At 49.2% G+C, this 71,467-nt stretch overlaps 3 protein-coding genes, 1 long non-coding RNA gene and 1 other non-coding gene across 5 annotated transcripts; 3 read left to right on the forward strand and 2 right to left on the reverse strand.

The window, feature by feature from the left end:
- Positions 1 to 4,214: 4,214 nt before the first annotated feature.
- TfIIFbeta (transcription factor TFIIFbeta) lies at positions 4,215 to 16,198 on the reverse strand. Its single transcript, XM_037220633.1, has 8 exons — positions 16,119 to 16,198; positions 13,632 to 13,706; positions 10,687 to 10,760; positions 9,865 to 10,010; positions 9,180 to 9,269; positions 8,266 to 8,387; positions 7,704 to 7,847; positions 4,215 to 5,260 (listed from the first exon to the last, which is right to left on the reverse strand). Exons 2-8 carry the CDS (start codon positions 13,698 to 13,700, stop codon positions 5,144 to 5,146), a joined length of 762 nt encoding a protein of 253 aa, XP_037076528.1. The 5' UTR covers positions 13,701 to 13,706; positions 16,119 to 16,198; the 3' UTR covers positions 4,215 to 5,143.
- Positions 16,199 to 19,757: 3,559 nt separating this feature from the next.
- On the forward strand, positions 19,758 to 21,395 carry LOC119096307 (uncharacterized). The gene is made up of 3 exons (XR_005094047.1): positions 19,758 to 19,823; positions 20,419 to 20,508; positions 21,302 to 21,395. It is a non-coding gene; the product is annotated as an uncharacterized LOC119096307 (long non-coding RNA).
- A 4,751-nt stretch (positions 21,396 to 26,146) lies between these two features.
- Positions 26,147 to 27,927, reverse strand: eRF1 (eukaryotic release factor 1). The gene is given in 2 exon segments (XM_037219538.1): positions 26,147 to 26,885; positions 26,887 to 27,927. Coding segments are annotated over 2 exon segments (1,311 nt in total). The 5' UTR covers positions 27,727 to 27,927; the 3' UTR covers positions 26,147 to 26,414.
- Positions 27,928 to 28,352: 425 nt separating this feature from the next.
- On the forward strand, positions 28,353 to 28,424 carry TRNAM-CAU (transfer RNA methionine (anticodon CAU)). The gene has a single exon. It is a non-coding gene; the product is annotated as a tRNA-Met (tRNA).
- Positions 28,425 to 39,870: 11,446 nt separating this feature from the next.
- Positions 39,871 to 47,167, forward strand: LOC119097156 (F-box only protein 21). The gene is made up of 9 exons (XM_037220216.1): positions 39,871 to 40,153; positions 42,074 to 42,343; positions 43,024 to 43,218; positions 43,711 to 43,942; positions 44,435 to 44,583; positions 45,274 to 45,409; positions 45,717 to 45,908; positions 46,373 to 46,510; positions 47,030 to 47,167. Exons 1-9 carry the CDS (start codon positions 39,927 to 39,929, stop codon positions 47,165 to 47,167), a joined length of 1,677 nt encoding a protein of 558 aa, XP_037076111.1. The 5' UTR covers positions 39,871 to 39,926.
- Positions 47,168 to 71,467: the final 24,300 nt, after the last annotated feature.

Below are 71,467 nucleotides of genomic sequence, written 5' to 3' on the forward strand. Positions count from 1 at the left end.
GTCTGCCTGCGTTGGGGTGGAGTTGGGGTCGGCCTGTGCCGGGGTGGAGTTGGGGTCGGCCTGCACAGGGGTGGAGTTGGGGTCGGCCTGCGCCGGGGTGGAGTTGGAGCCGATCTGCGCAGAAGTGGAATTGGGGTCGGCCTGCACAAGGATCGAGTTGGGGCCGGTCTGTGCAGAAATGTAGTTGGGTCGGCCTGCGCAGAGATGAAGTTCGGGTTAGCTTTTGCAGGGGCGTTGTCGGCCCACTCAAGCAACAATGCACAAAAGCTGCCTGAGCTCAGTGCAGACGGCGGACATAGCGACGTCACCATGTTAAGTGATGAATGGAGTCAGTGGATGTCGCTGTGCAAGTGTTCGGCGTTCGGCAATGCCTGCGTTTGGCGCGGTTGGCGTCAACGTTTTTAGCAATACGGTGAGTGACGAATGCACTCAGAAAACGCAAGTGCACCGATGTTGTAACGCGTGCTGCAGGAGTCCGTGGATCATACTGTGCCATAACAGGCACTGTATGGCGCAAGTGCACAGATGTAACGCGTGTTCCAGGAGTCGGTGGACTATACTGTGCCATATCAGGCGCCGATACGGCGGACAGATCTATGCGCTTACAGCCCATGTCCGTTACAGTCGGGACTCCATCACGGCAGTGAGTAATGAGGACAAGCGGACATGGCTGCCCTGTTATGAAAATGTCAGCACGGTTGTTGTGATGGGAGCTAACGGTACCCTTTAACCAGCTTGCGCTCCTACTGCGGTGCACTTGTGAGTACAGTACGGGAGCGGGCCAGCACAACTTCAGTTCGCGTTTAAAAAAGCCCGCTGGACAAGCCAAAGGACAACTCAAAGCACATATACAACACAAGGTGACGGACGAGAAGACAGCATGGATGCAAGTCAATGATGGCACGAGTAACAGCGTTGCTCACTGGGTGCCCGTACCCAGGGTACCGTTACCTTGTTTACTTCATCTTGTATACTTGATACTTTCACCCGCGCCCGCGGGTAACGGTACAAAGTGAACAAGTAGGTACTCAGGACGCTGAAATAGAAGACTTTAGGACTTACGTCTGGCCTGAAAGAGAAAGTCGCTGAATGCCCACGGATAGGCCTGTGGATTCAATGGTATTCGCACCTCACATCGCTCCGTCTGCTAGTTCGGGCCCGCCCATCCTCACCCACCAAGCTAGGAGGCCAACCTCCGAATCTTTACGATGCCATACGCAGCGCGTCTCGAGGCCATCAGGTGGTCGCTTATCATGAGTACCCTGGTATCCTCTATGCCTCCAAAAGTTTCCCTTTCTGGTCATTTTCTGGGACAGTCTCAAGCAACACAAGCGCCCACTGTAGGCGACGGCGCGCAGCGGCAGCGCCCCTCGTGAATCCCGCTTTTTCTTCGCAGTGTTGGCTCTGGATAGACACGTGCCTGGGTCCCATTGTTGGTTGATGTTTTCAAGAAAATGAGATCCTGGATTCTCGGCTCCAGCCGTTTTTTCATAAGCCAGCTCCCGGTTTCTGGATCCCATTAGTTGTGTTGCAAACACAGCACCCTGATTCCTGGTACTCATGGATTTTTTTCGGAAATAACAAGAGAGATTCTTGGTTCTACTGTTTTCTTCACAAATACCAGAACATAATTCCTGGTTGTCACTGGCTTCCCACAAACACCAGCCGCTGGCTCTTGGTTCTTACTGGATATCATACAAACGCTAGACCCTGGTCCATGGCTCTGGCTGATTCATTCGCAAAGACCAGGCCCGGGCTCGTGATTTCCACCGACTCCTCATGGATAACGAATCACTGGTGACTAGTTCCTAATGTTTAACTCAGAAAACACCTGATCCAAATTCCTGCTTCGTCGTTTTCTTTTTCGTTTCTTTTGAATATGTTTCTTCATTGTTCTCACTGCTTAGGCACCTTGAAATACCATTCAGCATTATTTAACAATGAAAGTACGCCGTCTGAAATAACGGTATGTTGCATGTTTACCAGCAGGCAGTTACGACAAGCGCAACGTGCATAGGCCTGGCTCAAGCCCGATGAACTCGACAGGTTGCGGAAATTCCTCGGATTTCAGCATACTGCGGCATGACCGCGGTTGTCGCCCGGCTGACAACAGCCCAGCACACCCAGCCGCGCGCCAGCCGTGCGGAGACGGTGTCGCCCGGCTGGCAACAGCCCAGCAAAGCCAGGCGCGCAGAGGCGGTGCCGCCGACCGACACCGGCCCAGAAGACCCAACCGCGCGGAGACGGTCGCCTGGCTGACACCAGCCCAGCAGAATCAGCTGCAGGGTTGGTGTCGCCCGGCTGACAACAGCCCAGCAGAGCCAGACGCGCGGAGGCGGTGTCGCCCGGCTGACATCAGCCCAGCAGACCCAGCCGTGCAGAGGAGTCGCCACACTCGTTGCGGTCTCCCGCGCGTGGTGAATCTCGACGTAAGTGGTGCTGATCCCATGGTGAAGCCCCTGTGGCTTTCGGTGAGGGGCCCGGCCGCCGCACCGTGGCGATCGGTGCCATCTGGCGGCCGTTGGGAGGATCAAAATCCCGATGCTTGGAAAGCGTACAAGACCAGCCATGGGCCGCCGTTGCCACAAGAAAACGGCATTCGCACTGAGACTACAACCTCCATTCAATCAAAAACCATCCGATTGCAAACAGTTCAGACCAAGTTGTTGGCCATAGGTCACCACACGGTTGTACTTTTTACGTGTCAGTCTCATGGTCTGTTCCGACGCTTCCTGACGCCGCAGCTCAAAGCATGATGCTTGAGGCAGCTCGTCCATCGTGTCCAATGGTGCACCACACGGGCAGCCTCTCGCGGGGGCTCGCGCCAGCAGCGGTGTATTCGGCGAATCGGCAGCATCTTGAGTCGGAGTCAGGCCGGCAGCTCGTAGTCAGGCCGTAGTCAGGTCCGGCAGCTCGGTCGGTGGAAGCCCTCGCTGGCGCCGACACCGAGAGGACAACACTTCGGGGTCGAGGAGCAGCTCCTGCAAGCGGTCGGTGGCGAGCAGCACCAAAAACGAGCAGGAACATGAAGCCAGGTCGGCCACGTCACGTGGCGTCCGGACACCCGCAGCTAGGCCTATCGCCGCGGACGGGCGTGGCGGCTCCGGGACTGCAACGCCGCTGACGAGAAGGGCGATGCACATCTGCGGGTGCAAAGCCAGGCAGGTCCGGAGCCAGCAGCATCCCACCTCGTGTCACACAGAGTCGTGGCTCACGTCCGGTAGACCGCTCTGACGACTTATGATATTCATTGCATTTAACAATAATGCCGTATTACGAGGATAGGCAAACCAGCAGTCAACAATAACAACACTAAATATTACCAACTAGCCTAAGCAGTATCCAGTCGTTTTTACTAGTTTTCTATATAACATGGCTCTTTAGACCCAACCAAGATGTAACTGGACACCAAACAGCACACAGGTCACTGACGGTGATAACTTAAAAAGGCATCCAGGAACATGCAGGCAACATCATCGCATGGTTCTTCGCATATTAGTCAGCAGTTACAAGCAGATGTTGGCAGATTCCTGATTCTTACCTTCACACTCGTGGTTCTTTCCATGCCTCACCCCACCCCCCACCCCCTTCACTTGCAACACTGCAGTGAAATGGCATCACGTCACTGCGCTGGATTAGCCATGAAGACAAAATGGCCTCGCCAAATAGAATCAAACGCTGTGGAAAGCAGTATAGGTGATAACAGTCCTGGCCGATATGAACCCTGAGGTTATCAGCAACATTACGTTTTAAATCTACCATTTATCTCCTATAACGCCGGCATTTTGCACACAGCGGATCGAAGCAAAGGCGGCGTAGAGCGAGCTCTCCTCCCGATGCCGCGAATTACAGCGGCAACTGGAATATCCCCGAGGTTTAAAACTGTGACGTCACTTTTATTGACCAGTCACATGCTTAGGCTGGCGTCCAAATTTACAGCAAGGATTTAGGAACGGCAGCACTTTTTATTAATATCGAAGATACCGGATGATATCTCTATGCATCAGTTCCCTTAGTCAAATTCCAACGCGTCGTGAGTGCGGAATCCATCACTCACACGTCCGTCCTCGTCAATGACGAAACATCGCCGGAGTAGTGTTCTGATGGATGGTGTCAATAAATGGGTATTTCTTAGTTTGTCAGACCTGTAAACGTCCACTAACACGCGTAACCAGCCGTATCCACATTCCAGTAAACGAAGTGAACCCAAGGAAATTTGTTCCAAATGTATTTCAGGTCATCCACATGGTTAAAATATGCAGGCCTCCAACGACATCACTTTCCAGTTGACGAGTCCACAGCTTAGCCAATTACCAATCAGCTGACGGTCTCTGACGTAGTGCAGCCGGGTTTTCATTCTCTATCATCACAGATATGCATTTCGGTAACCATGATAGTAGCTAATCTGACGGAAGCCCAGCCGTCGCAACGCGGCCAACCAGTCACCATCACAGATACGCGCCTGCGGAGCTATCACAGAGGACAGGCCACCACGCACCAGCACCCATCCCCTCACCCTGCGGCGGCCGCGGCCACACCCCATACCGAGAGACAGAAAGAGACGCCATCACACCAGGGACGGTGGGCGGCAGCAGCCGACCGCGGCCCGTCCGCCGACAGACCGTCTACCCGCCTGACGCGTGCCGGGCCCGCGGCCGGGGCGCCGGCGCCCGCGAGCTCCCGCCACACGGCAACCCCACCGCCGCCGTACAAAACAAGGCACGTGGATGGGCCGGTACACATGCGCTGCTCGGTTTGCACATGACCGGACTGCAGACGGTCGCCTCCAGCAGGCCGCCGCCGCCTGACTGGGCTAGTGCCGGTCACATGGCCGACCGCGACCGGCGCCGCCACCGGTCCCCCGACCGACGCTTGTGCTGCGACCGTTCCCGAAGGCGGACGCAGTCCTGCCGCGCAGAGGGGTCACGTGGGGCTGACACGGGACGCTCGGCATGGTCGCCCATCGGACCGCTGCAAGCACACGCCTCGTCCGGCGCTACCCATCGGTATCAGAACTAACGCCCACCATCAACGCAGGCGGAGGAACTGGGGGGAGGGTGGGGCGACGCCCGAGCCTCTGTCGCCCACGCAGAGCTAGTACTAGACACTAGCAGTACGGAGCGCGGGAGTAGGAGACGGCGCCTCATTCCTTCTCGTCCTCCTTGTAGTGCCGATACTCGGGCTTCAGTTCGTACATGTTACGGTGGGGGTTCTTCAGGTTGTAATTGCAGACCTCGTTGAGGATTTCCTTCAGGTACGTCTGAGGGCGAGACAGGTCAGGGTCCCGTAAGTCGGGCAATCGCACACTAGGTTTCACACAACAGCTGCTCGATGACTCCAGGCAAATGCTGCCAATGGTGCGTGACGGGTATGTTTGGCACACCAGTGACAGACAGCACCATGCTCTTCCCTCCCCGCTCCAAACGTGTCCTTGAATGTCTAGTGTATATGCCTATTGACAAAGGCAGCTGCCGGGCAGACATAGACAAGCACTCGGAACAGCAAACATGACCATCTTAAACAGAAAACAAAGCCGGGCACGAAATCGTCGTCGTTCCGGCTTGACAACGCACTCAAGAGCCGTTGTAGGCAATAATCTGTCCACCCTAGAGGACAAGCAGCATAACACTCAGCGGTTTGCACTGTGATTCCCCGACTCATCGTTCCATTCCTACGGTGAGGCGTTATCAAAAGACAAAAACGCCCGCGTCGCATCGCTGGTCAAGGCGGATGGCCGAACACGCCGGTCATCCGGCGCCAAGGTCAATTGGAGCACCATCGAACACGGCGAGCTATCATCGTACGAAAGCTTCTCGTGGCGTAGACGAATGGTGTAGACGAATGAACCGTCCACAACCCTCTGGACAGCTCAACACTTGCGTGTATACATGTACATATATGTTTATATATATATATATATATATATATATATATATATATATATATATATATATATATATATATTATACGGGCTTCCCTTCGCACGATCGACACATGGGGAAGCCCGTAATCAACTGGGATAAGACCACTGTCGCTTATATCAAATAAGAGGCCATTGTCGGCATTCTTTAACAGGAGGTCACCATCGCGTTAAGGTCCCGAGGATAAGTAATTGGGCCTGAGCCAAGATAAATGGGGACTTAGAAAACAAACGGACATGCACATCCAAACATTGTGAGCAGCATCCGCCCCGCATATCCCCATTTTGCCCCCCCCCCCCCCCAAAAAAGGGCCCAAAGTGGATGAACTCAATTGCACATATTACTCTCACCAAAAGGGCCAGCCTGGCTGGGCACAAAGTCAGTTGATTCGCTGGCAGTAATTTGTGAATTATCGCATGAACACTACGCCGGAGAGCTTCCCAGTCTTCTAAGGTCATATGGAAGGCGATGATTCCAATGCAATAGGGTCCTGTACCTGATTTCATACCCTTACGTTTCGGTATTTCTATATAACACACACGTCTCCGGCCCGCGGAAAGCCTGAACCTTGCTGAAAGGTGTGGAGAATACTCATACACATTAAGCACTCTTCCCAGCCCAACTTGGCCATTGGTGGACAGGATATTTCTGCAGACTGTCACCGACGGCTGCAAATGACCCAGTCGTCCGTCACCCGTCCCAGTGCGACTTATAGGTCACCGACTCTTGACTGATAGCGTATGACGGGCTCTTTTGCGGCACAGAGCTCAGCAGCAACAGAGGCGACGGTAAGTGCAGACACACAGTCTGAGCCCGGCGAAAACATCTGGCACTTCTGTGCACAAGCGTCCCGCGGCTTACCTAACAGTGACGGTTAGTTATACAATGGTACAAGTGCTTGCGAGGGTACTCCACGAACTAGGTGACGCACATAGCATTGTAAGGGGACATCAGTTCTCAGCCAAGTTTATGTCGGCATGCGTCGATCGGTAAACGCACGGGCTTTTGCTGATCCCATCCGAGTTGAAATGGTCTTACGTCACTCACTTTCACCTGCATCGTCAATGCTTGCACGTAAAAACTGTTATCGACATAATGTGCGGCTACCGAATGGCATGATGTTCAGGACGCCTAATGACTGGAATACATCCGGAACTGTGCGAAATCGTCCCAGATGTGTTCAACTCAACACCCCCAATTCTGTCCTGATTGTGTTCACCGCGTCAGACAAACATGATACGCGCAAAGCACATAGCACAACTGTGGCGATACGGCTGAGCGGGTGGGAAGGCGGGGCAGCCGGGCCGGGAGCCGGGCGATCTGAGGGAAAGTCGGGCCAGGGGCCGGGCTGTCTGATGGACAGCCGGATTAGGGGCTGGGCTGTTTGGGGGACAGCCGGGTTAGGGACCGGGCTGTCTGAGAGACAGCCGGACTAGGGGCTGGACTGTCTGAAGGGCAGCCGTCTGGGGGCCGGGCTGTCTGAGAGACAGCCGGATTACGGGCCGGGCTGTCTGAGGGACAGTCGGACTAGGGGGAGGGCTGTCTGAGGGTAGCCAGACTAGGGGTCGAGCTGTCTGAGGGGCAGCCGGACTAGAGGTCGGGCTGTCTGAGGGGCAGCCGGACTACAGGTCCGGCTGTCTGCGGGGCAGCCGGGCCGGGAGTCGGGTTGTCTGAAGAGCAGCCGGGCCAGGGGCCGGGCTGTCTGCGAGGCAGCCGGGTCGGCAACCGGGCTGTCTGAAGAGCAGCCGGGCCAGGAGCCGGGCTGTCTGCAGGGCAGCTTACCACAGGCTGACGGCTGATGGTGGCCAGGTCACGGATGTTGTAGTACTGGTGCTTCTCGAATGCGGCGAACAGCACGTTCAGCACCTTGTCCTTGTCGTCCCGCACCTTTTTGCCCTCGGACTTCTTACGCTGGACAAACTCCATCTGGGACAGACGGGCGTCGTGCGAGCATCTAGCGACCACGGCCCACCACCACACTCAAGGGTCGAACAAGCACACAAACCTCATCGACAGTGACCACAAACACGGAGGCTTCACGAGATTGCATCGTGCTTGGTACGGCGTACCATGTCGCCGTAGCTCTCAATGTCAAACGAATGTCGATCGAGACACAAACGACCATCGAATCGCCGCACGGCACCAGCTGATGCAACAGGTTTGTTCTGCTGGCCGCTGGGCGAGTGTTGCCATCAGCACCGTCGCCGCCCGCGACCGCTCAGGTGCGGTCCGGCTCGGTCCGGTCCGGTCCGGTCCGGTCCGGTCCGGTCCGGTCCGGTCCGGTCCGGTCCGGCCCGGCCCGGTCCGGTCCGGTCCGGTTCGCCCACTGCCAAACCCCTCTCACGTTGTAGCGATGGTTGGCCACCGGCTTGACGTGCACCACGTCGTCCAGTCGCTTGGCCATGCGGGTCGGCACAGCAGACTTGCGGAACCCCTCCAACTTCAGACGCATGTACGTCTCGTTTCCTGCAGCGAAGGCATACGCTCGCGACTGCGTACCAATGTCACGGGAAAAGATAGATGGCGTGCGCGCACCTGTGCGCGGCGCGCGTACACAGGAAAGCATGCATGTGTGACTGCGCACGAGTGCTAGCGCCACTGCCTCTGAGTGCGGGAACAAGCTATGACGCCGTGGTACACAGTGCGCAACAGCAGACTTAGTCACTCCACAGGCCGGACCGGACGCGGACGGGAGCCGGCGTCGGCCGCCGCCGGTCGGGGTCCGTCCCGCTCCGATCCGGGTCGCTTGGGGCGCGGTCAGCTGACGTGCGGTGGCATGTGACATCACATGGTGGCGCGTCCGTCACAGCGTGGACAGCTGACCCGGATATCGAGAAGTCGGGGCTGCACTGAGGCCTCAGCGGACCTTGAAACTTTGGGGCAAAATGAAGGTCTCCTCTTAGTAGCTGAGACGAGTTAGCACTCGTCTCCACGCACGCAAATGATCCGCTACGGTCATTGGCGTCTTAAGCTACCGCATCACTTGTGTAGGTTCGGTGAAATGCTCGCAATGCGCAGGCCGAATTCTCAAACACAGCTGACGTTCTTCATACGTTCTCAGGGAATCTGCCGGCTGTGTCGCTCCCCCGCCTCCCCCCGAAATCGGAGGCATGAGCCACAAAAAACGCGCCTTAAAATCACAAGAAGGATAAATCCGTTTTCGAAAATATGTGCCTCGTCCCGCAGATGAACCATCGAACTTCAGTAATACTCCGAATTACGACAACGTTCCCCGAGGGTAGCAGTCTCTACGCTCACCGATCGGTCGGCACTCCGCCCTCTGGATGACCTTGCCCTCCATAGTCAACTTCTCCGTCTCTGGCACCACGGCGTTGCTGTTTGCTGGCGCTGGAACGACACGAGCCCCACCATGAGGACGGCGCGGCCCTGGGCGGCACGCACACCTCATCCGGCGTCGGCACCGACTGAGACCATTCGCATGCGGCAGCTCCCCACTGGACACGTGTCGTTTACTCTTTCATGTTGTCAATTATAGATGCAGAGAAGTCATTGAAAAATCAAACCGAAGAGCCTGCTTACGCCTCACACGAGGTTCTAAGTGTGATTTTCAATACCAATGGAGTCCAAACAAACATGGCGTGAGAGGGAAACGGTGGAATATCCTGAGCCGCGCGGGAGAGTTTAACTCCAGGGCCACAGAAAGGCTCCGCTCTCAACTCCGTTTAACTCTCAACAAACTGAGAACGGGACAACACAGTGTGCAGCATCCGCCAACTAAAGTAGTTCAGTCCATTTCCGGTACGCACAACCAGAGGCATTCCCATTTACCGATGCAATTCCATCAGGAACAGCCCGCAATCGCACGCATTCTGTCCGGCCCTTACTCGCGGGTACGTCATCAAAGGACATTGTTTCATCAGCATATTGCACTTTCGGCGGCGGGAAACGTCATCAGAAAACCATCACACATAGAGATACCCACGGACGGTTTGTGAGAAGACACCCAGGGTCTGGTTGTTGACGTTGCTGATCACGAACTTGTGGTCTTTCGGAATCGTCTCCGATTTCTCCATGGCCATCACCGCCTCGCTGAGCGAGAACGAGACGTCCAGCTTACGCGCTGGCGTCCTGTGGATAACACACAATCAGGCTAGTACTTAGACTTGGCGGTTGCTTACCCAGAGACGCCTCATTGTAGGATTCAACAAAGCCAATGTTGATGCCATGACCTCAGCCGTGACTTAAACATGTACTGAAACAAAACAAGCACGCGCTGCAAGCAAGCTTAGACGCATGTCGGGCCAATCATTTTGGGATATTATCGGGAACCGCGAGAGCAATCGCGGGGAAGGGAAGTCGGAGCCCATCCAGCACAACACAAAATAAATATCGAAAAATGATCCGTTCTTCGCAAACATTTTCGAGACTTCAGATCACGACAGGAGTGGATAATGTTTAATAGGACGCTAGGAAAACGGACGCATCGACGGAAGCACAGTAAAAATAAGCACAGGCAGTCATTACAACGCATTGGGATGCTAAGTCACCATGGAGCAGTGCATGCCTCGATAACCAGAAGGAAAATGATCGCATGCACCAATTACGGTCTGGGTGGCCATAAATTGATTCTGCCCGCGAAAGCAATTAACAGGGAAACTGTTACAAGGTAACTTAATCATGTAAAATATACCGTCAACAAAATTCGGAAATACGCGGCTCACTGCGTAAGCAGCTGGCTTGTATCCTTATGATTCTAAAAGAACACCAATACCCCTCGTAGTTCTCCAACTGTCCTAAGCCTTACCTTGCAATTCGCAGTTTTCCGACTTCGATATTTCCGGGCGCCTTATCCCACCTCTGGGAGATGTATTTTGGAACCTGCGGCATAGTGACTGTGTTACTTACACGTAATCCACGAGTGACAACACGAGATGCTTAAACCGTCGGGTCTTCATATGGGCATAAATCGGTATAGGGAAGAGAAGATGCATGGATATAGAAGACACATGGGTCCACGCGATCCGCTTGCACAAACGTAGCGCGGTCTGGGGACCCTCGGGTAACCTTGACAACATTCAATCGAGAGGGCGGGAGACCGACATCCAGGGACCAAGGGCAAATGAAATAAAAAAGCTCCTCCCATGCCCAGACTGTGTATCCACACAGAGGCAGCCAAAAGCATGCCACTGTCTGCAAAACAAGAGTCTGTGATCGTTCCGTGCGAAACACGCTACGAGCCCCCTACCTCAGGACATCCCACAAACCTCACTAAAAACACAGCTGGAGCGCACGTATCCCATATGATACCACCATGATACCACGTATCACACATGGCCCGTGAGCACTTCCAGCCATACGCTTCATACGATGTGCGAATTGTCACGGATTTTACACTCAAAAGACAGTGCAAACACATACATTCCACGAAGTACATAGCAGATGGCGAGCCGCAGTCTGCGACGTCCCCGGGGGAAGGAGAGGGGCTACCGGAGGGTGGACGGTTCTACAGATCGGTACCAACAGAAACGGCACCATCGGCACGCTCCAGTCAGTTCAGTAAGAAATGGTAAAAAGGTTCGAGATGTCCGTTTCGTCTTTAATTCATGACGAAAAGCAGCAGCAGCATCGCCAGCGCCATCTTTCGGCAGCTGAGATGGCGGTGAGGTGGCCTCTGCGGCGCGCGCAGCTCAGCCGGCTCACCTGACCACCCGTCACAAATCGTCACGTGCCACCTAGCTCCGGCACCGGGCCTGACATGTCAGCTCCTGCGCACTCCTAACCCCGTCCGCCCTGTTCTCCTTATCCGCCGCCTTCGTCAGAGATTATCGTAATGGCGCGTGCTGTGGCTGGGGGCCGTGACTGGGCCTCACGGCCGGCCCAGACGGAATCCCCCCCCAGCACCGGCACAGACGCCCATGACTCGCTCCCTCGTGGGGAAGACCCGGGGCACCAGCGAGCCCCCCCCCCCCCCCCGCCCTCCACAATCCACTAGCTCTGAAGCGATCGCTCTCTGGCGATGTAGATGCAATGCAACGTTTTCATCTTTCGAAAGGGCTTTAAAGAAGAGCCTACCTCAGCCGGACTATCGGTCTCCCTCCCCCCCCCCCCCCCCCCAGGCCATCCCCGACAGTCGCCGCAAGGAGCGATGAAGAGGGCCCGTGGCTGAAACATCTACGTGCAGCTCCCTGGCCCTTTTCCGGAACCGCCACCGCAGTCCAGTCTTCAGGCCGCCAACCCAGACGATCCAGCGGACACACGTACCACACCATCCGGAGGGCTCTCCGGAAGCTCCGTCGCCATGCCATGTTAATGAACTATGACGAAGTATGGGACGGCATCAACAGACGTCTTGATGATACACGCTAGTTCGCGAGGCTCGCTAGCAGTAAATGATTCCTTGAAGTGTGTGGTACAGGACAACTCTCGAGCCCACTGGTCACTTTGGCCAGCCAATGATTTCTTCACGGTCAAACCACGTAAATGCTTCGCAGTTCTCCACGGTCAAACCACGTAAATGCTTCGCGGTTCTTCACGGTCAAACCACGGTCAAACCCCGTCCACGTCAATGACATAGTTCATTGCCCCGTTGACTGGGATGGCCTCCGGCTGGTGACAGCGGCCGTGCCAAGGTCAGGCGGTGTCGGTGTTTGGGACGAACCGCGCCAAGCTTCATGGCACATCAAGCTTTCGCAGCACATCAGGGCTCACCCAGCAAGCTCTCCTTAGCGTGGGCGTTGGTTCCAGAAATCCATTCAATTGACAAATTTGGACTTGCCTTTACTAAAGCCTTCATCCGAGCTTAGGTTGTACACGGACCAACATTTTTCTTTCTGCACTGGCCCAGGTCCCAAACACGTCAGCATAAATGGCCCGAACTGTCCCTCGTAAACGTCACTTTTGTACTTTTTCTTCCAAGCATTAGGACTGTCTCACCTGGAACGCCACCAGCTGACCTTCCGGGGCCCGTCCAGGTTTCGTTACACACCCTGGACACTAAGCTGCACACTGTACTTGTATCGTGACTGTAACGCGAATAGGAAACACGCAGAAGAAAGCACTGCACCCGTATGCCTGACGCACGAGTGAAAACAGGCGCCGCCCGGCCAGCGTCGGCTGCGACTGACGGGCGCCCGAATCAACCCAGCGACGGCGGCGGCTCTTAGACGCCCCCTTGTTGTTGTAAACCTCACGTTCCCCCATTAGGAATGAACTTTAAGCTTTTCATGTCATCAAGTCAGTGAATCTCACCTCCCCAGCCTTGATCTCGCCGCGCGCGAGTGTATGCGCTGCCGCACACCGCTACTGCGAGTCTGATGGCTGCAGGTAAACAACCGGCAGCACCCTCCATTTCACTGACCGCCAGCAGTTGCGTGCAAGGTTTAGAGCCGAGGTTTAGGAGCGCCTAAGCAATATACTGGCAGCTGAACAACTGAGGCACCTAAGCAACATCTGGAGGTTCGAGCGCTGACTGCAGGGTATAGGGTGCACTAGCAGACATGCGCCGGGTCCCGCCCATTGGTTCAGGGTCATCAATGAATCTCTGAACAAAACAAAACACTGGAGTCTGATTACCACTGCTTCTTGGTACCACTGCTTCTTGGCTTCTCTCAGATCTTGGATCTCGTCTCTCACTTTTTTCGACTAGACTAGAGACCCCCTCTATGAAACTTCCATCCCCTTGGTGAAACCCCGGCTACATGCATGCTGTCAACATTGTCTAAAACGAACACATGAATCCGCGCAACTTACCTTGACCAGCCAGACGCCCCTGGCAGCATTTGTGCAATCCAACTCTGCTTCCTGTATTTGGGTGGCCATTGCAATCTGCAAACAGTAGTCTTTTGTCAAGCTGGCTTAATGAGCAAGGGTGCATCAGTGTGCATCAAGCGTGCATCGAGTCCTAAGAAACTGGGGTAGTGTCCGAATTTGGGTGGACTTGTTAACTCGAAGATGGCACCAATGGCTGCAGACTGCTCCTTGAACTGTGAATCCTGAAATCTGAACTGTGAATCATGTGAACTGTGACTCCTATTACTGTTGTGACTCACATGTTAAGGTTCTTCCAATGGTAAGGCCTCAGTTGTTGCAGTTTCAGTGTTCATTGTTATCAGAGAGGTACCATGAATCATAGCTTTAATGCCCAGAATGAGAAGTTGTGAATTGATGCACTTGTTTTCACATTAATTTGACCAAACTGGCCAATAGCCCAGGCAAGTATGGTTCCTAGCCAATCCATCATTTCTGAGATGCTCCTTTTGACCACAGATCAAGATCTGTGAGTCATCAGCTAACCAAACCACAGTTGTACTACTAGTGTACAGGCTTATCTCATTGAAAAAAGGAAACCATGGGGCAGTTAAATACAGCTATGCAGTGAAAGCACTCTGGCAATAACAAAAACTAGACCAGAGTCGATAAGACAACTGAATTGTGCATTTAAAGCATGCAGAACACAGCATGTAAAGAAAATACTTCACTATACATAACATGAACCTGGAGCTCTAAAAATTTTGATGACCTCCATCAGCTGTGTTGAAATGAATACTACATGGCAGCTCAGACATTCTTTCCTCTTTTTACCTGTTAAGTAATGATAAGAGACCTAAGTGTAGAAGCTGCTAAAGGAGGGCCCACATCTAAAAATCTGTAGGTGACATTTGGAGATAATCCAAACATCAGTAGAGCTGGCTGATAAAAACTGAATATCTTGCTTTAATCTTTGCCTGGCAAGATATAACCATGAAAGATAACATGCTAAAGTGACATAATATGGCTACCTGAGACCAGGTTGTGCTCTTCTTTTGCCAACTGTGTGTTTACTTTTCTGGTCAGACCAATCAATGCAGACATTCCAGGACCAATACCTGATCCTGGTGATACTGGATTATAAGTCCAGTGGCCTTCCTCTGGACTAATTAAGCTGAAGGTGCATGGGTTTCAAAAGTAATTGCCCTTATTCTGCTGGTATAATGTTATCACAATCTCCAGTGGCTGATATGCAAAACAGACATTTTATCTGTTCTTAAGTTTGAGGACCATATCAATGCCAAGATCACTCACATATGCACCCATATTGATCATGAGCACTGAAAACAATATAAAATCAACAATGCTATTAATCTTCAATAACATTACACAGTGCGGGCATAGCTGGCTGGTCTGTATCCCACAGCTGGGATACAGGGATGACCAAACACCTGAGTATGTTTTCCAAGTGGAAATCACACCTTTCTGACTCTGATATTATTAAATGAGATCTTGCATTTCTCAATATCATACATAGCAGCTAAGCAAAACAAGCAAATAACAGAAAATGGTGTGCTTCATGGTAAAGGCCTGTCTCTTTAGTGCCCCCTACCATCAGGTTGCTCACAGCTGCCTGGCTGGCAAAGCAGAAGCAAGCTGTACTTAAGAAGGTGAAGAACATTGTTAATCAAGACATGCTGCGAAGAACATACACCACAAATTTAAAAGTCTGAAGAGGGACAGTAGTCAGGCAGCCAGCTGGCACCTGGTGGAAATAGGCATAAAGGATGTCTCTCAGCAAACCTCTGCATTGCTTTTACAACCCAAGATTACAATATAAATAATTGGAATTTGTGCTGTGCATACATCCACCTTTGTAAGTAAGGGACACAAGTACCAAACCAAAACAAATGCTATACCTATACACACAAATTATTTTGTCTGATTGACCAGAATTTTTTCATCTGAAAACATCCTCTATTCATGTACTTCCATTCTTGGTAAGACAAAACAGCTTGGCCACACAACATTCAACCTGAATTACAAGTATCACTGTGAGATCAAATAGGTGTTGCCTTAGTTGGTGCGAACTGTATCAGCCTTAAAAACCAAAATTTGACAGTGCATCCTCCACAAGACACACACCATGTTTGGCATGTTAGGCTTTTTCAGACTTGAGGTTTTTATTCACATGCATCATGCACCCAACATCAAACCACCACACATAAAAATGTATCCAACTGTTCAACCACGTCTCTGCTATCGAAGTGGGGTGGGAAGCAAATCAGGATTGGAGGGATCAAACTGAAGCGGAGAGGGCCTCAACCAGGAAATAAGATTTCGTACGAAAAACGTGGAAATTACCAGCTTGCCTCTGGCAATTGTCTCTGGCAAATTGCCTTGCATTCAACGGGCAAAATTGGAGAGATCAAATATTATGCTGCGAAAATTGGGAGACAAGCTCCCCACCATGCTTATAACCATCCGTACCGCTGGAGCCCCCACTGTTCCTCGCCGCCAACCCGCGCAGGCGTTCCGTTCCTTCACACGTGGGGCGAGACGTGCACCTGCACCAGTATGTGTCGTCTTGAGTGGCCTTGAGAGAGCCGGCCCAGCTGTTCATTGAGGTCTGCGATTGTATACACATTACAGCTGATCAAGACGTCATTAAAACAATCTTCTCTTCAATTAATGTTTTGCTCGAAAGTTTTGCTGAAAATTAATGAAAATGCGTTAGACGCAAAATAAACAAATAATGCTGCGTTGCGAAAGGTCACATCACTCGACATAGAAACATATCGTTACGCGGGACAAGTTATTTGTGACATGGGTGTCAATTTCTCAAAACGATTGGGGGGGGGGGGGCAAGTCGTGGAAGTCGCCGAAAAGGACAGATATGACAAACTGCGCGGATGTTATCCACTGCACACTTAGATATAAGCATATGCATATACATGGCATATTTTGGAGGCCAAAATGTGCTTATCCACGGCAATCACATATATGGAAGCTGTAGTTTGCGTCAGCGCTATAGAAGTACGCCAGTTGCGTGTAACAGTAAGGACGCAATCGCACCTTTCTTTTGCATTTGCCTGCCTTTCTCTGTTTTCCCTCAAGTGTGAAACTTGTGTGTAATATGCCGTTGTAAGCGGTCTCTCAATATCTGGAAGGACGTGTCTTACCTAGCTGTGTAGGTAGTATTTCAGGCATTTTTTTCGCTTTTGGCTCGGTATGAGATGTTGTCGCCGGGAATCGTAAAAATTTTGCTGGGTCTCTATGGATGAAGCTGGGTCTCAGAAACCATGTGGGCGCATGTGGTTCCAGGGTTAATTGTGTAAGCTGATGTACGCGACTATAAAGGCTGTCACGGAAAACCCGATAGGGAGCCGCAAGGCGGGCTTCAGGCTGCAATGCAGCACTCACGATCGACATGAACGGAACACTTATCGTTGTTTTGCTGATCACTGTCGGACGATTACCGCTAAAGGTTGAGTCGGTTGGTTTCGATCGTCAGGTTTTTTGTAACTGTTTCAATGAATGTTCAGGTCGAAGTGGAGGTCGGCACATTGGAAGAGGTTTTCTAAACATAGCAGTTGGTGAAGTCATCAGGTTTTTGGGTGCTAGATTTCGACCGGTTTTGGTTTGACACGCGCCCAGGTGGCCGGTTGAATACCCTTCACTCGGGTGAAGAGGAGGTCAATTTGACCCCCTGAAATATAAAATGCTAAGAAAACTGGCGACACCAAATTTATAGAGTGAATTGCACTACATGTAAACTCAGTTGTGTCAAAACATGATATTCCTATGTTCTGGCTTTTGAGTCAAATAAGGCCAGCCTCAAATTTGGTGTCCAAAGTGCCCCTAGACTCCCTCAACACGCGCTTGGGTGGGGGTCAAATTGACCCCCCCCCCCCCCGAAGGTTTTTCCAGGAAGGTTTCCAAACGACGTGGCGTAGCTGCGTCAAATTTTGCATAGCTGTAGATAATTGAATAGCGGATCGTCTGGCATTCAAAATTTGATGTACCTTTGTAAGGTTGCTGACTAATGGCAGGTTAAAGACAGGCCATAGTTTCATCGAAGACATTTCCTAGGGAACCGTTCAATCTGATCCCATAACGAAGTGTTATGCGAAGCCATACATCTCTGAGATACCTTCTTAGGCAACACAACAGTTGAATGAGCAGATTACATTGACTTAAGTTGAGATATGGAGGTCAGACCAAAGTAAAAAAAAAACAACCCGTTTTATTACTCTAGGGCTTGCTGTATGGGATAGTCTCTGGTACTCATTTCGAATTTGTTGATAGCGGGAACCGTATTGTGCATCTTCCATGGGTTTCTTAGAGGTCATTAACCTAAAGAGGTCTTAAAAAAGAGGTCTTAGAGGTCATTAACCTAAATTGACTGCGGTCAATATTTCGTTTTTAGGAGCATACTGCCTAGCATAACCTTTATCGCTTATTCAAATGCAAAACTCAGAGCAATCTTCTATACTTTTGGTCACTATGACCTTCAAAAGGTCAAACAAGGTCACTAACCTTAAATGAGCATGTGACCTTTTGCTGATAAATGGTTATCTAGGTTGTTGGGGCTCTTTGGAGACCACCCTGCAATTTGACCTTGTTTGACATTTGACCCGAACATAACGGCCTAGGAATCTGAAACTTTGACCTAAGTGAGTTCACGTACAGGCCAACACACCTGTAAATTTGGTATCTCTAGCTCTCTTAAATCCCGAGATCTCAGGGGATCAATTTGCCCCCCCCCCCCCCGCCCAACACGTACGAGCGCGTGTTAAGGTCGATAACCTGCAGAAATCAGGCGTTTAACGACTACATGGAATAAATCACCGGTGTCTTTAATTTGAGATGGCTTAGTCGACTCTTTCTGAACCGATAGGTGTTAAAAGCCTTTTCATAATGCTTTATCTACGTTCTACAAACATTGAGGACATCGCGAAGGTAGATTGTGGATCGATAAGTTTGATCGAAATTTGAGGGTGCAAATTTTGATTGTGCATCGAGTGGTCAACAATGTGTATTAACATCGCCAAGCCATGTACTTTTATGTACAGGCCAAGCCACGTACATTCATGGCGACTGAATGTTGACAAGGTTACCCGAGGGGCCCCAGACCGTCCTATGTGTGTGCAAGCGGATCGCGTGGGCCCATGTGTCTTCTATATCCATGCATCTTCTCTACCCTATACCGATGTATAGTCATATGAAAACCCGACGGCTTAAGCAGCTCGTGTTGTCGCTCGTGGATTACGTGTAAGTAACACAGTCACTATGCTGCAGGTTCCAAAATACATCTCCCAGAGGTGGGATAAAGCGCCCGGAAATATCGAAGTCGGAAAACTGCGAATTGCAAGGTAAGGCTTACGACAGTTGGAGAACTACGAGAGGTTTTGGTGTTCTTTTAGAATCATAAGGACACAAGGCAGCTGCTTACGCAGTAGGCCGCGTATTTACGAATTTTGTTGACGACGCATTTTGTATGATGAAGTTATCATGTAACAGTTTCCCTGTTAATTGCTTTCGCGGGCAGAGTAGATTTATGGCCACCCTGACCGTAATTGGTGCATGCGATCATTTTCCTTCTGGTTATCGAGGCATGCACTGCTCCATGGTGACTTAGCATCCCAATGCGTTGTAATGACTGCCTGTGCTTATTTTTACTGTGCTTCCGTCGATGCGTCCGTTTTCCTAGCGTCCTATTAAACATTATCCACTCCTGTCGTGATCTGAAGTCTCGAAAATGTTTGCGAAGAACGGATCATTTTTCGATATTTATTTTGTGTTGTGCTGGATGGGCTCCGACTTCCCTTCCCCGCGATTGCTCTCGCGGTTCCCGATAATATCCCAAAATGATTGGCCCGACATGCGTCTAAGCTTGCTTGCAGCGCGTGCTTGTTTTGTTTCAGTACATGTTTAAGTCACGGCTGAGGTCATGGCATCAACATTGGCTTTGTTGAATCCTACAATGAGGCGTCTCTGGCTAAGCAACCGCCAAGGCTAGGTACCGCCCTGATTGTGTTATCCACAGGACGCCAGCACGTAAGCTGGACGTCTCGTTCTCGCTCAGCGAGGCGGTGATGGCCATGGAAAAATCGGAGACGATTCCGAAAGACCACAAGTTTGTCATCAGCAACGTCAACAACCAGACACTGAGTGTCTTCTCACAAACCGTCCGTGGGTATCTCTATGTGTGATGGTTTTTTGAAGACGTTTCCCGCTGCCGAAAGTGCAAGATGCTGATGAAACAATGTCCTTTGATAACGTACATTTGAGGAAAGGTCGGAAAGAATGTGTGCGATTGCGGGCTGTTCCTGATGAAATTGCATCGTTAAATGAGAATGCCTCTGGTTGCGCGGGCCGGGAATGGACTGGACTTCTTAAGCTGGCGGATGCTGCACACCGTGTTGTCCCTTTCTCAGTTTGTTGAGAGATAAACGGAGTTGGGAGTGGAGCCCTTCTGTGGCTGTCGAGTTAAACTCTCCCGCGCGACTTAGGATATTCCACCGTTACCCTCTCACTCCATGTTTGTTTTGACTCCATGTTTGTATTGAAACGATCATGCTTACAACCTCGTGTGAGGCGTAAGCAGCTTCTTCGGTTTGATTTTGCAATGACTTCTGCATCTATAATTGACAACATGAAAGAGTAAACAGTACGTGTCCAGTGGGGAGCTGCCGCATGCGAATGGTCTGTCGGTGCCGACGCCGGATGAGGTGTGCGTGCCGCCCAGGGCCGCGCCGTTCTCATGGCGGGGGTCGTGTCGTTCCAGCGCCAGCAAACAGCAACGCCGTGGTGCCAGAGACGGAGAAGTTGACTATGGAGGGCAAGGTCATCCAGAGGGCGGAGTGCCGACCGATCGGTGAGCGTAGAGACTGCTACCCTCGGGGAACGTTGTCGTAATTCGGAGTATTACTGAAGTTCGATGGTTCATCTGCGGGACGAGGCACATATTTTCGAAAACGGATTTATCCTTCTTGTGATTTTAAGGCGCGGTTTTTTGTGGTTCATGCCTCCGATTTCGGGGGGAGGCGGGGGAGCGACACAGCCGGCAGATTCCCTGAGAACGTATGAAGAACGTCAGCCGTGTTTGAGAATTCGGCCCGCGCATTGCGAGCATTTCACCGAACCTACACAAGTGATGCGGTAGCTTAAGACGCCAATGGCCGTAGCGGGTCATTTGCGTGCGTGGAGACGAGTGCTAACTCGTCTCAGCTATTAAGAGGAGACCTTCATTTTGCCCCAAAGTTTCAAGGTCCGCTGAGGCCTCAGTGCAGCCCCGACTGCTCGATATCTGGTTCAGCTGTCCACGCTGTGACGGACGCGCCATCATGTGATGTCACATGCCACCGCACGTCAGCTGACCGCGCCCCAAGTGACTCGGATCGGAGCGGGACGGACCCCGACCGGCGGCGGCCGACGCCGGCTCCTGTCCGCGTCCGGTCCGGCCTGTGGAGTGACTAAGTCTGCTGTTGCGCACTGTGTACCACGGTGTCATAGTTTGCACACGCACTCAGAGGCAGTGGCGCGAGCACTCGTGCGCAGTCACACACACATGCTTTCCTGTGCACGCGCGTCGCGCACAATTACGCGCGCGCCATCTATCTCCTCCCGCTACATTGGTACGCAGTCGCGAGCGTATGCCTTCGCTGCAGGAAACGAGACGTACATGCGTCTGAAGTTGGAGGGGTTCCGCAAGTCTGCTGTGCCGACCCGCATGGCCAAGCGACTGGATGACGTGGTGCACGTCAAGCCGAGGGCCAACCATCGCTACGACGTGAGAGGGGTTTGGCAGTGGGCGGACCGGACCGGACCGGACCGGACTGGACTGGACTGGACTGGACTGGACTGGACTAGACTGGACTGGACTAGACTGGACTGGACTGGACTGGACTGGACTGGACTGGACCGGACCGGACCGAACCGGACCAAGCCGGACCAAACCGGACCGGACCGGACCGGAGCGGCTGCGGGCGGCGGCGGTGCTGATGGCAACACTCGCCCAGCGGTCAGGAGAACAAGCCTGTGGCATCAGCTGAAGCCGTGCGGCGATTCGATGGTCGTTTGTGTCTCGATCGACATTCGTTTGCCATTGAGAGTTACGGCGACATGGTACGCTGTACCAAACACGATACAACCCCGTGAAGCCTTCGTGTTTGTGGGCGCTGTCGACGAGGTTTGTGTGCTTGTTCGACCCTTGAGTGTGGTGGTGGGCCGCGGTCGCTAGATGCTCGCACGACGCCCCGTGTCCCAGGTGGAGTTTGTCATGTACATGAATGTGAACATTTAACATTCAGTCTGAATAGATTAGTGATGCAATTTATGTAACGTGGTTTTTAACATGCGCGCTCACAAATCTTAGCATCAAAAACCCCGACACCGGGCGCTGCACCCGCCGTTGTCGGCGGAACGTTGGTGATCGCACTCAACTGCTGGGGCTATATGGCGTCGCCTGCCACTCACCCTGGCAGGAGCAGCGGAGCTCAGTGGTTAGCTTTTCGTCATGGCTTCCGTCATAACTTTTCGTCATGGGTGGACAAAAATGATAACGGTTCTGAAAAAGTTACATTTAAGGACTTGAATCGGTTAGTAATTATGGTAAAGTGACAATGTCGGGTACGCGTACTGGCAAACCTTAGTTTAAAAACCTCGACGCCAGGCGTTGCGGTCTCCGTAGGCCGCGCAGCGTCGGCTCAACAGCTAATACTAAGCCGTGGCCAACAGACGGACGAAAATGATGACGCTTCTGAAAGAGGTGCACCTTTGAACGCTTCAGGACATCAAATCTTACATCTACAAGGCAGTCTGGGCGCGTATTGCACGTGTGCGATTTTTAGACTGATGGTAAGAACGGATTGGCCATTAGAGCACCGCGAAGTGGTGCTGAAATCTGGCGGTGAAACTGAAAGAGCAAAGGTAGATCCTCTATTTTTTTGTTTTTGTAACTATTGATCTGTCCAGAAGACAGCTTACACTGCGCCCGCTGTTCGGTGGCACTTGTAGTGGCCGACGCCGTTCGGTTTTACGGAAGCTGTAACCCAGACCGCCACGTCAATGGGGCTTTACGACGCACTCAACTGCTGGGGCTATATTGCGTCACCTGCCTCTCACCCTGGTAGGAAGGTCGGGCACAGCGGGGAATCGAACCCCGTGCCTCTGGTTTCCCAGACGCGCAGTAGTTAACGCAGACGCCTTAACCACTACACTACCGGCACCCATTTGCAACCCAAACCATCGCTGCCCTTGTTCGAGGTTGCGGGCGAGCATGTTCAAACCTTTTGATGCACTTTTTCACAAGTCCATTCTGAAAAAAATGAACGTTCCTAGGCAGACATGGAATGGCCTTGTTCGTTCTTTTTTAACCTCATTTCGACCTACTCTATTCAACAATAATGAGACCTCCACTTTACTCAACATTAATTAGGCCACTTATTTCCTTCCGGGCACGGGGCCCCTTGAGTAAAGCACCAAGGGCACATTGCCGGTTCCGGTTAGGAGCTGAAGGGCCATTCCGTCCGATCGCGAAGCGTCTTCTGGCTGTATTCTAGCGACACAGGGCGGGATCTCCTGGTCGATCCGGAGGCCATTGGAAGGATATATCATATCACATTATTCCTTTCCCTGACACGGCAGGTCTGATCTGCGCATTTGGCCCCGGATCAGCACAGTAGCCCTCATTGACGCATCAACATCCCTGATCGCCGAAGGTGGTCCAATAACTGTCACACAGGCTCCAGTTCCGTGCTTTCTTCAGCGATAAGAAGGAATCCCTGAACGCAGATTGTATATGAAATGGGGTACTAAGTTTATATTGACATGGCTAATCCATATTAGTCTCAAAATGCTCAAGATGCAGTCGGAACTGATTGCTGATAAGAAACTATGCAATATGGTTTTGAACATACGCGCTCGCATGTCACAGCAACAGCAGTCTGATCGCCCGGCGTTGCAGTCTCCGCAGGCCGCGTGGCTTCGGCCTGCGGGAGTGATACTAAGCGATGGCCAATAAGCAAACGAACAAGATGACGTACTTGAGGAAGATGGCTGGTGAACTATGTAAATCGGCTTGTATATTTAAACGTGGCGCAAAAGTAAGCTAAACACAACCTGAATTTGAAAAGTGGGGTGGCGGGGGGCAGTCAACACCGCTGCCCCCCCCCCCCCCCACCTTGAAAAGTGGGGGGTCATGCCCCCTGCCCCCTATTCCTACGCTCATGTTTCCAAACATGAATATCATCGTTATGGGCACGTAGTTTGGAACTTTCCAGGTACTCGCATATTTATTCGCGATTTTACATAATTTAGTTACATTCAGCTGTTCGGTTATCGCTCTACTTCAAGTCAGTTCCCAGTCTCCTTGCCGACCTATTATCTCGTACCACCGTCCAACTTCCTGTATTATGTAGCACGAACGTGATCCAAATATGGCGACCACCCTTTCACTCTATCATATTTCTCGCATTAATCTACATTATAGCGACGCCCCGCCTATCCAAGGTAGGTTGCACACGCTAGCCACGTTTCGGTCCGAGCCCGTGGCCGGGGCCCACGTCCGCGCACGACGGCAGAGGGCTCCCACACCCCACAGAGGGTTCCCTGTGCGTGACAGCCTCGGCTGCTGGGTCATCTGAACCATGTAGCTCTGCCCTAACGCCCCCATTCTTCTTCGTCCCAGTCTTGATATGGTCATCACTGGCTTAAAGGACCTATCCAAACAGCCGACTGACCAAAGCGTGTCCGAAACTTGCCCTGAACGCATTACATTGGTTGAGTCAATTGAAGCTCGTTGGTGCCAGAAATCACGATGATGTACGTTAGACACGAATTCCTCGGTGATCATATCTGTTCTGGGCATTAAGTGCCATATGGCCAATGAGGTAGTCTGGTGACCAGAAGAGGTCAAACTTCACGGAGGCTAGTTCATACGCCGGTGTTCCGGCAGTGTTCTAATGTATGGACATTAATATTTTTGTACTCAAAACTCATCGCTGCTCAATTGCTATAAAAACACTTGCCGTGATCGCGGGTCTGCTTTTGAGGGTGCCCGTAGTGTCGTAGTTAATGCGCTTGTGTTAACCAGTGTGTGGGACACCAGAGGTACGGAGATCAATTCCCCGCGGTGTCCGCCCTTCCAGCCCAAGTGAGAACCAGGCGACGCCATACGCGGCTAAGTGCGTCGCAAAGCCCCGATGACGACGACGACGGCGACAGCCCTGCTTTCCTGGCGTAGAAAATAAGAAGCAGGATCCCATTTTTTTATCACACCCACCCAAGCCCAACATCTGGGTTCAGTTTGGTTCACGCCAAAGAACCAGGGGAAGCAGTGGTCTAATGTCAAGATTCAGCCAGTCTGCCATTTAACCACCATTAGAACCTGGATCCAGGCTCTGGTTTGGCAAAGAACTACCAGAAGCGAGGACTGAAGTGATCTAATTGCCAACAGCGAGTTGGAGAGAACCGGGAAGCAACCATTTACAAACCTAGAACATCTGCTCTTAGCCACACTGGTCAACTGGTAGTCAGCCAGGAGCTAGTCCTCACCTGTGACCTGCCTATGGAGGAAGTGATCAAGGTCTTGCTGAAGCTGGTGGTGGCATCCTTGCATTCAGTTTAAAACCAGTCTATGTAATGTGTAATGGCTGGAGCGACCAGCACCTCACTCTCAGCAAACATGTTCAGTGTTGACATCTGTGCATTGCCAATGAGCTTAGCACAAGCTGGTGACAGGCACAGGCCTCCCCCCATTCCAATTACACCATGTAGACCAGACTGGTGGCAGGCTCTTTCAAACACTACAGACTTGTGAGCTGGCTGAAACTGTAATTTTTGTTTTGTTCTGACATGGCATAGTTGTACACAGCCAATGGTTTGTATCTGTCACCCTTAAAATGTAAGGATAGCTGTAATAAAAGGTAGCAGTAAGTCAACTATGAGGATAATCCTGCAAATCCAAATTGATCACCAATGAGCAATGAAGTTAAGCATCAAACAGGTCTGACTCCAGTATCAATTTAGCAATTTGGATCTCCTGCATAACACAGTATTTCTAGTATACAATTTGTCAAGTAAGAGCACTTGAATACTACAAAGGAAGTGTGACCTTTCAACAAGCAGGAAAAAGCAATGGCAAAATGCTATCCAGACATTCAAAGTTCATTGACATCCCAGATTGAGCTATTGAGAACACATTAAGTATATTTTGGTAAAACTGCAAAACAAAAATAACCTAGATCAATGTCACCAAACTTGGGGACTTGAATGGATGGACACCTTCACATCATGCTCAGATTTAAAGCAGAATGCTGCAGCCAAAGTGGGAACTGTCCCAGGTAAATGACTGAAAAGTATTGTGTCATGCAATGTCTTCTCTTGATACACGCTCATCCATGCCGTAATGGCCGCGTGCCATTCAGCATTGTTAAATGTCACTGCGACTGACATGGTGCATTGAATTTGTCCTCCACTCCATTCTGCTTCACTTCAATTCACAACACAGCCAGTGCCTTTCCACAAACATGTATTAGCTAAGTGAAGCATGAACAATGCAGCTGAAGGAGGCAGAAAGCTCTCTGATGTCTGAGCCAGTCTTTACCTCAGCAGAAAGATCTTGTAACCATAACCCTCATATGAGAGCTCAGATGATGGACCACAGCTCAAGCTGTGATGTTCACATCATAAATTTTAGCACTCAATAACTGTATCAAAGAGTAAGCCAATATGCCTCCCACTGATACCCAGTACCATATCCTGTCTGGCAATGTCCTAGATTTAATAGTCTGAATCATAGTCATATTCTTCATCATTTACCTCAATGATCTGGAAGTTGACAGTATACCGCAGCATTCCACCCACACCACCAAACCCTCGTACAAACTGAGAGCCTTCTTGTGACCGGTCTGTGATGATCTCAAGAGATGCTCCAAAGGACTTGTAGTTGTTGGCAAGCCATTCCAGGAGTGCCATGGACTCAACCATCTCCATCTCCACACCAGATTCACTGTCAGTGAAGTGGGTTCTGTCCTTTTCCTCTTCAGGTGTCAGATGCAGTATCTTTTCTTCCCCACTTGCATGGTTTTTCAGCACAATTCTCTGAATGTCAAGATTCTCCCAGCAGATCAGTGTTTCTACTGCCCCAAGCTCCAGTGCTGACAAGGTATCCTTCACACCGAAGCAGTACTTCCCTGTGTCTTGGCTGATCTCATCAAAGTACCTGCCAATGAGCTTCTTTTCCTGGATGAAACTTCACATTTGCCAGGCTCTCTGCAGATAGCTCAATGGCTTGGTTGAAGCCATTCTCACCACCATAGGACACATCCACCAGCTTGATGATTGTTGCTTGAAGTCTGGGATCAAACATGTCAGACTGGCTCAGTTCTGTCTTGAAGTCTGCACTTCCAGCCAGGATCATGCCAGCAATGTTCGGCCTGTCATTGGTGATGAAAAGGGTCACTGCTGTTTCAGCGACCTTTCTCACATAGTTGTGTCTCTTCTCCATCCTCAACCGAGCAAATCTGAGAGCAGACTGTCCACCTCTGCCATGTTTCTTTGGCAAGTCTACTGTGAACTTGTGCAAGACGTCTCTGGTGTTGCCCTGCAGAGTTCCAAACAAGGCGCCATTTCCATCCATTATGATGAAGCCAAATTTGTTGTCATCAGCAAGCAGGGCTGACAGGGCCTCAGTATGGAACTTGTTGTCACAAAGGTACAGTGAGGTGTTGATTGCCTTGAATGGTTCAAAGTCAATGTTGACCTTCTTTTCCTTGCCCTCCTCTGTCACGATTGTGCCACAGTAGATGACAAGCCCATTTGCTGGGACTTTCGTGTACAGTTTCAGCCTATGCTGCACCGATGTGATCGCTCCAAGCACAGACAGCCGGTTCACTCTCGACTTGATGTTTGACGCGGTCCCAAACTCATCTGCCAACATTTTGGCCACCCGAGATATTTGGTCCCTGGGTGGTATGATCAGTGAGATCATGCTCGTTCCATTTCCTCGCGCCTGTTCCAAACTTTTAATGAGCTTCTTTATCTTCCAGATTTCCACATTCCTGTCTGCAGACGTATCCTCCGTCGAGGCCATATTGGGTAGTTTCACGTCGAGATGGCGCTTAGAGCCACCCGATCACCACCACCACCAAAAATCGACGCCGCAATTCTTGTAGGTACACTTCTGAGAAACACTTGGTTATTGCCAAACGAAATCACTGAAAACACTCCCAGAAACGTCCCAACCAGAGAATTCACGCCAACCACATGGCGCAACGCCGAGCGAAAGAGGTGGTCAGGGTTTCATTTGTCAGTGTCGCGCTCATCTTGTAAATTCATCGCGACTGGAAAACAATTTTCTAGGATTTGTCGCTCAGAATTTAAGGATATACAACAGAAAATAACAAAAATCATCTCATTTATCACAAAGAAACATTAAGGACCTCACAGTTTTGTAACCCTGCCAACAAATCAATTCGAATAAAACCGACCTCTTTGTTCCGGTTTTGACCAGCTCTGTAGCACTGACGCGTCATGCTTGCACGCCTCATTCTAGACATATTTCCTTTACTTTTTCTATAATTGAAATATTTGAGTAAATCAAATTTCAAATTGATACTTACATCAGCAATTTATCATCCAAGGAAATAAGATTGACATATTAAGCATGAACAATTTACGAACTTTTAATGTATGCTTTATAGACGCCTCAGCGGAATAAGCAGAGTGGCGCAGTGGAAGCGTGCTGGGCCCATAACCCAGAGGTCCGTGGATCGAAACCACGCTCTGCTACTTTTCTCCCGTAAAGGCATGGTTGCCGTCGTTAGAGTCCTGCCCCTCAGGCGTCGTTTTACTTACAGTGTCATTCATGGGTCAGCGTCTCAAAGCAGCACATGCAGGTCGGATGGTCGTAAATCACGGCTTCGAACCTTACGGGCTCCTGTGCTTCTTGCATTGCAAGCGGTCGGGTACGTGTTTGCCACTTTGGTTCCTACGCCTCTTCCGCGTTTCTCGATAGTTCTTCAGGATTAGCGCACCTCAGTAAGCCTGTCTTTGTGGGCGAGGCCATTTTCACGCTGTGGCGCATTAGGATTTTAGGCAAAGGGGCATCCAAATTTACAGCCCACAGACATCCCCCACCACAGGCACACTCTGCGGGCGTAAGGGGGCTGCTCCGAGTGTCGGAGCAGCCCCACTGCCTGAACACTCGGTATCGGGCTTAGCAGAACCGGGCTCTTAATTGCCAGTCAGAGACCGCTTTGTGCCGATTGGGCACCTGAGTTGATAAAGATCAACGGTTTGAGGGAACCGATGAGGGTCCAGAAGAGCCTCTAAGGACCGGCGTTCAAGGTTCCGATTGGAAGACCGCAGGGTCCCAAGGATCCGAAGGGCTGGCTGTAGGTCACGTAAAGGATCCCGACCCATGTAAGATCGTGACCTGAAATGTCGGTCAGATGGCATCTTGCACCGATTGAGGACCTTTGAGGCAATGCTTATGAGAACTTGCGATGAGTGTTCGCACTGAGACAACAAAAGGCCTCAAAAGACAACAACAAGAGGTTTTAGACTAGGGTGCAGTACCGAACGGGGATGGGGGCGGGGGGATATTCCACCCCAATCGAGCTCTAAGAGCTCGTTAAGCCGGACTGGTGTCTCTCTGTCAATTATTGAACCACCTGCGTCGATAAGGAATCGTGTTCCGTCAATCAGCGCTCCTGTGTCGATCCGGGGCCAACTGCTTAAGTCACAGGCCCTCCCGGGTCAAAAAAGGACTAGCGCATGATGTATCCCTCAAAGGGGCTCCAGATGGGCCGAGGAAACCAATACCCGTGTCGCCAGCATGGCAGCCGGTGAGCCCCCCGCGTTAGGACGGAATGGCCCTTCTGTAGTGCTTTACTCAGGGGGCAACTTGCCCGGAAAAGTAAGGGGCATCACAAGTGTTCAAAAGAGCAGGTCGAAATAAGGCCAGAATAACAAACACACACCATGCTTGCCTGAGGATTCAATCTTTTTCAGAACTGATAAGTGAAACAAATTGCACAAAACGGTTTTGAGTCTGCTGGCTCGCAATCTCGAAAGCCAGAACAGCGATGGCTGACGTTGCAGAGCCAGTAAAACCGAACGGCATTGGCCGCTGGAGGAAACACCAGGTGGTGGACGCTGTGCGCGCGAGGACGACCGTCGTGAAGGAATGTTTCTGAATATTTTCCGACATCGGCTCGCGTCGTCTAAAAATGAAACTTAGTGTGTTATTTTTTTTAATTTTGAGCAACTGGTGCGGCAACACGAAAAACGGGAATTCTACCTTTGCTGTTCCAGTTCCACCACCAGATTACAGGCTAATAGGCTCGAAAGGCCAATCTGCTGTAAATGCTAATCTGTTCTAATTATCAATCTAAGAACTGCACAGGTAAGGTGCACAGCTGGAATACATGCCTTCTAAATGTAAGAATTATGTCTTAAGTGAGCGTGTCATAGAGTCAATTTTTTAGCGGAGTCAGGACGGGCTCGCACATTCGGGTATCCGATTCAGCAGATGACCCATAGCCGTTCCCTTGTTTCATTCAGTTCAGTTCCAACCCATCGCTCGCGTTGAACAATTTGGTGCACAACTCACGCGGCTTGCAAAATCAAAGGTCCGATGCAGTACCGACTCGCTGCCTCATGACTCATGCATGCATGCATATATATATATATATATATATATATATATATATATATAACTTGAATATATACATACATACATTTATGTATATTGTGAAGAGAAACCTTCATCTGGTGCGCGGTGAAAGCGGCGAAGTGGGCGCAAGGAGCGAGGAACTGCGGAAGGAGAAACGTTTTTGGCGAGAGCGGTGTTGGGGAGAGAAAACGGCGAGGGGACGTGTAGTTGGAAGAACAGGGTGCCGAGCTGTGTACGCTGTTGGAGGCCAGCAGGAGTGACGTGCTGCGTGGCTCAAATACATATCATTTTTGAGATCCGCTAGGTGTTTCTTACAAGCTATTTCGGCGTATGCGCTCAAAACGGCGGAGCCTGGGAATTTGGACTTAAGAATCATTTCGGGGTTCAGTGGCCAGGAATCCGTTTTGGAGTGGCTCCATAAAGTGGACCTAGTGTGCAGAAGTGAGCGACCTGCAAAACGTGATTCCCCTCCGGTCACTGGTGGTGGCATTCAGCGTGTACCCGCAACTTTCTGATGAGGATAAGCAGAAGCCGAGCGAGGTAAAGCACGCCCTGATCACGGCTTTCGCCGTCGGCAAATTTGACGCATATGCGAAACTCGTCGCTGGGCGTCTCAGAGCGCGCGAAGTCGTCGACGTCTTCCTTGCAGACTTGCGCAGGCTGGCCAATCTGTTTGGCGGTTTGTCTGAGGCGGGGCTGATCTGCCTGCGCCTTCGTAGCTGGCTTGCCAGAGACCGTGCGGCACGCGCTGAGGGCCAGCACGCGCGTGGAGGCCCTGGGCCTGACTGAGGTGCTCGGCCGGGCACGCGCCCTGGTCGCGGAGGAGTCGGCAGCGGCGGCGGCCGCCGCCGCTGCGGCTACGGCGGGCGCAGCAGCGGCACCGAGCAATGGGGTCGGCTTCTCACGCCAAGGAGCGCGCGGCGGCGGCCGCGCCCAGCAGCCGGTATCCTGCTTCCGCTGCGGCGAGCAAGGCCATCTGGCTCGCTGGTGTCATCGCGACATCGTCTGCTTCAGGTGTAGACAAGGAGGTCACGTAGCGGCCCGCTGCCCGGGAAACAGGGGAGGCGTGAGCCCCAGTCTTCTCTCCGTGGTCGGCGTTGGTGCTCTCCCAACTCGGCAACTACGCGTTAACGGATCCGTATACAGTGCGCTGGTGGACACAGGTTGTTCCCATAGCCTCGTGCGCGCCTCGTTGTGTCGAGGCTGGCGGAGGGAACGCGTTGGCGTGCTCACAGTGAACGGCAACCGGTTTCTATGCGTGGGTAGCGGGTCAGCGCGTGTAGAGCTCGAGTGTGGCGCGCGCGCTGACGTCAGCGCTTTGATGGTAACTGCCAGGCCTGTGGGATTTAGTATGGCGTTGGGCATGGATGCGACCAAAGCGTTGGGTGGCGTCACTGTTTCTTCGGCAGGGTCGCAGTTTGGTGTCGCGTCAGACTGTGCTGCCGTGACATCTGGCACAGCAGAAGTGGAAGCGGCAGCCTTTCGCGCGCGTTACGATCAGGAGACGCGCCAGTGGACGATAACGTGAAAGTGGGCCGACGGGATCGAACCGGAGTGACTACAAGGGAATGGCGTGACAGAATATCGAGTTCCTCCGGCGTCTCGCGCGGAATGTGAAGAGGAGCTCCAGCGGTGGATCGAGAAGAGCTGGCTGTAGTCCTATGACGGGAAACAACTCGGGCCCGTGAAGGGGGCGCTTCCTCTTATGGCGGTGGTAAACCGCAACAAGGACAAAGTCCGCCCTGTGCCTGACTTCCGCCCTCTGAGCTCTCACGTGGATGCGCACACCGCGCATGCGCACACCGATGATGCGCACACCGACGTGTGTGCGGAGAAACTACGAGAGTGGCGGCGGTGCGGCGGTGCTGCGGCGCTGATCGACCTCCGCCGAGCATGCCTGCAGATCCGGGTTGACGAGTCATTGTGGCCGTACCAAACGGTCGTGATCCGTGGCGTCCGTTACTGCTTGACGTGCTTCAGGTTCTGTGTGAAGTCGCACCGATCGTGCTGCAGAAGTTGTTGGCGACGGTGTTGAGCTGGGACCCGGAGGTGGGGCGAGCTGCTTCGCCATACCTGGACGACATTTTCGTTGACGAGTCCGTAGTACCCGCGGAGCGCATGGAGGCTCACCTGCGTCGGCACAGGCTAGGCTGTAAACCGCCAGAGCGGCTGGCCAACAACGCTCGCGTGCTGGGACTGCGCGTGCAGGAGGAGGGCGCCCGTCTGATCTGGCGAAGAAACAACAAGATTGGAGGAGTCAAAGACCCACTCACGAAACGACAGGTGTTCCCGCTCCGCGGCCGCCTGGTCGGGCACCTTCCAGTGTTAGGTTGGCTGCGGCCAGCCGCCTCGTTTATGAAGCAGCTCGCGAATGAGGCGACATCGTCGTGGGACGAAGAAATCCCAGACGCGCGCGTGCGCCAGGCGGTGCAGGAGACCCTTCGGCGGGTCGACGAGGCGGACCCAGCCCGCGGTGGCTGGGACGTGAGCGGGAAGCATGCGCGCGTTTGGGTGGCTGCCAGTTCGGTGGCGGTGGGCACAGCCGTCGAGATCGGAGGGTAAGTGGTAGAGGACGCCTCCTGCCTCCGCCGAGATGAATGGACCAATATCAATATCGCAGAGTTAGATGCTGCCCTGAAAGAGATGAGCATGGCCATCCAGTGAGGAGTCACGAAAGTCAGCCTCGTGACGTACTCCCGGACTGTGTGTCACTCTATAACGGGTCATCTCAGCGGCAAGGCACGCGTGCGCGCGAAAGCTGCGTCGGAAAGCTTATCAGACAAAGACAAGGCACGCTAAAAGCCCTGGCGGAGGAATACGACGTACAAGTGAGCGTACAGACCGTCCCGTCCGCAACCAACAGAGCGGACGCACCCACGAGAGTACCGGCAAAGTGGCTGAAGGTGCACGCGCCGTCAGGCGCCAAAGGTCCCTCGGTCGCAGGCGCTGCCGCCGAGGCCGGCATGGCCACCGCAGAGGAAGTGTCGGCCGACGGCGGCGGTGACGACGCCGGCTCCGGTGTTGACGCTGCCGCGGCCGCTACGGGAACCGCAGGCAGCGCTACCTGCGCTCCGGCGACCGCCGCTGCGGGCGACGTAGTCGTCGGCGACGGCGGGTCACCCAGGGTCAGCGACGAGAAGATTTGCGTAGTTCACGAGGCCGCTGGGCACCCGGATGTGCGGCGCACTCTGTACTTTTGTCGCCGAGCCGGACTGAGTGCGACGAAGCGAGCGGTACGCGATCTAGTGCGGGTCTGTCAGCAGTGTCAATCCGTCGACCCCGCCCCCGTACGATGGGAACGGGGCGAGCTTAGTATGGATATAACTCACGTCGGCGCCGCACACTATCTTACGATCGCCGATTGCGGACCGTCAAGGTTCGCTGTGTGGCGACGTCTGAAGAGGCAGGACAGTGTCAGTGTCGTCGAGCAGCTGGAGCAGGTGTTCCGTGAGAGAGGAGCACCGACGGAACTGTTGACCGATAACACGACAGTTTTCCGCAGTCACGCTTTTGTAAACTTTGCGGAGTGTGATGCGGTTCCGAAGTGCGTATCAGCCATCCGGGAACGCCGTAGTGGAGCACTGTCACCGTACGGTGAAGCGGAGCACCAGCTGCCCCGTGCTGGACGCCGTGTACTGGTACAACGTCACGCCTAAGGACGACGTGAGCGCCGGTACGGCGCCGGCGAACGTTCTCTACGCGCATGGCGTGAGGAATCCGCGGCCATTGCCAAGAAACGAGTATTGATCCCGGGACTGCTGACATGTCGATTCAGTGGCCGGCGATCAGGCGTGGATTCGCGACCCCAAGTCGGCAGATGGCGATCGCCCCTTAGCGCGACTGGAACCGTGACCCCGCGTGGTATCACATCAAACTGGAGAAGTAGGACGGGGTGCTGCCCACGTCACGTGTACGTGACTTGCGAGCAGGCGGTTGCCCCGACGCGTGTAACGCCAGCAGTGAGGAGGAGGACCGGAACAGAGTATTCAGGTAGGCGATGCAGACGCCGGACGGGACTGTTTACGGCTGTTGGCTGGTACGGAGGGAGGCGACGGCCAAGTCGAAGCCGCCGGCCGGTGCGGGAAGAGCAATCCGCGACGAGACGCAGGAGGATGGTAGCGGGCGGTCCGCCCGAGTAAGGAGAGGGGATCTATAGGGGAGAGGAAAGAGAGAGGCACTCCCGCCGGAGAGCCCAGGAGGAGTTGCCGGCTGGTCAGACCACGCGCCTGCGACTTGTGCGACGAACGTTGATCTACTCTGCGGCGTTGGCGCAGGATCTGGGGGGGGGGGGGGGAGTGTGAGCTTCTGATTGAGTTTGTGATCGGGGATCAGGGGGAAGTGTGAAGGGAAATCTGCATCTGGTGCGCGGCGGAAGCGGCGAAGTGGGCACAAGGACACCACTCGTATTAATCGTTCTTCACAGAGTTGATAATAACACATGGAGTCAACCAAATTCAATAAGCTAGCAGACGTAGATCTAATGGTTCTTACAATGCCCTTGCAAACGGCTTTCAAAGATCCGCACAAAACAAACTACCAGGCATTCCAAACCACGGCAGCGGTGTGGATCAGAGGGCCACAGCATTCCATCCCTCAGAAAATGGTCGGCCTTCCTAACACTGGAAGCTTCTGTCGCCTTGACATAGGAACCACTGCAATTATTATATGATTTATTGTATCGATTCATACATTTTTATCACAAACATTGATGACACTGGACGTACAAAAACTCTACGGTTGTTCCTTTGTAAAACGGTTCTACACGTGATACCTACAATCGACAAAGTTACACACACTAGAAAATCTCCATGCAGGTCTATGTGGCATATGGACTGATGAGATCAGCACAGCATTAAAGCAATGTCCCTGATATCAGCAAATGACAATACTTCATGACCCATTGATACAATCGGACATATTTAAATGCATGCAAAAGGCACTACATAATACTGATCAGCATATGCACAGACAAAAGAGCCCGAGAAAAACCAGATCAAGTGTCGATACCACGCATGAGACTCATATACAGATAAATGTGCACGTTAGTGTACACCTGTAGTACACATACATAAATGCACACATAAATGTACACCTGTAGGCGGCAGCACCATCGTAGGCAGCGCCACCACCGTGGTCTTATGGCTTCCGAAAGGGCCTTATGGGATATTCGCATCTCAGGACTTTATTCATCAAGTCAGTGGCATAAGCAATGTGTGAAACTTGTGCTCAAACTATGCCAACTTTATTACTTGCCATTTGACGCCATTCTCGCAGCCGTACCTAGTAAGAGTCTAGATAGGACGTTATTACCAAATTGGTTGCGATTGCTAGGTTCATGCCTTTAGCCTAAGGCTGACACACGATAGAGCCGGACCTACAGTGTCTATCCTTGCTTTATGCACGTTCTTGATTGTGTTTCGATGTCACTGTGCTCGACGACCCATCTTACCATGTATACTGTGTTTTGGCGGCTGCTGAGGTACATGATCCAGTGCGCCACCCAGCCGGATCCCTGCCGGCCAGAGACAGACTTTGACTTGGCCTCGGTTGAGACACCGGCCTGCTGGGCCCGCAACGGCTGCCGCCTTGACACGGCTGCGCTTCTCGGCCTGATGTCCGCCCTGGCTCGTACCAAGCTAAAAGAGACGGCTAGGGTAGGCAATAATTCGTTTGCGTCACGTTGGTCAAAACACATATTATTTCTTTGTTTAAACGGCGAGAAATCTTTCAGCTTGAGCCTGAAAGTTCTCGTACCCTCGGCTTCTGGAAGCTTGGAACAGCCTTTTTAAGTTCAGCTGCAGCCTTAATGAGTGTTTTTGTGTGTGTTTTTTTCTCGGCGGGCCAAGAATATGAAACAGCTGGAACTTGGTTTCTAAGAACAGTTTTGTGATCCCGTGTTTCCGTCACCCTCATGCATCCTTCTTCCAGCATGCCCTCGCTACCTCTTGCCCAGCATGTGTGCAATGGCCTTAATCTTAATGTGAGCCCAATTCGAAACCCAATATATTGCTTCTTCCTATCCAGCCAGCTGAGACCCCCAGTTTAAGCCTGTGTGTACACCTTGCTGGGCCGCAGCGAAAGGCGCCCACCAGGCAGCACATGTCGCGGCAGGCTTCGAGCAAGCCAAAGTATGGTGAAGAGTAACATAATTGATGGGAAGGGGCTCGAAGCGCACACGAGGTCTCCATACGGGCAAACGGCCTTGAGGGTGCACGCATGTCGAAAGTCATCCCCCAGTGTTGCCTGCCACTGGTAAGCTTTCTGTCATGTGCTCAGCTGCCCTGGCACTCAAGATCGCTCACCGTTATTTTCTCGCCATCGTAGATAGCAAATCAAGCCTAGATCAAGCTTAACACGCTCCCGGTTGGCCGGTTGGATACTCTTCGACCGGGTGGGGTATCAGTTTGACCTCCCGTGAGATTTCATAAAGTAAGAAAACTAATGCTGCCTCAGTTACTCTGTTTGGCTGTACATATGTGTATATTCATGTGTAGGTGTTATGTATGCAGCGAACCAGTGGCATTTCTCTGTGATTGCTCGCGTTGTATTAACGTAGACGATCATAGGCACTCAGTGCTTGCAGGCTTACCGTGATGATAATTTTTGCCTGGTGCGTACATTTTTCTTTGAAAATTGCCCGTGCCATCGCTTGTGTTTCTGATGCTAACTGTATAAATATGTGCTTTTACCACCTGTGCATTCATTAGAATCATATCAGTGACATGCGACGAGTGATTTCGTACTTGCAATGCAGTTTTGGCTGTGGAAAACCTCACCAATGACATTCGGCCATTTGTTCAGGCATTGAAGTGTGTTGATTGTTATGCCTTAGGTCGTCATGGCCTATCGCTTACATAGCTGCAAAGTGTTCTCAAGTCTTGTGCCTTCAGTTACGCCGATAACTGTATCCTGTGTGTCTACATTTATCGTTGGTAGGTACCTCCTGCGGTTGGTAACGCAGTTTTACAAAGGACCGACGTCGGCCTGTGTATGCGTCATATGGAACGAAACCGTGCAATATTTGTAGCAATGCGTATATGCATCCACAATATGCCACTAAGCGAATGCCATTTTCCTTTGGATGAATACAAGGCGACTTTGAATACACTAATGGCCCACTTTTTGTAGGCAATGAGAGAGCACCGACAATGCCCATGACCCATGACGCAGCGCTTCATCATGGCTTGCTTTATGCTATTTTTTACATAAATTTCTGAAAGAATTACGTCGGGCTTCGGTGATTTTCAAAAAGCAGAAGTCGTCCTGCATGGCGATAACGTTTGCACACATGGAGACTGACAACTCGAAGTACGAGCGGCAGCAGCAGCGGGAACAGATGCAAACGGATTGCGAAAGACGCCCAAAGAAAGAGGAGACAGTGGATCGACATAGCAGGGCATAGTAACGTCAGAGGACAGCAGACACCGTCCTTGCCGGAGACAGTTCGGCTCTCCGTGGCCTCCTGCTCGAGTATACCTGACGCCGCCATTGCTAGCTGGCCGCGCGCGACCCCGGCGTGACTGGGCTGACCCGGCATGCCTGGTTAGCGCGACCTGTTGGATGGCGCCGGAGGCTGTTGCCATCGGTACAGGGTGCCGGACAACGCCCGTGCTGGTGGCTAGTCGGCAGTCTCCAACCCGTCGCACAGCTGGCCCGTGAGCCTGCAGCCGTCCTCACCGTGCCTAGCATTCACACGTTCCTGACAACGCCTCTACCGGTGGCAGGTCGTTTGGCGGCGGCCCACCGCAAGCCACACACTGCGTGCCGGCCGCCCGGGCTGTAATCGGTCCGGACGGGTTCCGCTGTGTGCGCAGGCCAGCTCCGTAAACCGCCGCTCTCTGTCGCCGTTGTGCTGTCGCTGCACCTAGGGCTGTCGACAGATCACGTACGTATAGTAAAATACATTTTGTGGGTAGTGCAGCGTTCCACTGAATATATAAGCGAAAGTTTGACGGAAAACCTCACTGCTACTTGGTTACTAAATTGTCATGTAGGTGTTTTTTATGTATTGCTTTTTTATTAACGCATTCGAAAACAAATTCGGCTTATTCGCTTTCCAGTTACGTCAGGGTCATTAGTTACGCAACATCTTCCAATGTTTCAATTATGACTTTCACGTCTATGTCTGATGTACTTTGACACCCTGATTTCCTGTTGTCAGCTTTTTGTGCAGTGTTTGTTACATAGATTGCCATCTCCAAGCTTTCAGTTCCATTTTTCGAATCATTTAACCCAGTGTCACTCGCCGCCACCACCAAACACTTATTCGAACCCAACCAATGACGGGTGAACACATTCCGTTCGAATGCCCTTTGCTCGGTTGGGAAGGTCAAGCCGGTCACCTGAGATCTCGGAAAGCAAGAAAGCTAAAGAAGCTAAATTCAAAAGGTATTTTGAGCTGTGTGCAATTCATATGTGTAAAGATTGAAGGCTCTTAGATGATGGCAGTCTAGTCAAACAGGAGCAAAAATGTCTGGTTTCACAACGATGCCTGAAGTGTTCCTCCCTCCCCTTCGCCCACCTGTTTGCACGAAACAAGACCGTCTGAAGCAAAACTGAATCTAGATGATGCTGGTGCTAAGCAAATGGTACCTAGTGCACATTTGCATTTAATGACATTTTTCGACTTTTGTAGGCTAAATGTGACCAAAAGTTTCAAGACTTTTTCATTTTTGCACTTGAAAAAAGCATCAAGGCTTATGCTAGGCGGCATGTTCCTAAAAACAAAAATTTCACCTGTGATTTCTAGGTGCGTGGTCTTTTCTGAACTTCAAGAACCGCATGGAAGGTGCATAATGCGGTTTCTGCTCTCAAGGACTTGTAAAGGGCACAAGAAACTATCCTACACGTTAAGTTGCGGCGACAAACAGGTTATTTCTTGACTTGATCAAACCTTTGTTCTTGACCTTGAGCTATTGAAATGCAGCAGTTTGATTGTTATGTTCCCTAAGAAATTAAGGAGATGTATGGCTCCGTTTAACACTGCCCTGTTACATCAGATGGAACGATTCGTTTAATATTGTCATCGCTGAGCCCATGGCCTAATTTCACCAGCCGTAGGTCAGCACCCTTACATGGTACAACAAGATGGGTGGTGTAGGATATACATGGTCGCATTAGTGATACGTTTAGGAAACTGCGACACTTACCACTTAGACAAGATGGCTGTTTGATCTTTATTTGACCAAGTATTCCCTCTGCTCATTGGCATTCCGAGGCTGAAAGGAGTATTGTGAGGTGAGACGGGGGAGGCTCATGTAAGCATTAGTTGCCTCGGTCATTCCGAAAGGATATAATGAGTGACACCCCTGGCTGCAACCTTTTCTCCCTCCTTGTCCTAACTAAAAAATTGCGACTGTCACTCATGTTACGGCGCGCACGAGCATTCGCATCCGGTTCGGCCACACGGCACTGGTTTCAAATCCCCGCTTCTCATTGGAAGGTTTGAACGGCCTCGACCGTAACGCGCCGCAGTTCTCGAACCGTTAACCGCCGCATTTGACTTCCGTTCTATTCCGGCGCTCCGACTCGTGTATGTTTTCATCCGTGCAAGGCTGAATCTGCTGAGCTTGGAATCTACTCTCGACATTTGAAACAGCGCACGTGGTTGTTGAATGCTGCTGATGGATGCTACGGAGTTTTCGAACGAAAAGAACGTGATGCATTGGCTCAGTGGAGAGCAGACTGCAGACACGTCCCTGCTTTCCCTGCCAACGGAAATTTTGGAACACATCTTGTGTTTCCTGAGCGTAGAAGATCTTGCTTCTGTGTCACAAGTGTGCAAGAGGCTTAATGATGTCCATACTTCAGAGAAAGTATGGAAGTTTGGATTCGAGTCCAGGTGAGTTCCTGTTCTTAGGATGTCAGATTGCTGGAAAGATAATTTTGCCACTGGCTGTGATCTTTCAGTCTTTTGCTACAGCTGACATCTAAAAATTATTGCAAGATGGAATGCAATCAGACCAATTCTGTAAATGTACACATATTTTAGATGTCTGTATGTACCCATGGATGCATATTTCTGACTTAAGACAGTGCCAACTACTGCAGTTATTCAGCCAGCAGTTGCAAAGAGTGTACCCTCATTATGCTCAGCTGACTGGCTCTGTGATGCAATTACTGACAAATGTATGTCAACTTTCATACTTTTTTATCCTTCCGCTGTGCACTAATGGCTAAGTTGTTTGTGGAGAGTGTTTGGACATTTTAGAAGGAATTGAGTGCTAGGCTATACACCAGTCAAACTGACCCAAAGTTTCATCCATAATATGTTTTTCTTCACATGGCCTATCAATGCCTTGAGTGTTTGATTGGGATGATGATTTCCTGAAAGCAAATGATAATATCAGGGAGAAGTATGTTTTGCACTTACTACCTGTAAAGCTCACATGCAACATGGAATTTGGGTGTAGCACATACTGTTTGTTAGACACTGTGCATATCTTGAATTTGGGTTCTGGAAATGCAGTGCAGCTGATAAGTATGTGGAAAGTCCATTTGTCAAATGACAAAGGTGGGCAGACAGCTGATCAAAGCTTTCATTACAAATCATCCTCATGAACCTCATTTGGAACATCTTTTGTTGAATTTTACCTGGCACTGCAATCCTATTCTGCTTAGATGGGAAGGGTTTCATGATAACTTTTCATTCCAAATGCAAGCATATGCTAAATTATCTCAAGAAGCAAAACCTTGCCTATATGCAACCAATCCCAGTAACAGGAATGACATTTTGAACAAAAGGTAAAGAGTGTTGGTGATGGCTTTGGTAAAAGATGCTCCACCTAAAAAATTTGTTAGTGTCTTGTCGCTGGTAGTTTTTTTTTAAAGGGTCTTGTGCTGTCTTTTCCATTCAATCATATGCAAATAGTGCAAGGTGTTGATATATGTCATTTGTTGCTCTGAAATTTTGACCGAAGGATATGAAGTGTTCTTCTAATTTATTGTAGTGCCAAACTATCCCCTGGGACATTTTATGCAAGCTAGTTTTGATAAGTTCAAAAACCAGTGCTGCAGGGGACAGAGGCTAGTGCCAGAAAAAAGGCACCTGTTTGCTAATTCAATGATGGTATTAAAACATCTTGTAAATCATACAGTGATATACTTTATGGTGATAAATACAAATAACTGAGGTTGTCTAGGTCAATGGTTCATGGACAACCAACAGTTGTTTTTGGAGCTTCATTCTGTTGATCCACATAATTTTCCACCAATCCTTTATTTCCATCTCTCAGATGGTGCTTAGCATATTAAACAAACTTAACATTGGTCTTGTAACAATAGCACACCACACAAGAACTGATGGATGACACCAGTAGTGGACAGCTGCACTACTAAAAGAAACTCAGCTATATTTGATATGATAATCAAAAGTGGTCAAAAGCAACCCATCTTTTTTCACATTACAACCAATAATTGGAATTCCTATGATTTAAACAACTGTTGATTTATGGGCATCTGCTTTATTCAGTCCTATCCAGGTAGAAACAAATGTCTCAAGAAATATAAAGATGCTGATCATCTTGCTAATAACCAGTTGCAGTGATGGTATGGTGAGGAAAATGTGGTGTGTGTGGTGGTGTGCATCACGTTTCATTGCATATGCTGACTAAAGATGTCATTGATTCAATCACGCTCGCTGTGCCCAATGTTTTGACCAAGATTATTGAGCTAGGCGTGATATTTAGGCACGTCTTCCACCCAAGAGACCTCCCAACGTGCCGATTTGCGTCAGTCGTGACCTTGTGTTCTTGTTTCGCAGGTACCCGCGCTTGTTGCAGCCCTCGTGCCGACCTGCCCTGCTGCGCGTGTTTGAGCGGTGCGGCCGCAGCTGGCGGCGTACTGCGAGGTTCCGCGCCTCGGCTGGCCACCACCTGCGCACGGCCCTAGCCAAGACGGCCGACAGATGCTACTCAGTCCACTGCCTGCCGGACCCCGCCATGGAAGAGTTCCGCAAGCTGGTGCCCGTCCATGGTACCCTTTTTAATCGGGATGCCCTTCTGGAGGTCATCTATCCCTGCCAACACTGTCCGTAAGTTGGATCACATTTTTCGGGTGGCCTGGTGGCATGCAGTTTGCTCAGCTGAATGCAATTTTTCAACCATAAATTCTTAGTCACATAGGTACTGCACGTGCTATGTCCTTCGTATCATCCTTCACGTGCCCTTTGCCGTCTGAACGCTGATGGTGTAGATCATCCACAGTCTGAAGTATTCATTTCTCTAAATTTTTTGTCTTGAACTACGGAGCTTCTCATACTTCTGACAGTTGGGCCATATTGAGAAACGGTGGCCATTTCTCAAGGAGCGTGCCAGTGTCTCTTGTCGCTCTGTCCCGCTTTCCTCTTAGTTTGGAATGGCAATCTTATCCCTGACATTTTGTGGGACAGAACCAAGACTGGATCAATTTTTCACTCCAGTGTCATTACCCCGTCTTCCTCTAGGGTTGCCTTCTGCTATCGTATCTCAACAGCTTGCCGGTATCGTACGTACCAGGCTGTTCTGTCCAGCACCTTGGTTTATTCACCACCACTACCTGCATGCACTTTTCATATGCTCTGGTATCACCTAAGTAATCTGCAGACCGAACCAAACTATTCGCTCGAGAAGTTTTACTCATTGACTTATCTATAAGCCTTTGACACCACAACTGGTCTCCGGAGTGGACAGATGCTGTGTTAGGCATATGTGTAATTCGAGCCTTCTTTGGCAGGGATGATGACCTGTCTCTGCGCTACTATGCGCGGATGCTGTTCCGCGAGATCCAGCGAGACGTCGTGCTGCTGCCCATGTTCCGGGAGTACATGCAGCGCCCAGCGCAGCATGTGAACGTGCCCGAAGCCTTTTATCTGATGAGCCTCTGGATGGTTCCGGAGCAAACCAACAACCGAGAGTCCAATCTTAAGGCGTGAGTCTTTCATCTCCTTACCAGATGCTCGATCTCCATGCGGAAATTGAAAGTTTGGCACGAACATGTTTTGCCAGCTCGACTGTGTTTCTAATGTGTATGTAGCTCTTCCTGATGGACACAAGTATGCAACTAATCTCACAGCCCTTTTCTGTGTTTATTTGTGCCGATGATCGCTGACTGCAGGCGTCTGTTACCTGTGGTTATGGCATTTTCAATGTTGTCGCTCTCTAGTCAAATGCCGCACTGCGCTGTGTTTTTACTACAGGGGCATCAACAGGACTTGACGCATGGTGTAGCAAAGAGCTAGGTCAAACTTAGTATGCCAATGTGATCGTGGTTTTCTCCAGAGGAACGGGATACAAGGCACTAGTCTCAAATCTGGATACAGTCTTAGCTTTGCAACATTCGTCTCCATCCTCCCCCTCCCCCGTGAACAAAGACGACCTTTCATGCGTACATGCGAGCGTTGACATGGCGTGGTTTTTACAGCTGCTACATCAAGGTCGCCGGCCTGGTTTTGGACGAGCTTCGTCGGAAGCTCCCGGAGCACCCGGCCGCCGCCTGGGATACGTGCAAAAAGAACCCGTTCGGACCTTCGCTGTGGACGGACGACCAGACACTGATGCTCCTGGACGTGCTGAACATCGTGCTGTATGACCAGCTTGCCCTGATGAAGGATGAAGAGCCGGCGTACGCACCGGCTGCCGAGCTGAACACACTGGTGAGTGTACTGCATTAACTATTCATCAATGTTTCCTGGACGTTGGAGTAGGTGAAATCACACACAGGACAAGCGCAGACTTCTCTTTCTGACCTGTTTTGCCTGATGGTGTTTTCCGTGCGGGGCTGTGAACTGCGAAGCATACTGTGGATCATGCGTTTCCGCCGGTTCGTCGTAAGGTTTATTATGCGGCTCCTGTCAGATGGCTTAACACCGAACACCCTGTTGCGATGTCTGCACAGTCTAGAATCCAGAGTCTCCGTGAAAATTGCTGACTTTGACGACTGACCATGGTAGTCATGATAAAATGCTCGTCAATGAGGTCGTTACTAATAGGCGATGTTTGATTTCAGCAAGCGTGATCTCCGTTTTGTAGTATATTACTCGCTCTGTGACTGAATGGTGTGATGGGCCGTTTGCTCTTGTTGTGTGCAGGTTACTACTGTTGCCTCCAGAACAATGCATTAAATGGCTTGCTATTTCCTTTTTCAGGTGCTCTACCTTCGTCGCCACCTCCACTGTGCCGGCTCCGGGACGCAGACTGTAATGGGGACGGTCTACTCCTCGGTAGCTGGCATGCTGGGTGTCAACCTCCACAATGTGCAGTTCCCGCATAGCTCGATGATCTGCTGGCACCGAACGTAAGCATTGTGGTAAGGGTCATGGGGAATGGGTCTTCTGGCACCATTGACGCTAAATAGACAGACTGGCTGCTCAAGTCACGTCTTTTGGGGTGTTCATGCTTTCACGGCGTGCATCTATTCACCAGTTTTTGTAATCACTTGATGCCAAAGACTTTGATGCATTTTTCATGATCAGGCCTGCCTTTTGATGTGTTTGTTTCTTTCAACAAAGCCATTTATTCTTGAAATCAGCTCTGGTAAGTGCATCACTTCTCTGTTCGTTAAAAGTTTCAAATTCCCCGTTATATTTGGTCCTATAACATTTTCTTTAGAGCAATTGGTAACTACGGTACGGAGGAAGGGGACCAAAATAGTGACGTGGTGTTACGTATGATTTGTGGGTAATGACATTCATTATTTCCTTAAAAATAGACATTCATTTCCTCAATATAGCATCCACATTGTATCAAGCCAATCGTATTGATGCATGATGTGTTGTCATCTTGTGCAAATGCAACAATTTTGCACCGACTGTGTTTGTCTTGTTTAGTCTTGTCTTGTTTACCTTTTTATGAATGTGCTTTTGTGCCTGTTTCTTTGTGACTGAAGTTGTCTGTTGCACATTGATGTATTGCAATTGACGTAACGCGTGCATAAATGCATGCAGTTCATTGTGCACGATGTCTTGACGTGCTGCTCCTCACGCAGGGACAGTGAAGAGTACCTGTTCATCGACGTTTTCCGTCGCGGCATGCAGCTATCTAGGGAGCAGGTGTTGGAGGAGTTGAATGCTGTACATCCGGACATGGACCTTCAGATGCTGGAACCCTTTCCCAGAGCAGGGGTACGTGATGCATCTGATGTTGCAAATTCTGGGAGCACAGGCCCTGTTATATAGGGTACGTGGATTTTTTGTTGAAAAATCTGCCGTTTTGTTTGACGAGTAGTTATATGGCTGCCTTTGGCAAAGGAACTTTGCAAAGAAAGCACCAGAGTGTGAGGTTCAGGGTGTTTTGTTCTTATATGAATCTGTGAGTACCAGCAGGCCCGCTACAACTAGTGATAAGTCCTGCTGTGTGTACACTCTTCAGTGTGCTGTAGTGCCAATACGATGTCCCTCTTTGTCTCACGTGATGCATTGTTTTCGGCAGCTGCTGGGCCGCCTGATCAATGGCGCCACCCATCCGGAAGCCCGCCGGCCAGGGACTGGCTTCGACCTGGTCTCGTTTGAGACACTGGCCTGCTGGGCTCGCAGCGACTGCCGCCTGGACATGGCTGCGCTCGACGACCTGATGTCCGCTGTGGCTCGCTCCAGACCGATGTACGCACGCCGCCTGCTGCAGGTCAGTGGTGTTTAATGACGCTGGACCGTAAAATTCAGCACGTACAATCTAAGAAGCATACATGAATCGCTTAACGCAGCATGTGTGCGATGTGTAATCGTCTAGAAAGCCTCGGCTTCGACCAATCGTCTTCGTCGATTTCATTCATCAGGCGGTGCTGAGGTGGGCAGCGATGGCACAGCGGTGTCGCATTTTCGTGGCATTTGGCAGTTGTTTTCAACCGTTGTCGGAAGTACACGTATGGCTCACTTTTATGTGCCTAATAATTGTGTAAGATGTAGATGTGATCGGACGTCTGCAAGGTGACGTTCTAGTCTCATCTTTGGTTCACGGATGTGTCGAATTCGTACATGGCTCGCAATCAAGGGCTGTGCGTTGCGTCCAAAATTGTGTCAGAAAAAAACACGTGGCGATACAATGAGGGAATCTGATGTGACCTTATTTTCACTGCCTTCTATCTGCAGCAATTCGTCGAGGCTAACGGCGTGTTACTGGCGGAGAACGAAAGGCGTGGCTTGGAAGTACTCATGAAGCACTTCAAGAGGATGTATAAACGGCTGACGCGCTCCCTGGATGAACAAGAGGCCATAGTCCAGGAACTGGTAATAATAATAAACTGGATTTGATGAAATTGCCAATGCGTGAAGTTACTCCTGTAGCTTCTCACCAACGTGATGCGGAAGCATGCGTTTGCGTACTCGTGTGAGTGGTGCATTTGGGTTCCGTGGTGTTTGTGTCATGTTATGTTGTGCATGCATGTCGGTCAGTTAAGTGTACGTCTTTTTGCAAGCGCACCTTAAAATGCTGAATGCTAAATGCCGCTGGCTAAATGCCGCTGTGGAACATGTTTAATCCCATGTCTAAGCATCATCAGCATAAAAATATGATGCAGATGTGCTGTTGTTACGTCGTTTTGCGCGTGTGAGCTTTTTGTTTCAAGGATTTGTGGATGCCCTGTTTTCTCTCTTTATTGTTCTTGGTTTGGCTGATGCTCGGTACTGCCATCTCAGCTCTTTTGTTTTCAGTTATGTTTTGTGTCGCGCTCCTGATGTTATACCATGCCGCTCAATCATCTCCCGAGGTTGTGTGCAACGCCGTCAGTATTTTCATCGGTGTTGCAGGTGAACCTCCGCGCGGCAGACCGAGCAGCGGGCGACTATCCGAGGCAGTTCGGCGTCGGTGATGTCGTCACGTACGGCAACGGGCACCTGGCTGTGGTGTACGGCTGCTCACCATACTACGAGGTCTCACAGGTATGAGCGGTTTAAATGAAGCTACAGGATCAGGCCAGTCCATGTCTGACCCCATTTGTACTGTTTTGTAAGAAGTTGATCTAGTTAAGTGGCAAAGCCTGAGAAGTCAACTCGACTTTTTGGTTGTTTTGTGACTTCTTCCACAGCAAGGCAGTCGCTGAATGCCTTGTAAATATTTATTTGTGTGACTAGTGGTTGCCTTATTTTACTAGCAGTGATCTTTTTTGAAAGAGGGGATATGGAATGTCTTCAGCATGTTGGGTTATAATGTATCTAATGCGGTCAATTATGGTTTTGCGATGTCCTGTCTGCCTTTCACATAATTCGCTTTCAATGCATGCCATTGCTGTATCATATATGTGTCTCTGTTTCATACAGACATGTTGCATTTGTGTCATTCTTTCATTCTGGGTTTTTCCCCTTCTTGATTGGTAGTAGAAATCGGTGCATCGGTGATGGGCATGTAGCGTACCAATTTGCCACGGATGTCACTTGAATTTCTTGAAACTCACTTGACGCGTGAAAGTTCCTTACCAGCATTTCTACGAAGCCTCACGGCTTCCCCTCGCTCTCATCTCCTACGACGGCCGCATGGTGTGAGTTATTGTGCTGACTCGGGGTTGGTGGTGTTTGCAGGACTGGATAGCACATAGCCGCGTCTGCTCCGGACTTGAGCGGGGAGAAAAGCAACCTTTCTACAACTTGCTGATGGAGGGTGACGGTTTCGGATGCATGGCTGAAGGTGAGCAGGCTCCCCCGAGTAAATGTTGTGCACCGATTTGGAGTACATTACACTGACATCCCACCAGTATGTCAGTTACGAGCAGAGCGCTGGCATATTTTGTTTGGGTGCATTGGACCAGCTTTATGCACTCCACAAAGCTGCTATGTTGAGTTGACTATTGATGATGTCTACATGGCAGCTTTCGGAATATCTGCTCTGGTTCGTATTCATTGCTATTTCATGAGTTCCAATATTTCTACATTACACAGCCAAACTGGACGTTGCACTACGTGGTGCAGCCCACGTCCCTAGCTGCTGTTGAAAAAATATTGTTGGGCTGTCTACAAATCACAGCAACTTGCAATATATCTTGCACCCATTCTTGTGTAGAGCGCGCCTTCTGTCTGCCACTAACAGAAGTGGATGTATCATTGCAGAGGAGCTGCAACTGGCCCCAGATCCCCAGCCTATCGATCATCAGGAAGTGGGACGATTCTTCACCCGGTTCGACGGGGAGCGGTACGAGCCGATCGCTCCGCTGGCCATTCTCTTCCCCGAGCCGCGGCGTGAGCATGGGTCCAAAACGAGCTTCGTGGAGTCTCCGATAGATGGCAGCGACAGCGACTGGGAAGACGACGTCGAGGATGAAGAGGAAGAATGGAGACGGGCACCTCCCACAGTGTGGATGGGCGTTTGGCCAGAGATCCTTGCCGAGGACTCAGATGATGAGGAGGACACTGATGATGTTGCCGTGGCCGGTGACGGTGGCCCGGTGGACCACTGATGGGTGCGTTGAATTGTGCGGAAAATCACAGGGGTTTTCTGAATACCTCAGCTGCCTCAGTAACACTGTATGGCCGTACATATGTGCATATTCGTGTGCAGGTGTTTTGTTTGCATCTAACCCATGGCATTTCACTGTGATTTGTCACGCTGTATTGACGCCTTTTATCCCAGGCAGTCGGTGCTTGCAGACATAACGTCATGATGCTGTTTCTCAGGTGCCTTCATTTGTATGTGATAGTTTTTGTGCCATCGGTTGTTTATTTCATGCCGGCTTGAGAAATATGTGCATGTGCCACCTGTACATTCGTTTGTATCATGAGTGATATGTGACGAATGATTTCGTACCTGGCATGCAGTGGTGGCTGTGCGAAAGCTCATCAGTGATATTTCGTCAATTGTTAAGGCATTGAAATGTGTCCATTGCTTTGTTCATATCTATGCTCAGGCATTGAAATGTGTTCATTGCTAGGTCATCATGGGCTATTGCTTACATACCTGTGATACGTTTTCAAGTTTTGTGCCTTCACTAACGCCGATAATTGTGTCCTGTTTATCTACATTTATCGGCGGTGGATAGGCAATTGGTGATTGCGGATGTAACGTGATCATCCTGTTTCTCAGGCCCCTACAGTTGTATGTGATAATTTTCTGTGCCATCAGTTTGGTATGTAATACGAGCTTTAGAAGTATGCGCATGTGCCATTTCTACATTCATCTGTATGATATGAGTGATATGTTACGAGTGATTTCGCCCTTGGCTGTGGGAAGGCTCATCAGTGATGTGTAGTCAATTGTTTAGGCGTTGAAATGTGTTCCTTGCTGTGCCTTAGGGCTTCGTGGGCTATTACTTGCATAGCTGTGATATGTTGTAAAGTCTTGTGCCTTCATTTTCGCCGATAACTGTGTCCTGTACATGCACATTTGTCCGTGGTAGGTACCACGTGCCGTTGGTAACGCAGTTTTACAAAGGAGCGACTTCGGGCTTTGCGTGCGTCATATGGCACGAAGCCCTGCAAGATGTGTAACCATGTGTATATGCGTGCGCAATATACTAATAAATCGATGTCATTTTTCCTGAGATGAATGCAAGGCGGATTTCAATACACTGAAGGCCCTTTTTTATAAGCAGTGAGACAGCACCGACATTGCTCATGACCTATGATGCGGTGCGTCAGCATGGATTGCTCTCCATTATGTTTGACATGAATTCCTGAAAGAATTACGTCGGGCTTCGGTAATTTTCAACAAGCAGAAGTCGTGCATGGCGAAATTACTGGCACGTGCGGGGCCTCACAACTCGCATTACGAGCGGTGGCGCAGGCCCGGTAAACTTCGTTGGCCAGAAATCACATGTCTTTAGCGCCTTTGCCGGTTAAGTGCTTATTTCATTTTGAACGTGCACATATCGTTGCGACCAGATGTCCGAGCGTGAGGAAAAATGCGAACAATTCAAAAGAAACAAATAGTAGGCACTCATGTATGTGACTACGGAAGGTTTGCGCCATGGCAAATGGCATCAGGCTACCTGTGACCATCCCCCCAGTCGGATCGCACGTTACGTGCTCCTTCCACCCGCTTGACCCCCTTATACGCTGAGGGAGTGACCGGCCAAAACCAGTGAGAGAGTCCGCGACCCACCACTGACTGGTGACTGACAAGTGACTTCCGTTAGGATGGACAAGGCCATCAAGAGAGCGGTGATGGACGCGGTAAAGCAGGGAAACCGCCTGAATTCTGTTAATGAGCAGGTGACGGCGACCGTGGCCGAAGCTGTGGTCGATAAGGATGAACAGTTCAAACAGCAGGGGCCTGGGGCTGGGGGAATAGAGGAAACCAAGGGTAAACTAAATGACCGAAACATTGCCCAAGACGTCTCCGCCTTCACACGCGCCCGGGTAGCCGGCTACATAACCTTCGCTCGGGTGGGTGGTCATTTTGAGCACCCCCTGAGATCTCGGGAACTTAGACAGCCAGAGATACCAGACTAACGAGGCGTGTTGACGTGTACGCTAAGTCATTCAGGTCAAAGTTTCAGGTTCCTAAGTCATGACCTTCGTGTTAAAAAGGTGAAGCAATATCAAGTTTCAGTGTCAGAGGGAGGGGGGGGGGGGGCGAATACATTGTGTCCCCTGCGCACTTAGTCACGCTGCCAAGCGCATCGTCACGAGAAAGAACCGCTTTTTGCGCTTTGACGACATTGCCCCAACGGACCCGATCTGTAGGTAGCGTCACCTGTAGGCGGCAGCACCACCGTAGTTAGCGCCACCACCGTAGGTGGCGTCATCTACAACTCCGCGCAATTCGTGCCGAGCTACGTTAGCGGGCCAAGGGCACGAGCCAATGCTGGATTTAGGGCACTAGCAAAACGGGAACATTTCATCAGTTTGCCCGTCACAAAAATCATGTGCTGAAGTGATAATCCAGAGTGAAATCATACGTATAAAACAAAATAGCAACACATGATTTACCAAGTGCAACCACAGAAATCGTGACTGATGGAATACTGACTCTTTAATTCGGAACAAACGTGATGCACAACGCTAGGAAAAACTGGGCTTAGCTTCCCCGCACTGGAGATCACTGGTTAAGAGAGCATTTGCTACCTACGGGACCACAAAGTTGTTTTGTTGATCAACGAAGTGATTAAATGCGTTTAGGTTTGCGTGTGTATTATCTGCACTGATGATCACGGTCCAAATTTATCTCATCCGAGACAAAATTAACAATTCATCGAAAAATCTTAGCTGTACTAGTTAAAAGGAAGGTGCCAGATTTCATGAGATTGAAGCAATAATCACATAGGATGCAATCAACATGCTTATAATCATCAGTGTGCTTTTAAGTGGCAGCGGCTGATACGGAGTGGCATAGACCGCTCTAGATAAGAAAACTGTTATATCTGGTAACTGTTCTTTTCAGTGCGTCATTCTTTCATTGCATCGTGGAACGTTTGTGTGACGTTGACGTGCTGTCAAATGAGCCATGCGAAATTACCACTCGTAGTATCTCGAGCTCGTTGAGAGATGGCAGCACTGGCGCATTTTTCACTTATCGACCACAGCTTCGGCCACGGTCGCCGTCATCTGCTCCTTGACAGAATTCAGGAGGTTTCCCTGCGTCACCGCGTTGATCACCGCTCTCTTGATGGCCTCGTCCATCCTAATGGAAGTCACTTGTCAGTCACCAGTCAGTGTTGAGCCGCGGACACTTTCACTTGGCTCGGCCGGTCACTCCCCCGGCGTATAAGGGGAGCGAGCGAGTGGACGGAGCAGGTAACGTGCGATCCGACTGGGGCGGTGGTCACAGGTAGCCTGATGCCACTTGCCATTGCCCAAACTTTTCTTAGTCATAAACATGAGCTTACATGAGCATGACGTGACATGACATGACAAACATGAGCATTTGTTTCTCTTCAATTTTTTGCATTTTTCCTCTCGCTCGACATCTGGTCGCAACGATATGTGCACGTTCAAAATGAAGTTAATTCTTAACTGCCAAATGAGCTGAAGCCATGTGATTTCTGGCCAACGAAGTTTACCGGGCTTGCGCCACCGCTCATAATGCGAGTTGTGAGGCCCCGCACGTGCAAACAGTGTCACCATGCGTGACAACTTCCGCTTGTTGAACATTACGGAAGTCCGACGTATTTCCGCCGGCAGTACGGTAAAATTAATTTTAGTTGAAATGAAATGTCAAGATTTAAAAGTCACCCTCGCACTCATGTCAACATAAGAGCGTTATTTAAATTGTATCAATTCGTAAGCCATACGGCAATCAAGGCCGAGAGAATACAGTTGTCGAGGAGTTTATATCTGGCGTTTGTGAGCGCGTTTGTAGATATAATGGCCGTCAATGGACGCTCAACCGATGTTGTGCAATATATGATGACGTAATCAAACTATGAAGCATTCAGGAAAATATTTACTAAAGAGATAATTGTACTGTCTGGAGCAGTCTTTTGCATTTAAAAGTATACATTAAACGCATAAAACGCGTTATAAAACGCATATGCGCGCATAAAACGTTAGTTATAAGTGGCGTGGTTTCATCATGTCTGATGATTGCTCCAGGATGTTCAAATATGAAACACTCCTTCAAGACCGCCGACCTAGATCATGGCCGGTCAAATTTACCCGGTGAGTATCAATGAACGCAACATCTAAGGACTCGTTCAATGTCAGGCCAAAACGAAGGAATCGGAATCGTTCTAAAACTAAGGAATCTAAGGCATGGTTAGAAAACTAAGGAATCGTTCCATCTGATGAAACAACGGAGTAGTAAGTGAAGCCGTACATCTCGGAAATAATTTCTTATGCAGCATAACACTCAAACTGATGAATTTCAATAGCGTAGGGTCAAGGACAAAGGTTAGATCAAGGCAACAAATAACCTGCTTGTTGCCGCAACTCAATGTATGGGGTAGTTTCTGGTGCTTATTCTCATGTTGTTCAGAGCAAGAACCACGTTATGCATCTACTATAGGGCTCTTTAAGTTCAGGAAAAATGACGTACCTTAAAATCCCGGGTGAGCATTTTGTTTCTAAGAACGTATCGCCTAGCATTATCCTTGATGACTACTTAACTGCGAAAATATACGGAGTCTCTAATATTTGCTCATATCTACGCTTTACGGATAAAAAGCGGTCATTGAATGTACGAGTGTACTAGATGCCGTTTGTTTAGGACCAGCATCATCTAGATTCACAGAGGTTGCATGAGACGGTCTCGGTGGGAGGGGGGCGGGGGGAATTTCAGTCATCAGTCCGAAACTAGACATTTTTTTATCCTGTTAGACCAATAATGTCATGATCTAAGAGGCTTAGTTTTACACTTTTGAGTTCACGTACAGCTGACCTTGTGAATTTTGTGAACCCACGTAACTTGTGAATCTTTTGTCTTTAGCGTTTTTGCTCTCTGAGATCTCAGGGCAGTCAAATTGACTTGCCAGGATGAAAAAATGGCGAGTTTCGGACTGATGACTGAAATTCCCTCGCCCCCTCCCACCAAGACCGTCTCATGCAACCACTGTGAATCTAGATGATGCTAGTCCCAAACAAACGGGATCTAGAACACTCTTACATTCAATGACTGCTTTCTATCCGGAAAGCGTAGATATGAGCAAACATTTAGAGACTCCGTATATTTTTGCGGTGAAGTAGTCATCAAGGATTATGCTAGGCGATACGTTCTTAGAAACAAAATGCTCACCCGGGATTTTTAGGTACGTCATTTTTCCTGAACTTAAAGAGCCCTATAGTAGATGCATAACGTGGTTCTTGCTCTGAACAACATGAGAATAAGCACCAGAAACTACCCCATACATTGAGTTGCGGCAACAAGCAGGTTGTTTGTTACCTTGATCTAACCGTTACCCTTGACCTACGCTATTGAATTTCGTCAGTTTGAGTGTTATGTTGCATAAGAAACTATCTCCGAGATGTACGGCTTCACTTACCACTCCGTTGCTTCATCGGATGGAACGATTCCTTAGTATCGTCTTCGCTGATCCGTGGCCCGATTTCGACAACCGTAGGTCAGCAGCCTTATAAGGTGCAACTAAATTGCTGACACTGAACAACCCGCTATTCAACTGTGTACTATTACGCAAATTTTGGAGCGGCTACGCCACGCTGGGCAGGAATCATACCGGAAAGCATCTGTGGAGGGGAGGGGGTGAAACACACCGGCACCCAAGCGCATGTTAATCTGCACCCGGCTAGCCAGGTGAGCACCACACGCTCGTATTGGGTCAATGCCATTCTCTAAAACATCAGAAACTACGAGGGCTATAAGAACCAATTTCACAAGATAGGGTTGTTTGTAAGCAAACTAAATTTTGTCACACTTTCAGGACCTTAGGCCATACCTTCGGGTTGAACAAGATCAAACGATGCTTAACTCCCGATCGGTGTTAAAGGTATCACCACAACTCCTTATGCAAACGCCTTAAACCTAAACACCTGTCCTGAGTAAAGCGTAGCTGGCATTCAGTTCAGATCTGGGGCCTTGTTTAACCTTTCGATGGTCATGGTGACCGAATGCAACATTGCTTAGGTTTTGTAATCTTAAGAAACATCAAGAAGTGCGCAAGGTAGAATGGTAAAAAAAAATGTGGTCTCGGTCACCTAAGATCAATGACATTCTCTGAGCTTGAAGAACTCACGAAATATCATTTTACAATCAGTGTTATTAGGACATTCAAAGTGAGCACCACAAACTATCCCTCAAATCACGCTCGGCCTAAAAAAACAGATTGTTTTTCTTCTCGGCTTAACCTTCATACCTCACCAAGGTTGAATGAAGTTGTGGCAGTCCTAACTTATCTCGTCTCACTGCTTGCGAAACTGTTTTAGAGACGCATGGCTTCGTGTAGCACTCTGTTTTGGCCTGACATTGAACGAATCCTTAAATGTTGCGTTCACTGATACTCACGGGGTAAATTTGACCGGCCATGATCTAGGTCAGCGGTTTTAAAGGGGTGTTTCACATTTGAGAATACTAAAGTAATCATGAGACATGATGAAACCACGCAACTTATGACTAACGTTTTATGCGCACATAAGCATTTTATAACGCGTTTTATGCGTTTAACGTATATTTTAAATGCAAAAGACTGCTCCAGGCAGTACAATAATCTCTTTAGTAAATATCCTCCTGAATGCTTCATAGTTTGATTACGTCATCATATATTGCACGACATTGATTGAGCGCCCATTGGCGGCCATTATATCTAGAAACGCGCTCACAAACATCAGATATAAACTCCTCGACAACTGTATTTTCTTGGCCTTGATTGGCGTATGGCTTATGAATTGATGCAATTTGAATAACGCTCTTATCTTGTCATGAGTGCGAGGGTGACTTTTAAATCTTTACGTTTCATTCCAACTAAAATGAATTTTTCCGTACTGCCACAGGAATTACGTCGAACTTCAGTTATAATCAATGAGCAGAGGTTGTCGTGCATGGCGAAATTGTTTGCACGTGCGGAGCCTCACAACTCGCAATGCGAGCGGTGGCGGAGGCCCGGTAATCTTCGCTGGCCAGAAATCACATGTCTTCAGCGCCTTTGCCGGTTTAATATTTATTTTATTTTCAGCGTGCACATATCGTTGCGACCAGATGTCGAACGAGAGGAAAAATGCGAAAAATTTAAGAGAAATAAATGCTCACGTTTGTCATGTCATGTCACGTCATGCTCATGTAAGCTCATGTTTGTGACCTCGGAAAGTTTGGGCAATGGCAAATGGCATCAGGCTACCTGTGACCATCGCCACAGTCGGATCGCACGTCACCTGCTCCGTCCACCCGCTCGCTCCCCTTTTACGCTGGGGGAGTGACCGGCCGAGCCGAGTGAGAGTGTCCGCGACTCAGCACTGACTGGTGGCTGACAAGTGACTTCCATTAGGATGGACAAAGCCATCAAGAGAGCGGTGATCAACACGGTGATGCAGGGAAACCTCCTGAATTCTGTCAAGGAGCAGGTGACGGCGACCGTGGCCGAAGCTGTGGTCGATAAGGATGAACAGATCAAGGAATAAGGGGTTGGGGTTGGGGGGGGGGGAAGAGGAAAACCAAGCATAAACTAAATGACCTGAAACATTGCTCTAGACGTCTCCGCCTTAACACGCTCCCGGGCAGCCGGCTAGATACCCTTGGCTCGGATTGGGGGGGGGGGGGGCAATTTGCACCGCACCTGAGATCTCGGGAACTAAGAAAGCTAGAAACACCAAACGCGCAGGGTGTATTGACCTGTATGTGATCTACATTAGGTCAAAGTTTCAGCTTCATAGGTCATGACCTTCGGGACAAAACGGTCAAAAAAATAAAGTTTCAGGTTAGTCTCCAAAGCATCCGCAGAACCTAGGTAACCGTTTCTGAGCAAAGGGCCTTACCATCATTCTAGGACAGTGACTGTTTGACCTTTTGAAGGTCAAAGTGACCAAAATAATACAAGATTGCTTTGAGTTTGTATTTAACTAAGCGACAAAGATTAGGCTAACAGTATGTTCTGAACACAAAATGTTGACCTGGGTCATTTTAGGTCAGTGATTTATTCTGACCTCTAAGAAGTCCATGGAAAATGTCTAATGCGGTTCCCTCCAACAATAAATTTGAAAGGAGTACCAGAAACTATCCCATACAGCAAACCCTAAAGTAGCAAAACAGGATGATTTTGACCTTGGTGTGACATTCATACCTGACTTAAGGTCAATGTTATTTGCTCATTCAACTGTTGTGTTGCCTAAGAAAGCAACTCAGAGATGTATTTCTTCGTCTAAGACTCCGTTGTTGGATCAAATTAAATGATTCCCTTGAGATTGCCTTCGCTGACACTATGGCCTGACTTTGACCTGCCATAGGTCAGCACTTTCACGGTATATCTAAATGTTTCATGCCAAACGATTTGCTATTCAATTGTGTTCAGCTTTGCAAAATTTGGCGCGGCTACACTGTGCCGTTCAGAAACCATTCTGGAAAAACCTTCGGGGGCCGGTCAATTTGACCCCCACCCGAGCACGTGCTAATATCCGTGTCATTCCCGAGGGAGGCCATAACGAGTCAACAAACCAGCTGATGATTGACGTAGCCAAAATATGCGGTGTCGATATCGCATCAGGGAACATTGACATTCCCCACGGAGACTTGGCCCGCAAACCAGGGAAAGCCGACCGATTTATGTTTGTTTCATGAACTTCGCCATGTGCCAACCGTGCAACGCAGTAAAGGAGCTGAGGAAGCCCCGCCCTTTTTCCGAAGTCCCAACTTGACAGTTCAGGTGGCCAACAACGTGTTTATCTCCAACAACGTAATGCGCGACAATGAGCCTGTCCCCTCAGAAGCCTGGCAAATCATAAAGAATAGCAAGATCTTCGGAGAATGGTCAACATACACGATAGCTCAACATTCGTGTGAGACGGAGGGTTCCAACGCAAAATATCTGGTCGCTGTGGGATATGATGCAGCTGGTGAATCCAGAACCACCCATGGCCCCGGCAGCAGCAGCGGGAACAGATGCAAACGGATTGCGAAGAATAACCAGGGAAAGAGGAGGTAGGGAATCAACATAGCAAGGTATTAGTAGCGTTAGAGTACACCATACACCGCCATTGCCGGAGACATTTCGGCTCTCCGTGACCTCTGCTCGGGTGTACCTGACGTCGCCATTGCCGGAGACATTTCGGCTCTCCGTGACCTCTGCTCGGGTGTACCTGACGTCGCCATTGCCGGAGACATTTCGGCTCTCCGTGACCTCTGCTCGGGTGTACCTGACGTCGCCATTGCTGGAGACATTTCGGCTCTCCGTGAGCTGCTCGGGTATAATAATATACTTATAGTAATATATATATATATATATATATATATATATATATATATATATATATATGTATGTATGTATACGCGCGACCCCGGCTTTACTGGGCTGACCTCGCATGCCTTGTTCGCACATGCCCTGCCTTGTTCACAGTTGACCCCGCGCGCCTGCAGGCGTCCTCACCATGCCCAGTTTTCTCGCGTGCATGACCGGAACTCGGTGCTTGCAGACATGCCGTCATGATTTTTCTCAATTGCACGCCTTTACATGTGATAGCTGTATTTGTTATCGGTTTTGTATGCGATGTCAGCTTTAGAAGTGTGCGCATGAGCTTGGTGGACATTCTTGTTTGTCGTATGTATGCTAGATCATGACTGACTTCGTACTTGGCACGTGATGTCTGTGGGAAGGCTGATCGGCGATATTTTACATATATTAGATATATAATGTACTATCATATACTATCATAATATTAGGTATATATATATATATATATATATATATATATATATATTCGTGTGTGTGTCTATAGTGATTAGTGATATGAATGTCTTAACTTGCTTAGACATTAAGATGTGTGTTCATTGCTATGCCTTAGTTAATCTCGGGCTATGCTTACATAGCTGTGATATATTGTCAAGCCGTGTCCATGCCTACACTGCGATGATTATGTCCTGCGTATGTACACTGATCGGTGGTAGGCACGATGCATGACCTTTTATGTCCCAGGTATTATTATACGTATTATAGTTGTTAGCGCCGTTTCACAAAGCAACGACTTCGGGGATTCGTGTACGGCAGATGGTACCAAGCCCTGCAATACTTGTAGCAATGGGTATGAGCAATTCTCATACATATGAAATACAGACAGTATACACGCTCATACATACATTATGTATGCTCGGTGAGCATACATAATATGCTAGTCATTTTGCAATGCGTCCTGGGATGACGGCTTTCAGTAGACTTAAGACCGCAGCATTCTAAGTAATACGATAATACGGACACTCTGCCATGACCTATGCAACGTTGCTCTGCCACGGATTGCTGTCCATCTTGTATTTGGCAAAAAGTATTGGACGTGTTACGGTGTGCTTCAAATAGTATTCAACAAATAGGAGCCCTCTAGCGTGACGAAATTCTAACGCGTGTGGGGACCCGCAACTCGCACTGCAAGCGGTGGCGCGTGCCCGATAAGCATCGCTGGCCAAAAATCGCGTGACTTTAGCGGCTTGGCCAGTTTGGGGAGGTATTTTTTGGGACGACCACATCTCCACGCTCATAACAACCATATACGTAACCACGTGTCTTACTGTCATGACGATTACAGTGTCATAGGGAGCGGAGGGGGCGAATACATTGTGTCCCCTTTGCCTTTAGTCACGTTGCCAAGTGCAACGTCACGAGAAAAAACCGCTTTTTGCGCTTTGACAAAATTGCCCCAACGGACCCGATCTGTAGGCGGCGTCACCTGTAGGCGGCAGCACCACCGAAGGCAGCGCCACCACCATCATAGGTGGCGTCATCTACAACTCGAAGAAATCCGTGCGGAGATACGTTAGTGGGCCATGCGCACGAGCCATTGCTGGGTTGAGGGCGCTAGCACAACGGGAACATTTCATCAATTTGCCTGTCACATAAATCATGCGCTGAGGTGATAATCCAGAGTGAAATCATACGTGTAAAACAAAATAGCAACACACGATTTACCAAGTGGAACTAAAGACATCGTGACTGATGGAATACTAACTTTTTAATTAGGAACAAACGTGATGTACAACGTAAGAGAAAAATTTTTAAAAATGTGTTTAGCTTCCCGCACTGGAAATCACTGGTTAGGAAATTGTTTGCTAACTACGGGACCACAAAGTTGTTTTGTTGATTAACGAAGTGATTAAATGCGTTTAGGTTTGCGTGTTGCCACACAACAGCCGCACTGCTGGTGACGGTCCACATTTCTCTCATCCGAGACGAAAAGTCACAAGTTATCGAAAGATCTTAACTGCACTAGTTAAAAGAACGGTGCCAGATTTAATGAGATTTAAGCAACCATCATGTAGGATGCAATCAACATGCTTATAATTATCAGTGTACTTTTAAGTGGCAGCGGCTGATTAGGAGTGGCAAAGACCACTCTAAATAAGAGAACTGTTATATTTGGTAACTGTGCTTCTCAGTACGTCATTTTTTCATTGCATCGCGGGGCGTTTTTGTGACGTTGACGTGCTGTCAAACGAGCCATGCGAAATTACCAATCGTAGTATCTCTAACTCGTTGAGAGATGGCAGCACTGGCGCATTTTTCAGTTTTCACGCAGCTTGGTATTAAGTTTTCCAAGTAAAGTTTGGGGAGATGCAGTTGGGGCACTGTTGGCAGTTGGTAAAATGACCTGCTCTATAAAAATTAAATTTTCTGGAACGCTTCAAGAGAATTCCGAAAGTATTGTGCAGCGTGACGCTGAAACCTACAAAGCTGTAGCTAAGCAGTCCAAAAAAAAAAAATACAAGCACATCCTATGCGCGACAGGCCGGTTCGAGCCATGCCGCTGAAACTTTACAATTTTCGGACGGTGACACTCGCGCGGCCTGTGGCACCGCTCGTATTAATCGTTCTTCACATAGTTGATAAATAACGCATTGAGTCACCCAAGTTCAGTAAGCTAGCAGACATAGATTTAATGGCTCATACCATGCCCTTACAAACGGCTTTCAAAGATCCGCACAAGAATAAGCTACCAGGCATTCCAAACCACGGCAGCGGTGTGGATCAGGGCGCCACAGCATTCCATCCCTCAGAAAATAGTGGGCCTTCCTAACACTGGCAGCTTCTGTCGCCTTGACATGGGGACCACTGCAATTATTATCTGTTTTATTTTATCCCTTGATACATTTTGATCACAAACATTGATGACGCTGGATACATCTGAGGTACAAAAACATTGCGGTTGTTCCGTAGTAAAGCAGTTCTAGACGTGATACCTACAATCGACAAATGTGCACACACTGGAAAATCCTCATGCAGGTATATCTTGGCATATAGACTGATGCGATTATCACAGCATCGAAACAATGCCCCTTATATTAGTAAATGGCGATACTTCATGACCAGCCGAGTGCCTTGTAAAGCCCCAATGACCACGTAATGAACTGAAATACAAAAGTTATTGGTTCAGATAGGTAATATTTAAGCCGACCCGTAGGCCAGAGATGTTTGTGAAGTACTCTCAAAAAGTCTGATATGTCACAAACATTTCTACGGTTCTCTCATATCACCTTTGCATACCACTCCTGCCACGTCTGGTGTGACTGAATACAGTGTTACTCAGCTTGATTGGCAACAGTTCAGCGAGTCGGTGAGTTGCGTAAGAAAAGGCCTGGTGGGACATTCGCATCTCAAGTCTTTGTTCATGAAGCCAAGGGCGTAAGCAATGTGTACAAGTTGTGCTCAAACTATGTCAAATTGATTACTTGCCAGTTGACGCCATTCTCGTAGCCGTACTTAAGAAGATCTAGATAGGACGTTATTACCAAATTTGGTTGTGATTGCTAGGCTCATGCCTTATCCCAGGCTGGCACACGATAGACCCGGACCTGCTGTGTCTAACCCTGCTCTAAGCACGTTCTTCAGTGTGTTTCGATGTCACTGTGCCTGTCTCCCCATCTTACCATGTATACTGTGTTTTGGCAGCTGCTGAGGTACGTGATCCAGTGCACCACCCAGCCGGATCCCTGCCGGCCAGGGACCGACTTTGACTTGGCCTCGGTCGAGACACTGGCCTGCTGGGCAGGCAGCAGCTGCCGCCTGGACACGGCTGCGCTCGCCGGCCTGATGTCCGCCCTGGCTCGTTCCAGACTAAAAGAGACGGCCAGGGTGGGCAATAATTCGTTTGTATCACGCTGGCGGAAACACATGTTATGTCTTTGTTTAAACGGAGAGAAATCATTAGGCGTGAGCATGAAAGTTCTCATACCCATGGGTCCTGAAAGCTTGGAGCAGCCTGTTTAAAATGAGCTGCAGCCTTACGCGCTTGTGTTTTTTTTTGTGTTTTTTCTCAGTGTGACAGGAATATGAAACAACTAGAGCTTGTTTCTACGAACAGTTTTGTGATCCCTTCCTTCCGCGACTTCGATGCATCTTTCTTGTGGTATGCCCCCGCTACCTCTTGTCCAGCATGTGCGCAGTGGCTTTAGTCTTAATGTGAGCCCACCTCGGAACCGAATATATTGCTTCTTCCTATCAAGGAAACTGAGACCCCCAGTTTAAGCCTGTGTGCACACATTGCTGGGGCGCAGCGAAAGGCGCCAACCAGGCAGTACATGTCGCGCCAGGCCTCGAGCATGCCAAAGTATGGTGAAGAGTAACATAATTGATGGGAAAGGGCTCGAAGCGTACACGTGGTTTCCATACGGGGACACGGCCGCGAGGGTGCGCGCAAGTTGGAAATCATCCCCCAGTATTGCCTGCCGCTGGTTAGAATCCTGTCATGTGCTCAGCTGCCCTGGCACCCAAGATCGCTCGCTATTATTTTCTCGCCATCGTAGATAGCAAATTAAGCCCAGATCAAGCTTAGCATGCTCCCGGTCGGCCAGTTGGATGCTCTTCGATCGGGTGAGGTATCGGTTTGACCTCCCCTGAGATCGCGCCTGAGACTCATGAACTAAGAAAACTACAGACACAAAATTGACAGGGTGTATTGGTCTGTATATGAACCCACCTACGCCAAAATGTAAAATTTCTGGGTCAAATAGGGTCAAACAGGGTCAGACTCCAGATTGGTCTCCAAAGTGCGCCCAGAACCTAGACACCTGTTTTAAGAAAAGGGTCACATGCTCATTTAAGGTCAGTGACCTTGCTTGTCCTTTCGAATCTTGTGGGGACCAAAATCATGCAAGACTGTCTTGAGCTTTGCATTGGAATTAGCAATAAAGGATACGCTAGGCAATATGTTCCTGAAACAAAGTGTTGACCTGGGTCATTTTAGGTCAATGCCCTTTACTGACCTTCAGGAAGTCCATGGAAGATGTACGTCGGCTCCTGTTATCAATAAACTTGAAAAGAGCACCATAAATGAGGCCTGAGTTTTATCTACCGTAGATCAACTACCTTACTAGGTACTTCATAATTGCTGATGTCAAAGGGTCAGCTGTTCAACTGTCTGCGCATTCGCTGAATGCCTTGTTTTTTTGTGTGACTTGTCCCATCCTAACCTTACAAACAGTAATACGTTTTTTTGAAAAAGGAGATATCAAATGCTATCAATATGTTGGGCTTAATGTGTCTAGCATGGTCACTTATAATTTTGCGAAGTCCTGTCTGCCTTGCATATAATTCGTTTTCAACGCATGTCATTGGTGTATTACAAATATTTATACTTTCATACAGATATGTTGCATTTGTGTCATTCCTTTATCATGGGCTTTCCCCTCCTTGACTGGTAACAGGAATCGGTGCATCAATGACGGGCATGTAAGCGCACAACGTTGGAACAGTTGTCACCAGGCACATGAAAGTTCTTAACCAGGACTTCCACGAAACCTCACAGTCACCCCTCGCCCTCATCTCCTACGACGGCTGTGCGGTTTAAGTTATTTTGCTGACTCGGAGCTGCTGTTGTTTGCAGAACTGGATAGCATGTAGTCGCATCTGCTCCGGACTTCAGCGAGGACAAAAGCCACCTTTCTACAACTTGCTGCTGGAGGGTGACCGGTTCGGATACATGGCTGAAGGTGCGCAAGCTCTCCGAATAAATGTTCCGCGCTGATTTGGAGTACATTACACTGACATCTCACCAGTATGTCAGTTATGAGCAGAGCGCTGGCATATTTTGTTTGGCTGAATTGAACCTACTTTATGTACACCACGAAGCTGCGATGTCCAGTTGACTATTGATGATGCCTTCAAGTTAGATTTTGGAATGTCTTCTCCACATCGTATTTATTGCCATGTCATAATTTCACATATTCCTTTATTAAACGAACTGGATATTGTACTACATAGTGCAGATCACGCCCCTAGTGGTGACAAATATTCGTAAGCTGTTCACAAATCACAGCAACATGCGATATATCTTGCACTCATTGTTGTGTAGATCGCCTTTTTTGTCTGCCTCTAACAGAATTGTATGTATCTTGAAGAACAGATGCGGCTGGATCCGGATCCCAAGCCTATCAATTTTCAGGAAGTGGGACGCTTCTTCACCCGGTTCGACGGGGATCGGTACGAGCCGATTGCACCGCCGGCCATTCTTTTCCCGGCGCTGCGGTGTGAACGCCAGACCAAAACGAGCTTCGTCGAGTCACCGATAGATGGCAGTGACAGCTACTTGGTGGACGACGTCGAGGATGAACAGGAGGAATGGAGACCGGCACCCCCCTCAGTGTGGACCGGCGTTTGGCCAAAGGTCCTCCCCGAAGACTAAGACGATGAGGAAGACACTGATGGTGATGCCGTGACCGCTGACGGTGGCCCAGTGAAACACTGATGGCCACGTCGTGGGTCTGAAGAAAAGTACACGGGTGTTCTGAGTACCTCATCTGCCTCAGTTACTCTGTTTGGCTGTACATATGTGTATATTCATGTGTAGGTGTTATGTATGCAGCGAACCAGTGGCATTTCTCTGTGATTGCCCGCGTTGTATTAACGTAGACGATCATAGGCACTCAGTGCTTGCAGGCTTACCGTGATGATAATTTTTGCCTGGTGCGTACATTTTTCTTTGAAAATTGCCCGTGCCATCGCTTGTGTTTCTGATGCTAACTGTATAAATACATGCTTTTACCACCTGTGTATTCGTTAGAATCATACCAGTGGCATGCGACGAGTGATTTCGTACTTTCAATGCAGTTTTGGCTGTGGAAAACATCACCAGTGATATTTAGTCATTTGTTCAGGCATTGAAATGTGTTGATTGTTATGCCTTAGGTCGTCATGGCCTATTGCTTACATAGCTGCAATGTGTTCTCAAGTCTTTTGCCTTCAGTTACGCCGATAACTGTATCCTGTTTCTCGACATTTATCGTTCGTAGGTACCTCCTGCGGTTCGTAACGCAGTTTCACAAAGGAGCGATGTCAATCTGTGTGTGCGTCATATGGAACGAAACCGTGCAATATTTGTAGCAATGTGTAGATGCATGCACAATATGCCACTAAACGAATGATATTTTTTCCTTTGGATAAATACAAGGCGACTTTGAATACACTAAAGGCCCACTTTTTGTAGGCAATGAGAGAGCATGGACATTGCCCATGAACCATGATGCGGCGCTTCAGCATGAATTGCTTTCTATTATTTTTTACATGAGTTTCTGAGAGAATTACGTCGGGCTTCGGTGATTTCCAAAACGTAGAAGTCATCCTGCATGGCTATAACATTTGCACGCATGGAGCCCCACAACTCGAAGTACGAGCGGCAGGGTATAGTAACGTCAGAGAACACCAGACGCCGTCCTTGCCGGAGACAGTTCGGCACTCCATGGCCTTCTGCTCGAGTATACCTGACGCCGCCATTGCTCGCTGCCCCCGCGCGACCCCGGCGTGACTAGTCTGACCCGGCATGCCTGGTTAGCGCGACCTGTTGGATGGCGCTGGAGGCTGTTGCCATCGGTACCAGGTGCCGGATAACGCCCGTGCTGGTGGCTAGTCGGCTGTCCCCATCCCGTCGCACAGCTGACCCGTGAGCCTGCAGCCGTCCTCACCGTCTCTAGCCCTCACGCGCTCCTGACAGCGCCTCTACCGGTGGCAGGTCGTTTGGCGGCGGCCCACCGCCAGCCACACACTGCGTGCCGGCCGCTCGGGCTGTAATCGGTCCAGATGGGTTCCGCTGTGCGCGCAGACCAGCTCCGTAAGCCGCCGCTCTCTGTCACCGTTGGGCTGCCGGTGCACCAAGGGCTGTCGACAGATCGCGTACGTATAGTAAAGGACATTTTGTGGGTAGTGCAGCGTTCCACTGAATATGTAAGTGAAAGTTTAACGTAATATCTCACTGCTGCTTTGTTGCCGAATTGTCATGTAGGTTTTCTTTTTATTTTTTCTTAACGCTTTCGAACACAAATTCGGCATATTTGGTTTCCAGTTACGTCAGGGTCATTAGTTACGCGACATGTTCAAATGTTTAATTATGACTTTCATGTCTGTGTCTGATGTACTATGACACACTGACATCCTGTTATCAGCTTTTCGTGCAGTGTTTGTTGAACAGATTGCAATCTCCATGTTTTCAATTCCATGTTTTGAATGATTTCACCCAGTGTCACTCGCCGCCACCACCAACCACTTATTTGAACCCCACCAATGACGGGTTAACATATTCCGTTCGAATGCCCTTTGCTCGGGTGGGTAGGTCAAGCTGGTCACACTGAGATCTCGGAAAGCAAGAAAGCTGAAGGAACTGAATTCAAACGGTATTTTGAGCTGTGTGAACTCATATGTGTAAAGATTTAAGGCTCTTAGATCATGGCGATCTGGTCAAACAGGAACAAGAATGCCTGGTTTCACATCGATGCCTGAAGTGCTCTCCCCTCCCCCACGCCCACTTATTTCCATGAGACAAAACTGTCTCATGGAAACACTGAATCTAGATGATGCCGGTGCTAAGCAAATGTTATCTGGTGCACATTTACATTTAACGACATTTTTCGACCCTTGTATGCTACTTGTGACCAAACTTTTCAAGACTTTTTAATTTTTGCACTTTAAGGTGCATTAAGGATTATGCTAGGCGGTATGCTCATAAAAACAAAATGCTCCCCTGTGATTTCTAGGTACGCAGTCTTTCCCGAACTTAAATGAACTTAAAAGCCGTATGGAAGGTGCATAATGCGGTTCCTGCTCTCAAGAACTTAAAAACAGCACAAGAAACCATGCCACACATTAAGTTGCGGCAACAAACAGATTATTTCTTAACTTCGTCAAACATTTCCCCTTGACCTTTAGCTATTGGAATTCATCAGTTCTTACGTTGCCTAAGAAATCATCTCCGAGATGTATGGCTTTGTTTATCGCCCTCCTGCTAAATCAGATGGAACGATTCCTTTAATACTGTCGTCGCTGAACCCATGGCCTGATTTCCATTAGCGGCAGGACAGCACCCTTACATGGTACAGCTAAATCGCTGACACTGAAAAACCCGCTGAACATTTGTGTACTGTAACGGATACTTGGGAGCGGCTGCGCCGCGCTGTGCACGAATCATTCCGTAAAATATTGGGGGGGGGGGCGAGGAGGGGGTGAAATACACCCACACCCAAGCACATGTTAACCTGCACCCGGGGAGCCCGTCACATACCACATGTTCGGAGTGGGTCAATTTCACCGCCTGAGACATAAAAAAGAACAAAGGCTACAAGAACCAACTTCACAAGATACGGTTGCTTGTATGCAAACTAAATTTTGTCACACTTTCAGGCCCCTAGTCCATACCTTCGGGTTAAACAAGATCAAACAATGCTTATCTCCCGATCGGTGTTAAAGGTACAACCACAACTCCTTATGGAAGCGTCTTAAACATAAATACCTGCTCTGAGCAAAACGAAGCTGGCATTCGTTTTAGATCTGGGGCCTTGTTTAACCTTTCGATGGTCATGGTGACCGAATACAACATTGCTTAGTTTCTGTAATCTTAAGAAACGTCAAACAGAACGATAGGTAACATGCTGATGAAAAAAATGTTGGTCCTTGTCATTTTGTCACTTTCGGTCAATGACATTCTCTGAACTTTACGAACTTCACTGAAGATCCTTTTACAATCCCTGTTATTAAAACCTTCGACGTGAGCACCACAGATTACCTCACAAAGTACGCTCTATCTTAAAAGACAGGTTCATTTTCCCCTTCGATTGACCTTCATACCTCACCAAGGTGAAATGAAGTAATTCGGAACTAATTCGTAAAACACGCCGTTGTGGCATGATATTGAACGAGTCCTCAGAGGTTGCGTTCGCTGATAGTCACGGGCTAAATTTGACGGGCCATGATCTAGGTAAGCGGCCTTAAAGAGATGCTTCACACTTGAAGCAATCATCACACATGATGAAATCACGTCACTTACAACCACTGGCATACTTTTTGTATGATAAAGATTGTTCCAGACGGGACAATTATTTCTTATGTAAATATGCTTTTCACTGCGCAATCGTTTGGTTACGTCACGATTTATTACACAACATTGATTGAGCGCCGATTGACGGCCATTATGCCTAGAAACACGCTCACAAGCGCCCGATATAAGCGCCTCGACAACTATATTTGTTTTGGCCTTGATTGCCATATGGCTTATAGACCAAATACAATTTGAATGACGCTCTTACCACGTCGTGAATGAGACGGTGGCTTGGAAATACTGAGTTTGATTTCAAATAAAATGACTCTTTCCGGACCCCAGGGTATTGCGGTACGGTAAGCTTCCGCCGTTAAATTCAGCCTTTGCCCTGACTTTGCGCGATCGGAGCATGAAGGTCAGTGCTAAGCCAACAAACACCACTTAGCGTGAGTTCTGATTTCAGAAATCCATCGATTGAAAAGCTTTACATAAAATCTTAGAAGTGTTAAACAACGTAAACCTAAGTTTTATACCAAATGATTCGCTATTTAATTGCCAACTGCAATGCAAAATTTGGCGTTGCAGTGTAGCGGTAAGCTTTCCGAATCTTGTCTCGGAAGCCATCAGCAACTCCTATTTTTTACACTTTTTGATTTTTTTGAAACTTTTGAGAACTCCTTTCAAAAAACTTTGAAAAGTGCTTTTCAGCGTTATAAAAATTTGGAAAACCAATTCGTTCAAAATGTCTGCAAACTCCAACAAAGGCTTGCACCGAAATGCATCTGCTTTGACAACGAGATTTTGGTTTGTCAGGAATGTGCTTGTTAACAGTTCGTGACAACCAGATATGTTCTAAAAAACATTTTGTTGTCTATTTCCCTCACTTGTCAGCAAGTAACGTCAGCACATATTTTTATGTATACTGAGAATGAAAGCAAAAAACTGTTGACATTTAGTTGATTCAGACTTGCCTTCCTCCAAAGCAATGACATCCCATTTGTAGTTAATAAGAACTACCGGCTTTCCACGATGCTTAGAACAGACACTAAGTCACAGAAAAGAATCTTAGCAAGAGTTAATGGGTAATGGACCACGAATGACCAGCGCGTGTGCTAATCTTGTTGCTGACCGAATACTAACTGCTACGGTACAGTACGAAGGTAAAACCAAACATTACAGAATCGAGAGGACTAAACAGCCTCCGCGCTCGCCCGCGCCACCCAAGCGGCCGCCGCCGCCGCCGTCAGCCCGCCAATTTTGATTTGTCAAAAGACTTGGATTTTGGTTTGTCAGGAATGTGCATGTTGAAAGTTTGTGATAACCAGATATGTTCAAAAAAATCCACTTTGGTGTCTATCTCCCTCACTTGTCAGCAAGTAACGTCAGCACATATTTTTATGTATACTCAGAATGAAAGCAAAGAACGGTTGTCATTCAGTTGAGTCAGACTTGCCTCCCTCCAAAGGAATGACACCAGCGCCGGCAACAATGCATCTCGTGCTGCACAGCTCGTGCGGCTCTCGTGAGTACGCGCCGGGCACCTCCTCCCCGCGCGGCCGCACAAAACTGAAACATGCATTAGCTTCTAGTAAGGCCACTCGCGATTTTCAAAGCTGCCAACTTTTGAAGTTAGCTGTTCTTGATCAAAATCCGAACCGTATTATTTCAAAAACGTGTCAAACATTTGCCGGGCGGCTTAAAATGTAAAGCGGGTAGCGTGACAACCCATTAGGTACCTAGACCACGATGAGTGGTGTACGATATACATGATGGCATTAGTAACGCGTTTAGGAAACTGCAACATGTACCAATTAGACAAGATAGCTGATGTATCGTTATTTGGCCAAGTATTCCCTCTTTCCTCATTGGCATTCCAAGGATGAAAGGAGTATTGTGAGGTGAAACGGGGAGGCTCATGTCAGCATTAGTTGCATCGGTCATTCCGAAAGTATATAATAAGTGACACCCCTGGCTGCACCCTTTTCTCCCTCCTTGTCCTAACTTAATAAATTGCGACTCTCACTGATGTTACAGCGCGCACGAGCATTTGCATCCGGTTCGGCCATACAGCACTGATTTCAAATGCCCGCTTCTCATTGGAAGGTTTAAACGGCCTCGGCCGTGACGTGCCGCAGTTCTCGAACCGTTAACCGCCGCATTTGACTTCCGTTTCTATTCCGGCGCTCCGACTCGTGTATGTTTTATCCGTGCAAGGCTGAATCTGCTGAGCTTGGAATCTACTCTCGATATTTGAAACGGCGCACGTGGTTGTTGAATGCTGCTGATGGATGCTGCGGAGTTTTCGAATGAGAAGAAAGTGATGCATTGGCTCAGCGGAGAGCAGAATGCTGAGACATCCTTGCTTTTCCTGCCAACGGAAATTTTGGAACATATCTTGTGTTTCCTGAGCGTAGAAGATCTTGCTTCTGTGTCACAAGTGTGCAAGAGGCTTAATGATGTCCATACTTCAGAGAAAGTATGGAAGTTTGGATTTAAGTCCAGGTGAGTTCCTGCTCTTAAAATGTCAGATTGCTGAAAAGGTGATTTTTGCTGCTAGCTGTAATCCAGTCTTACTACAGCTGGCATGTAAAAATTATTGCGAGATGGGATGTGATCAGACCAATTTTGTAAATGTGCATATATTTTAGATGTCTGTATGCACCCATGGATGCATATTTCCGACTTCAGACAGCGCCAACTACTGTAGCAATTCAGCCAGCGGTTGCAAATAGCGTACCCTCATTACATTCAGCTGACTGGCTGTGTGATGCATCTGCTGACAAATGTATGTCAACTTTCATGCCCTTTTTGTACTTCTGCTGTACACTGATTTCTAAGTTGTTTCTGGAGATTGTTTGACCATTTTAGAAGAAATTGAATGCTTGTCCATACACCAATCAAAGTGGCCTAAAGTTTGATGTATAATATGTTATTCTGCACATGGCCTATCAATACCTGTAGTTTTGGATTGGGATGATGATTTCCTGAAAGCAGATGATGATATCAGGGAGAAGTATGTTTTGCACTTACCCTCTGTAAAGCTCACATAAAACATGAAGTTTAGATGTACAACATATTGTTATTAGGCACTGCATACCTTGAATTTGGTGTATGGAAATGCAGTGCAGCTGATAAGTATGTGGTTAAGTCCATTTATCAAATTACAAAGGGGGGCAGACAGCTGATCAAAGCTTTCCTTGCAAATCATCCTCATGAACCTCATTTGGAACATCTTTGGTTGAATTTTACATGACATTATCATGCTATTCTGCTTAGATGGGAAGGGTTTCATGATAACTTTTCATTGCAGATGCATTTTGTGCTAAATTGTCTCAGCAAGCAAGACCTGAACTATATGCAACCAATGCCAGTAACAGAGATGACATTTTGAACAAAAGATAAAGAGTGTTGGTGATGACTTTGGTAAATGATGGTCCACCTAAA

Source organism: Pollicipes pollicipes, unplaced genomic scaffold (genome assembly GCF_011947565.3).
Source record: "Pollicipes pollicipes isolate AB1234 unplaced genomic scaffold, Ppol_2.1 Scaffold_4295;HRSCAF=5057_pilon_pilon_pilon, whole genome shotgun sequence".
Classification (NCBI taxonomy): domain Eukaryota; kingdom Metazoa; phylum Arthropoda; class Thecostraca; order Pollicipedomorpha; family Pollicipedidae; genus Pollicipes; species Pollicipes pollicipes.

What these genes read in the sequence shown, in the direction of transcription:
- TfIIFbeta (XM_037220633.1), bottom strand. Translation starts at nt 13,700, where the DNA reads ATGGCCACCCAAATACAGGAAGCAGAGTTGGATTGCACAAATGCTGCC. An exon ending in GGGGCGTCTGGCTGGTCAAG is followed by an intron (nt 10,761 to 13,631) that starts GTAAGTTGCGCG and finishes ACTATGCCGCAG; the next exon opens with GTTCCAAAATACATCTCCCA. An exon ending in TGTCTTCTCACAAACCGTCC is followed by an intron (nt 9,270 to 9,864) that starts GTGGGTATCTCT and finishes GTGTCGTTCCAG; the next exon opens with CGCCAGCAAACAGCAACGCC.
- LOC119097156 (XM_037220216.1), top strand. Translation starts at nt 39,927, where the DNA reads ATGCTGCTGATGGATGCTACGGAGTTTTCGAACGAAAAGAACGTGATG. An exon ending in TATCCCTGCCAACACTGTCC is followed by an intron (nt 42,344 to 43,023) that starts GTAAGTTGGATC and finishes CTTCTTTGGCAG; the next exon opens with GGATGATGACCTGTCTCTGC. An exon ending in AACCCTTTCCCAGAGCAGGG is followed by an intron (nt 45,410 to 45,716) that starts GTACGTGATGCA and finishes TGTTTTCGGCAG; the next exon opens with CTGCTGGGCCGCCTGATCAA.